At 34.8% G+C, this 65117-nt stretch overlaps 5 protein-coding genes and 1 long non-coding RNA gene across 22 annotated transcripts in view; 3 read left to right on the top strand and 3 right to left on the bottom strand.

Moving 5' to 3' along the window:
* The window catches only part of LOC112707625 (cysteine-rich receptor-like protein kinase 25), a 6443-nt gene extending 5123 nt beyond the window's left edge, over positions 1-1320 (bottom strand). Inside the window, exon 1 of the mRNA XM_025759442.2 lies at positions 1-1320. This exon is cut by the window's left edge and continues 471 nt beyond it. Within this exon, the coding sequence (XP_025615227.2) occupies positions 1-1087 (1087 nt within the window). The 5' untranslated portion in view covers positions 1088-1320.
* Positions 1321-4446: 3126 nt separating this feature from the next.
* Positions 4447-8724, top strand: LOC140174620 (uncharacterized). The gene is made up of 3 exons (XR_011864357.1): positions 4447-4740; positions 4885-5006; positions 8468-8724. It is a non-coding gene; the product is annotated as an uncharacterized lncRNA (long non-coding RNA).
* Positions 8725-14390: 5666 nt separating this feature from the next.
* On the top strand, positions 14391-18177 carry LOC112707624 (nudix hydrolase 16, mitochondrial). Its single transcript, XM_025759441.3, has 4 exons — positions 14391-14949; positions 15737-15851; positions 17078-17161; positions 17703-18177. Exons 1-4 carry the CDS (start codon positions 14879-14881, stop codon positions 17961-17963), a joined length of 531 nt encoding a protein of 176 aa, XP_025615226.1. The 5' UTR covers positions 14391-14878; the 3' UTR covers positions 17964-18177.
* Positions 18178-30817: 12640 nt separating this feature from the next.
* Positions 30818-48034, top strand: LOC112707622 (pentatricopeptide repeat-containing protein At4g20090). Of its 17 annotated transcripts, XM_072201365.1 has the most exons (6): positions 30854-31290; positions 34212-37272; positions 43392-43482; positions 44534-44609; positions 45197-46713; positions 46847-48034. In XM_072201365.1, the coding sequence occupies exons 5-6, from the start codon at positions 45441-45443 to the stop codon at positions 46894-46896; spliced, it is 1323 nt and encodes a 440-aa protein (XP_072057466.1). In that variant the 5' UTR covers positions 30854-31290; positions 34212-37272; positions 43392-43482; positions 44534-44609; positions 45197-45440; the 3' UTR covers positions 46897-48034. The 17 variants fall into 17 exon arrangements, with proteins under 17 accessions (XP_025615220.1, XP_025615221.1, XP_072057470.1 ...); XM_072201369.1 differs by lacking the exon at positions 34212-37272 and having other exon boundaries at positions 30848-31290; positions 44534-44801; positions 46872-48034; XM_029288581.2 differs by lacking the exon at positions 34212-37272 and having other exon boundaries at positions 30851-31290.
* Positions 48035-50914: 2880 nt separating this feature from the next.
* LOC112707621 (pentatricopeptide repeat-containing protein At3g57430, chloroplastic) lies at positions 50915-54281 on the bottom strand. The gene has a single exon (XM_025759434.2). It carries the CDS (start codon positions 54251-54253, stop codon positions 51593-51595), a length of 2661 nt encoding a protein of 886 aa, XP_025615219.1. The 5' UTR covers positions 54254-54281; the 3' UTR covers positions 50915-51592.
* A 7712-nt stretch (positions 54282-61993) lies between these two features.
* Positions 61994-63708, bottom strand: LOC112707620 (U-box domain-containing protein 1-like). The gene has a single exon (XM_025759433.3). The coding sequence runs from the start codon at positions 63350-63352 to the stop codon at positions 62381-62383; it is 972 nt and encodes a 323-aa protein (XP_025615218.1). The 5' UTR covers positions 63353-63708; the 3' UTR covers positions 61994-62380.
* Between the last annotated feature and the right edge of the window lie 1409 nt (positions 63709-65117).

Genomic DNA, 65117 nt, shown 5'->3' with positions numbered 1-65117 from the left:
CTTCCTTGGATGAACTACACTCTGAATGTATTCGTTTAGCAGCGGTTTGGACACAGAGTTGACAGAGACTAAGGGACACATCGCCACGGCACATGAAGAGACCGGTAACCGTGTCAGAGGGGCTTTCTCCGCCACCAATGGTGGTCTTGTAGAAGCCAATTTTGTTGGTGGCATTAGAAGACAAGGAAGAGAGGAGGTTCCTGAGGTTAGATTCAAATTGACTGTTCTTGATGATGGTTTCGTTGGTTGAAGTTGAACAGTTGTGGGAAAGATAGCCAAAATCATTTGACAGATTTGTTATAGGAATGAGTCCTACTGGTGCCAGGCTTTTACTTTCACGATAGAAAGGGTACATAGCATACTTCAAGTTGCAGCTGCGGCTGGAACTTGTTGCTTCGTTTCCACCGCACTCTTGTTTAACTTGTTTTATCATGTTGCCTAAACAGGTTCTACAATCTTGAGATGACAGGTTTGGTGTACACTGAGCCAAAGAGTATAGGGACCGAAATCCAGATATTCTTACTTGTTTTGTAGCATACTTCTCTGTAGAACCTTGAGATGCTTTATCTGCAATTTTGTTCAGAGTGTCAAACACTAAATTCATGAAGGTTGCAGACATATTGCTTGACAAGCAAGAACTACTAGAAGGCGTTAAGTCGACTGCCGAGAAGTAAGTGAAGTTATTGGAATATTGAACCATGCACTCGTCATACGAAATTCCTCCCTCTCTGGATGAGGAGCAATCGAATATTCCTTGGTTTGGGTCTGGGAACAAGTAGCTATGGGTTGCTTCTGAGATGCACTTTCCACAAAGTTGAGAAGGGAGGTCACCCCTGCACAAGTAGAGTCCATATATTGTATCAAAGTGGTTTGTGCCAAGGACTTTGGTGCTGTAAAATTCCTTGTTGCCCGTGGTGGCATTGGAAGATAGGTACTTGAAAAGGGTCTTTAGGTTCAACTGGAAAGGACTGTTAGGGGTGGTTTTGTTAAGTGATGAGCAATAGGACCCTGACGAGTGAAAGTCATCTGCATCAACATGGACAAAGATGATAAGGATAAAGAGGAAGCCAAGATTGGAAAAAGCCATGTGAGTTTGCTAAGTGCCTAATTGGTATGAAAAATCTTTGACAGAACTACCATGCCATATTGGATGGATATGCAACCTTGGAGTCAGGAGTATGTATGATCTTCCTAATTTCATAGGCCTTTCTTATTGTTTTGTCTTCCATCGGTGTATCTATTGTAAAATATGTTGATTAATTTTTATTGACTTTTAAACACTTCAATAAATAGAATATGTGACTCAAAATTGTACACTTCAATAAAGAATAATGAACTCCTTTGTCAATAAGTCTAATCCACTAAGATTAAAATCAAAAAGCACAAGTTAATCATGCAGGGGAAGTCAACCTTTTCAGTCTTTGGTATTATGTTGGAAGGTAAATATATATTGAAATATTAATGTAAGATTAGGCTGATTAGCAATTCCTCATTTGACAGATTCCAGTCATGACTCTTGTGCATCTTAGATAACAACTTCTTTTGACTTTAGAGTCCTCCAATAATGTCATCTTCCTAACAAAATAATTTAATGCTAGAAACTGCAGAGAAACTTATAACCTTTTAAAAATATAAAGTGAAAGTAAATAATGTCACAACTACTTTGATTGTGTAAAAACTAAAAAGAATATCAAAATCACCCTTAAAACATACTTCCAAAAATAATACAAATGAATACTAAAAAAAATATTACGTGTACCATTTTTCACCTAGAATATACTCATTCCTGTTTCGGATTTAAAAGTATATAACGAGAAGAGGTAAAGTGGAAAACTACAATAAGTGTGCAGTTTATCCAAAATGTGATGTACACGTGTTGATCCATAATAATAATAAAAGATGTACTGAAATAACATTAATGAAACAATGCTCTCTTAATCAGTTAAACCACATGAACGTTCTCCGAAACTACTTATTTGGCTACATGTTTGACTTTTGAAGCAAACATGTTGTGTTTGATTGAAAAGTAAGCTCTAACTGAATGACCCAAATGTAGAAAGGTTGAATCTATAGAGGGAAATTGATAGGAAATTGTGGTTACATATATAATCAACGAGAGAAGACTCAGAGAGAAGACTCAGCATTCATTATGAATTCTCTCTTACCACTTTCATTCCTACATTCACATTTTATTCTCTTCTGCTTTAACTAACTTTTCCCATCAAGGTTCTACTAGAGTACTCTATCCTCTTTGCCCCCATTTGGTAGTTGTTAGCACCACATGGAGGCTTTCTGATTCTTTTGTGACTTTGGCTTAGATCCTTACCGGTCGTTGTTTCAATATTGTTGCTCGGCCTTGTGAGGGGGTTGCATCACTACTACTACTACCTTGGCTTAATTTTCTAGTATTTAAGAAAAAGGCATATAAGTCTCTCTCTTCATTTATATTCTTGCATTATCCTTTATTATCATATATATCAATCCTTAATTCTCTATGTGGAAGCCTTTTAGTCCACTTTGGGTAGAGGCAAGCCATGGTTGATGAACTTTACCACTATTGACTATCAATAAGTAGTGGTACTTAGTCAGAAATTGTCTTGCATAAAGAAAAAGTCTTTCATAGTTTCTAAAATGTGATATTTAAAAGTAGGTTACACAAATCACAAATGTGATATTTGTAGATTATATTTACTCAGAATATACGTTAGTTTGGATGTTGGAATTTTTTTTTTTTAATATTGGATTTGTATTAGTGTAATTCATCGTCTAAAAAATTGTATGTAACAAATATTTTAGTCACTAAATCCGTCGCTAATTAGCAACTAAGCATTTTAATCTATCATAATTTTTAATTATCATTTTTATTAAATTTTTACATTTATGCTATCAAATGAAAAATAATATCAACAAAAAACCTACGCTTAAACACATAAAAATAAACAATACTTAAACAATAACCAAAATATCATAACACACTTAAACAATAACCAAAATAACTCATCAATTCAATATCATAGACAACAATAATAAGTAATATTCTCATATTACTAATTACATCATTTAAAGTCTATTAACTAACTAACATCACAACTACTAATCACTATTCAGACGTACGTTTACCATCTTCATCCTTTTCTATATTTGTTTCTCTACCTTCTAATTAAAAAATCAAAATTTTAAAATTAAACTTTTTCATCATTCTACATTGTTTCAAAAAGAAATAATTAATTCCGTTATAAACTTCTTTGCAAGTCTCCAATTCAAGAAATTTCAAGATAGTAGCTGATTACCCGACAGGCCAATCGAACACCAGCATCTTCATCATGAAGATGCAAAACCAAACGAGGGAGAGCAGCATGTACCTTGAAAAGACCATCAATGGCAATGAATAAGCAGTCTGACATATTGGAAAGATAATTATATGACATCATTTCAGGGGGAAATTACACAACCAAAATCTTCAAATGACGAGGCATATAAAGTCAAAATATGTGAAACTTTATTCCTTCTTATTTTATCCCAAAAAGATTTGACACATGGTGACGTTATATTTGTAAGACTATCTCCAATAGAAAACTCATCTCAGTTTCTGTTATGACCCACCTGTCATAAAAAGTAACTCCACATTAGCTTTTGCGTCATAAACAGTAAATAGGAACTCAAAGCATCTCTCGCTTCTCCATTAGGAGGAACTAACTTTAGTCTCTGTTGTAGTCCCACTTAATTAATTAATTAAAATATTTAAAATTAATGTAATTAATTTTTTTAACAATGTAATTTAAATATTTAAATTTAAAAATAATTCACTATTAAAAGATATTAATATTAACTAAATTCATATATAACAATAATACACAATATATAATTCGGGATTACACTAATTTGTAAAATTATTTAATACAAAGAAAAACATAATTAAATTCTATAGTTGACGACAACATTATAAAATTGTCATATGTATTTAATCAAGTCCTCTTTCAATTATCTATGTTACTGCCTATTTTAAAATTGGGCATTTTTTTGGAAAAATATAAAATAAATTTTATTTTTTGATGTAAGTAAATTTAATTAATTATAATTTAATATGATACTATAGATAATATTTAATATTAATTATAATATAAATAATTAATATAAATTATTAATTAAATAAAAATTTAATTATTTAATCTAATTAATTATAATTATTAATAAATTAATTATAATTTAATTATTTAATTAGTTATTATTTAATATAATTAATTATTACAATTATTATTGAATTAATTATTATTTAATTATTTAATATATCTATTTAGCTAATTAATATTATATATAATTATTTATTTTCTAACTAACGTGCCAAATGGCAAATGTTGATTGTTTCATAGGAGTCCATATTCAGAGGGACTCCTCTTCCTTGAAATTCGTGCGGAAATTTCTTTTCTTCCCACTCCAACGCATAAGCCTTCTTTCCTTCTGACAGAACAGTAACTGGGCTTCAATTTTTTCTCCCATTGGAGATGCTCAAGAGACGCTTATACTTATTAAAGAATGTCCAAAACTATAAGGAGTCAAATACTGTCATAAAGGTCTTGAAGGCCAAAAATCCAAAAGGAGTCAAATACTGTCATAGATTTGAGCAAACCTTCTAATAGAAGTAGAAAGTAAACTACGGTTTATTTGTCAAGATGAAGGAGAAAAGTGTTGGCATTGCTAGGGCTTCAATGTGTGTAAGAAAAGGATTGTTGTTTGACAATGGTATGGCCACTTGGTAAACTTTTTACCTATAATTTAAGTGAACAAACTGCAGTTATCTCTATGCTATAAGTTCCTTTTTTATTTTCTCTCTTTTCTTTTCCCTTTTTTTTTTGGGTTAATATCACTATGCTAAGTTAATCACAGATCATGGAGAGTGCAATATCCTAATTGTCACCAAATACTTCGTGGAAATAAAGAAACATAACAGAATGGAAAATCACATCAAAGCCAGAAAAATCAGACAGAACAAGATCTTATTATGAAAGGTAAATGCCATTTGCTGTTCCACACCTACAATACCCATTCCTAAAACTATAGATATACTAATTCTCTATTGAACATGTGGAACTAGATTTAACTGAGTCAGGGAAAGAAAAGAATAAAACACAATACAACAAGATTTAGAAATAGGAAAATGCTACATGTACAACACTAATAAGCCTTTAATCAGCCTTTATTAATATTTAATTATTTTTTTTATTAAAACATATCCCTATTTTTAGGGTACATACCTATAAATATTTTTAATTTAAATAACAAAAACATAAAGCAATCTAACTTCTCTCCAACTTCATAGTTAACTATTAGGACTTTGCTTCTTTTTACCCAACCTCCCATAACAAACCTGATTTGTTGTTCCTTTTTTATCGTAACTTTCACACTGTGAAGCACCCTCGCAATCAAACATGATTTGTTATTAGTTGCATTAGTTAATTTCAAAAACAGGAAGCTCCCAGCCGAAGCTTCTCTCATTTTCATCGGTGAAGGTAGCTGAAATACCTTTTAATCTTCATTGGTAAAAGGTATCACCACTTTTTATATCTATGCTTAATTAATGTTATGAAATATCATATTCATCATTTTTAATTAATTTTAAAAATAAACAGAAAAATTCCATTCTTATTTAATTGGAACAAGTTTGATTTTATTTGATTTTATTAATAGAATTGTTACGAATAAAGTATTTTGTACTTAATTAGTTTGAGTAAAGAAACAAATAAAAAATCTAGAGATTACGAGAGAAAATATAGCTGGTATAGTCATAATAATTGTGTTTTTATTTTTCAATTACAACACATCTAATAGTATGATATTATATACAAAATATTTTTAAAACACATCTAAAATCGTAAAAATCTAGTTTTTAAATATACACATTTTCAAAATCGTAAATTTCTAGTTTTTAAATAAAAACGCACATAAACTATTTTGTATTTAATTAGTGTGAGTAAAGAAGCAAATAAAAAATTTAGAGTTTACGAGAGAAGATGTAGCTGGTATAATCATAATAATTGTGTTTTTATTTTTCAATTATAACACATCTAATAGTATGATATTATATACAAAATATTTTTAAAACACATTCATAATTGTTATAATATATTTTTAAAACACATCCATAATCGTTATAATATATTTTCAAAGTTGAATTTTAAATTTTGATTCATTTGAATTTTAGTTGTGTACTTAAATTATAATATATTTTTATATTAAATGTATTAATTTTGAAACGAAAATTAAGATTTAAATTTTAAATTTTAATTTGATTTAATTTGAATTTTAAATATGGATTTAATTTTTAAAGACATTAAATTTATTTACGTTTTTTAGATGTGTTTGTTTTATTTTTTTGAATTATTATAAAAAAAGACTGAATATTGCACCAATTCTAAAGGATACCTAATTGAGTTGTTAGAAATATACCTGCTCAACAGAGGCATCCTTTAGTGTCCCAATTCCATAGCTGCTAAGAGCTCCAAATGCCGCAAAAGAATTTGCTCGCATCTTGATGTTCATGCTTGCCTATTTTTAATAATTTCTTAACCAAGTTAGTTAAAGCTGTCTAGAAGTGGCTATTATTTCCTAAACATGAATTAATTAACAGTGTTATAAGTTTTTCCCTTTTAAAGGATAACAAAAAATACTGGAGAAGATATTGAAAAGTATCTCTTGTGGTAATGAATGAACTTCTGTTATGTTCTCAACAACTTTATATGTAACTCTAAGTATCTCAACAATACTTAGAAACCGATTTAGTGATCAACTTCTTAGCGACGGATTTAGCGACCAACTTCTTAGCAACCAACCACCATTAAGCTTTTTTTTATATTGGTCGCAAAATCGGTCGCTAAATTAAAAATAGCAACCGATTTAACCACCAACATATCCTAATTTTTTATTTTAGTTGCTAATTCGGTCGCTAAGTTAAAAAAAATAGCAACCAGTTTTAGCGACCGACTAGATTGGCTTTGTCATTAATAGCTAAATCGGTCACTAATTTTTATTTTAGCAACTAATTTAGTGACCAATAATGGGTGATCACTAAATCGGTCGCTAATTGAAATTTAGTGACCAAATTTTTTTTAAATCCTAGAAAAATTTGATTGGTCGCGAAATCGGTCGTTATTTTAAAACTTTTTTGTAGTGCACGTTTAAAATATTCAAAGTGTCTTTAATATTTATAATTATATTAGTTTTAGAATAGTTATAAATTTGTAAAGTTATAAAATCCTTACAATACTCTTATTCCTTTTTTTTCCAAACCAAATTCTAACACTAATTTCCTAAATTACCAACACACATACTTCCAATCAGAGGAGAGAATAAAAAAAAAAAAGAGAAAAGGATCGAGAAATAGAAAAAAAAAAGAAGAAGAGAAGAGGAAAGAAGGAGAGGAGGTGCTGGCGGAGGGAGGACCGCCACTGCCATTGCAGAAAAGAAAGCCAGAGGGGGGAGAGAGAGTGGCACGAGAAGAGGAGAGAGAGAGACGAATAATAAGAGCATCCGACGACTAAAAGAGAAGAGGAAAAGGAAAGAGTCGACGTCGATGATGATGTTTCCTTCCATCATCATCGTTATCTCCTTTATTTGGTATTTCGTTCAACCCCCACAATCGGTCGTCAATCCCTCCACAACCACCGTATTTCAATTATCAACTTGGCACTTCAAGTTTGGTTTCTTCGGTTCTATGGGACTAATTTGTGAGTAGGCTTTACGTTTATAATTATTTGACTTTACATCTATAACTATCTTGATATATATTACTTTGAATTTATGACTATACTTATAAAGTTACTGGCACAGGATTTTAATTTGACTTTAATAATCGATTTATTAAAACTAAATATTTATTCCTTTGAAATTTAGATTTTCAATTTACACATGAGACTATATGTTTTTCCGAGACTACTTATTTTTGAAACAAATTATTGATACTTACTATTCTGAAATTGTGAAATATGTTGGCATCCTTTATGATTTAAAAAGTATGAACGAAAAAGTATTGTTTGATTTGATTTGAGATTTTATATATTTAAAAGATTAATTAGTTTGTTATATTTTCAATAATATGTTTTGAATTGGTTTAAGAGACTCGTATTAGAAATCGTAGTTAACGGCGGTTATGACGTTAACTTAGATGCATCTGACTCAGATCTCAGCTAGTAGGGCATTGCTAACCTAACGTGTAGGTCACACATTAGATCTGTTATTCTGTTAGGACACACAAGAGGAAAGGGCTACTCATAGAGGTGGAGCCGCCTAAGTGTGGACTTTTGATTTGATTTCTGTATGAGAACTCCCTTATTGATTTACTTATTCATATAAATTATTATTTTCTAATTAAAATTATTTTTCTGATAATGTTTATATGGTCTCATAAGATTATAGATGTATTGTCTAGTCACTGAGTTGCAAAACTAATTCTGTTTTTCTAAATATTTTTCAGGAACAGATATGTGAACATTTCTATTCAAGAGTAAATATTTTCTATTTTTGTAGATTTAGTCATAGTTGGCAAAGGAGAAAAATCTGCACCATGCCCCTTGTATGGCTCTAAAGGAACATACTCAAGTATATTTTCTTTTTGCTCAAAAATTGTAAAAGGAGAATACTTTGGAATATTTTGACAATTCGGCCAAGGAGAACAACTAGGAACTTACTGCATGTTAGGGTTATAACAAGAATAAATTGGCTTTAAAAGAATAGGTATATTTTTTGAAATATATACACTACCTCCATCTTGTGCATGATTTATGTTCCATAACTAGGACTCATAATACCTGGGCTTAAAAGGTCTAGGCCTCATCCATTTGTTTTTTTGCTTGAGAAAGCAGTAGGCTGATTCTGCATATTTTTTACATTATGGACTCATTGTTTGAAATTTTGGGTGGGAAGAATCCTTGTCTTTTGGAAAAATCTATCAAGTTTTCCATCAATTATGACTACAGTTTTCATCTTCTGGTTGATGGGTTGTATCCCAACATTGTTGACACACTTGTTCAAAGAAGTCTGACCGCCCAATTTTTGTTTTTCCTAAGCTATCTTTTGTTTTAGCTCATTAGTTTTATTCTCTTTTTCAGCAATCTTCTTTTTCAACTCGGTCTTTTTTTCTCTTCAACTTTGTACTTTTCAAATTCTTTTGTAGCTTTTTTGTCAAAAACAGCACTGCACTTTGGACACACAGCGATGGTGCTGTCAAATTCTTTAATTCTTAGTAAAAAATCTAATAGATCCTTACCAGGATGAGGATAAATTGGCTTCTTGTCTTGCTAAAAAATTTTCAGGTCTTTGTTTTCATCTTGAGCACTGGTGCACGGAATTGTGATCATCAACAATGGCGCCAATAGACTTGGTGCTCTCAAACGTGAATCACACTTTGTCACAACTCTGCACAACTAACCAGCAAGTGCACTGGGTCGTCCAAGTAATACCTTACGTGAGTAAGGATCGATCCCACAGAGATTGTCGGCTTGAAGCAAGTTATGGTCACCTTGTAAATATCAGTCAAGCGGATTCAAATGGGTTATGGAGTTTTCATAATTAAAAGATAAATAAAACATAAAGTAAAGATAGAGATACTTATGTAATTCATTGGTGAGAATTTCATATAAGCGTATGAAGTTGCTTCATTCCTCTTGAATCTCTGCTTTCCTACTGTCTTCATCCAATCCTTCATACTCCTTTCCATGGCAAGCTGTATGTTCGGGTTTCACCGGCGTCAATGGCTACCTCCCGTCCTCAGTGAAAATGGTCCAAATGCGCTGTCACCGCACGGCAAATCATCTGTAGGTTCTCGATCATGTTGAAATAGAATCCAGTGATTCTTTTGCGTCTGTCACTACGCCCAACACTCACGAGTTTGAAGCTCGTCACAGTCATCCATCTCAGATCCTACTCGGAATACTACAGACCAGTTTTAGACTTTCCGGATCTTAGGAATGGTTGCCAATAATTCTAGCTTATACCACGAAGACTCTGATCTTTCGGAATGGAGGCTAAGAGATACACGCTCGATCTAAGGTAGAACGGAAGTGGTTGTCAGGCACGCGTTTATAAGTGAGAATGATGATGAGTGTCACGGATCATCACATTCATCATGTTGAAGTGCAGCGAATATCTTAGAATAAGAATAAGCTGAATTGAATAGAAGAACAATAGTAATTACATTAATACTCGAGGAAAAGCATAGCTCTACACCTTAATCTATGGTGTGTAGAAACTCCACCGTTGAAAATACATAAGAACAAGGTTCAGGCATGGCCGTGAGGCCAGCTTCCCCAAAACGTGATCAAGAGATCAAAAGATGATCAAAAGATGAAAATACAAGGTCCTATTTATAATGAAACTAGCTACTAGGGTTTTCAGAAATAGGTGAATGATGCAGAAATCCACTTCTGGGCCCACTTGGTGTGTGCTTTGGCTGAGCATTGAGCTTTACACGTGTAGATGCTTCTCTTGGAGTTAAACGCCAGATTTGGTGCTAGTTTGGACGTTTTAACTCCAGCTTTTATGCCAGTTCTGGCATTTTGACTTCAGAATAGGGTAGAGAATTGGCGTTTGAACGCCAGTTTGCGTCATCAAAACTCGAGCAAAGTATGAACTATTATATATTGCTGGAAAGCTCTGGATGTCTACTTTTCAATGCAATTAAGAGCGTGCCATTTGGAGTTCTGTAGCTCCAGAAAATCCACTTAGAATGCAGGGAGATCAGAATCCAACAGTATCAGTAGTCTTTTGTCAGCCTCTGAATTAGATTTTTGCTCAGATCCCTCAATTTCAACCAGAAAATACCTGAAATCACAGAAAAATACACAAACTCATAGTAAAATCTAGAAATATGAATTTTACATAAAAACTAATAAAAATATCCCAAAAAGTAGCTAGATCCTACTAAAAACTACCTAAAAACAATACCAAAAAGCGTATAAATTATCTGCTCATCAAGCACCAGCCATTGTGACATCAATTTTTACCATGTTGACTAATAAATTGAATGACTCAACATAATTTGAATCAGCAGCAAATGGTTCAGTGTCCACCTTCATAGTAGCTTTATCCTCAAACTTCAACATTCCCTCCTTAATGGCTTTTTGTATCAAATCCCTGAAAAGGACGCAATTATTAGGGGTGTATGAAAATACTTGATGAAACTTATAAAATTTTTTATTTTTTATTTCATCAGATGAAGGCATATTTTTTTCTTCTGGTAAAATAAGCTTCTTATCTTTTAATAAAACCTCAAATATTTTATCTACTTTAGAAATATCAAAAGAGTAGGCCTTATTTTCAACTTTGGAATATGAAAAAAAATTTTCTTTTTCTTTAACAGGTTTTAAAGATTTGCAGGTTTTAAAGATTTGCACACATAAGAAGGACCTTCACGTAATTCAACAATATAAGCCTCTCTCTCTTCTGAATCACTACTATTGGAAAAATAATCAACATATGCAACTTTTTTAGTAGTTTTTTTGAAATTTTCTTTTTCTTTCTTAATTTGTCCTATTTATCTTACTCTCTCAACTAACTGAAAAAGATCTAAAGTATGTTGATTAATATGTTTTTGTCTAACTCCAAAGTCTAGTCCATTGGTAGCTATTTTGACAATTTCGATTTCTGTGATCGGAGTAAAATACTTATTTCTCATGTTTCTAAACCGTGTCAAATAAGTGTCAATGGATTCTCTCTCTGCATGTCTGACAGAGAATAAATCCGTAAGATTAACTTTCAATTCACCTCGAAAAAATTGATCATGAAAATTTCTTTCTAACCGCGTCCAAGAATGAATAGAATTTGGTCTCAAGTTGGAGAACCATGTAAATACATTTTTTGTTAAAGAAGAAGGAAAATATCTCATCTTGAGATATTTATTAGAAGTTGCTTCGCAAATTTCAACAATATATCGAGCAATATGCTTTACTGTAGACTCATTTTTTTCTCCAGAAAATTTGTTAGGGATTTTAAAATTTTTCAACCTCTTGGAAGCTCTACTTGTTAGACACATTTAGGAAAAGCAGACACGAAATATGGCCTATTTAAACAACCAACATTAAATCCCAAACGGTTTAAAACTTGTTCAACGTTCCTAGCTAGATTATAATGCCCTTAAGTTGTTTTGCCTAAGTTTTTCTAACATATATCATAATCATTTTGATCATATCTCGGCATATGAACGTCATAATTAGGAATTGCTCTACCGTTTTGGTTGACATTATCAAATCCTAAACTATAGTTGTCATTTTTTTCCAAATTTACTACAGTAGCAATCCTATTAACTTGCCTATTTAATTGTTTAATTCTAGAATTTGTGTTTTCTAAAAGAGGATTTAAAACTGTCACCATTTAATGAGTTAACATGTTTATCAGATCATGGTGGCTTTCATTCATCTATTGCCTAATATTTATTAAAGATCCAACAGTTTGACTAGGTTGATTAATAGGCATTGCTATTGACATGTCAGAAAATACAGGTCTAAAATTTTCTACCCTAGTGATAGTGGATGTAGTGAATTAAATGCACTGTTATTTCTTGTATTAATAGCATGTGAAAAATTTTATTGTGATATTTGTAAACCTGACATCCCAGAAATAGGTACATTTGACATACCATATGGATTTTGGTAAAGAAGATTTTGAAAAGTTGAGTAGAAAAGCACCAGCAATCCTTATGTCACCATGAGGGGACATACTCCGGTGGCAAGCCATAAGGCAGCCACCCCACAGTATTTATGTGAGTTGCATTTAATCCTGGATGGGCATGGCCAAGGCCAACGCTATTATGCCTCACTGACAGTAAGGTAAACTCTGCGTTTGAAATCACAAGAGAATTCTCGAACTCATTTCCTCTAGTCTCATCGTTAGAAGTAGAAGAAGATGCTGCAGATGTATTTGACATGTCAAGTGACGCTGATTTCTTAGTCTCTGGACACACGATCTTACCACTACGCAACCACATACAAATTCAAAACTCCTTATTTTTTCTTTTGACAAACCAATCTATTAACAAAGTTCCACCGAGCGTGTCAATTTGTTTTTACTCAAATTTTGTTAATATTTTAAAGAAAATGTGAGTATTTCAATGTCACAATTGTAACATCAATAAAAATTAAAATGAATGAAAATAACAAATAAATAAAGAAATGCAAGGTGCCAGAGGCAAAAGTAAATTGCAGAAATTAAAGCAAATAAAAAATTAAAGAGAAAATGAAAAAAAAAAGCATAAGCATACAAGAGAGGAACATGTAAAAGTAAAGAAATTTTATTAATAAAAACTCGAAGAAAGTAAATTACAAGTGTTTAAGTTCAGAGAAATTACTTAAGACTTTCAATTTTACTCTGTAATATTAAGGGGTTGAAAGCTTTTTGGGTTTTTAAGTGTGTTTTAAAAGAACTAAACTTCCTACGATGTGTTCATAAAACTCTATTTATAGACTAACCTAATGTCAACTGACAGTTACCTTTTGTACATTACTTTCGAAAAATTTGAATTGGATATGTAACTAGGGATGGCAAAGCGGGCCGGCCCGACCCAACTTGTTCCGTCTTAGCCCACCCCATAAATGGGGCGGGTCGGCCCGCCCCACCAACTAAGATGGGTTCAAAATGCTAGCCCGTCCCATGTTATGGCGGATTGGCGGGCTAGTCCGCTTGACTTAAAAAAAAATTAATTAAAATTAACTAAAAAATAATAATTAAAAAATTAATTACAAATAAAAATAGTCAAATTATAATATAATTTTTTTCACAATCTTTTTTTTTATTTTTAACTTCAATAAAATTGTTCAAAATAATATTTGTCAATAGAACCATCTTTATTTTAAAAATGAGCCACATAATTTGAATAAATATACAAAATTGTAAAATAAAATGAATAAAGTTAATAACTAAAAGAAGAATAAAAACAATAAAAACAAAAAAAGTGTTTGAAAATTTTATAATTATTAATTTTATAATAGTAATAACTCTTTTATTTAATAAAAAAAATTAAAAATTTTTGACCCGACAGATCAGCCTGCTCCGTCCCGCCAAAACCCGCCAATTTGGTGATGCGGGTTTGACGGATTTCTTTATTTTGGTCGGTTCCAAATCCTAATCCGACCCGTCTTTTTAGCGAGTCTCGACCCAACGAGTTTAACTCATTTTATCACCTCTATCTAAAACTGTTCCTGCACTTCGTATTTGATGTCATTCAAAATTCAAAATAAATAACCAAACTATTAAATACCCTAATTTAAAATATAAATGTTATATATAAAAAATCTTCATGTAACTAATTGTTTTTTTAATTTTCTTAAAAATAATATTTTTGTCTAATCATTATAAAAAATTAATAAAAATTTATATAATTATTTAATTATAACTAAATTAATGAGTGGTTGGGTTCTAATAACTGTATCGTTAATTATCAAGTAGGTGTATTTATGATATGCCTGACATAGGGTGAAATCACGCAAGGCCGATGACCCCACATTTTGACCATAATCCACGTGACTTTGACGCTCTGATCCGTTCTATGCGCTTCTCGCTCTCTCTCGCTTTCTCTCTATTGGTTCATTCTCCAGTTCCCTCTTTCTCTCTCTAATTTGCAAACCCTGAGAAAGCGAAGTGTGCATTCTGATGTGATGCTACGCAGCGACTACGGAGCACAGAAAACCGCAATGGTGGTGGGATCGGTGCTATGCGGTGTGGCCGTGACCATTCTCCGATTCGTGTGCCTTTGATCACCGCCTTTGGTTTCCGTGTTGATTTTCTCGAGATTCCAATGGCCCCGTTTCATTTTGCGGATTGAGAATTTGTTTTCTTTTTTTTTTTTTTGCTCCGAATTGGGATTGAAGTGTGTTTGGAGATTGTGATTGTGATTATGTCTGAATTGGTGGCCCGCACGGGGCGGCATCAACAGCGGTACGAGAACGGTTATCGCCTTGTTGCTGGGTACATTATGTTTCTCTATCATTCCTCAATTACATTATTTTGTTTCTGTATTTTTTTTTCTTTTACTACTGTTATGTTTTGGATTTTATTTTATTTATTCTTTTGGTGATTGTTGCTGAGGGTGACAAAAGAAATGTCATTTTCAACCAGAACTATGAGTATGCATATAAATAGTGCCTTTTCTTTTGGTGATTGTGGTGGTTATGGTTGAAGATTTTTTTTTTTATTCAAATTATGACTAGTCATTCCAAATCATGGAATTGAGTTTCAAATAGAAATGAATTCTTTTCTTAAAGGAAATAGAATTCTTTTCTCATTTAAATGGTTTCCAAACAAGCTCTAAAAGTTGAAATTATGGCTTGGTGGTTGTTCTTCCAATTTGTTGATGGAGAAGCTATAAAAGGTGTTCTTTGGTGCATTGACATCCTGTTGCATGTACTTTAAGTTGATTCATAATCTCATCATGAGAGGTTTATGATATATGACTTCTTGTGGGTGCAAAATCTCGTTTATATCAAAATAACAGTTGCTCAATATAAAATCATTATCAGATTGTTGATGAAAACCTATACGAACTATTAGAATGAATCTGAAACTTGTAAAACTCTATTACTATGGGGATGTCTGTAGACTAAATTATTAGCCTCTAAACTGAAGCAGCTTTTATTATGTCAGCCATCTCAGATATGAATTGCTTGACATTTGATACTTCTTCTCACTTTCTATTCTATATATATAGTTAGTATATTCTTAATGATCTGATCCAGAGATGTAATTTGGGTGGCAGATGCGTTCCCTTTAGGTACAAAAGTTCTGGTGATTGTGGGAACTCTAACTCTGGGAACAATGTTGAAGTTCTTCTGATTAATTCACCAAGTGGACCAGGTCTTTTGTTTCCAAAGGTATAATGTTTAAGTAAAATTGTTACTTTTTTGTATCTACAGTTTTTCATATGTTTTTGTCAGGCATTTACTATTATGGCTTTCATAGTGACATTTGGATGTTATTGAGAATTTTCTAAACTTACTTTATAATGATTTGAATATAAGAAATCATAAATGATTGCAATTTTCTGGATTTTATTGCCTTATTCTTGTATCTATCCAAGTATCTTACTCGTTTTCATGATTTTAAGTTATTCTTTTAAGGACGAAAAATCCATTTTCTTATTAGTCAAAACCAGCAAATCATAGTGCCCTAGACGTCCTTAGTGTAGATGTGTCAGCTCTTGCTTCATCTATTTATTTCTATTCTTACTGCAACAACTTTTTAGGCATTGAGATGGTTGGTACAATTACTTTCTGCAGTAACAAATCCGCAATAAGTCATTAAATATTCATACTGAAACTATTAATGTTCTGCAAGATCAATGCAGCTGGTCTCCCAATTTTATTCAGGTATTTGTTGTGTTTCAATATTTTTACTGGCTGTTCTTGTGCCTCGAGTACTAATCTTGGTGGCTTTTGGGGAAAAAGAAGAAACAAGCTATTATGTTACGTCTCGATATTTGCCCGTACTTTTTTATGTATAATACAGCTCTCTAATGAGCGTGAAGGATCTACCTTGATCTTATGATGTAGGACATTATAATTTAATGAAAGTTGATAAGTTGAATTGGAGCATGTTTATATTTATATGCATGATGGTACCCTGTGCCATAGTGAAACTAAATTCCAAAATGCTATTTGTTAATTGTCCATATTGACTTCTGGAATGGTAGAACTCACAAGACCAGTTTCTATTCCAATTATTACCCATCATTTATTTATAGTTTGCTTTAAATTTAGCAAATTTTCTTTGTTTTTAACGAGATGGTAAATCAGTGGCTATTTCAATACCAACGTTGTGGATGCAAAATCGAATAGCTTCACACCTTTAAAGCTATGCCAGAAATTCGTTATCGTTCTAGGCCAGTGTAAAGCTTTTGAATTACCTTTACTGATGAGACACTTATTTTACCTCACAAAATTGACTGTGATGTCTATGGTTGATTTAAAATTATTTCTTCGTGTCAGTTCTGCTTTGTTTATGTAATCATGATTGAGACATCTATTAATTCTTTTTTTGAATTGGTCCTGACTAGATATGTCATTTTCTAATTAGTGTGATCTTGCTTTGTCCATTAAAGGGAGGTTGGGAGAATGACGAAACTGTTGAAGAGGCGGCAACAAGAGAAGCTATTGAGGAAGCAGGTGTTCGTGGAGACATAATGGTGAAAATCTTTTCCGCATATGAATCTATATGAATTTATTTGAGTTTAGTTTCTTCTATAGAATGATTTTAATTTTATTTAGTTTATATCTTGATGTTTTGATAGTTCTACAATGGGAGTCTAAGATGCTCATGTGAGAATATACTGTAATCTTCTAGTAGTATTTAGATTGTGTTGAGAATGGCTCTGAAAGTAAAATCTGGTGAATTTGGCCCTTAAACAGTTTGAAGTATTATGACACAACTGTTTCAATATGCCTGTACTTAATTATGATTTGAACATAATTTAGTGGTATTAATTTATTTTGATATATTTTGCAGATATCGGTAGCTTCTATTTGTTTTGACATGCTCTTGATTCTTTGATACCTTTATAGTTTTTCTATGTTTCTTGTAATTATGTCCCTTGAAAATCCTTAGTCTTTTGAAGTTGCTTATTTAAACTATTAAACAACTTGATACTTTTACTTTGTATTTTGATCTTGCCATTTGGGTGAATACCTGAAAAACATTGGTTGAAATATTTGGCTACTGGGTTTCAGGATTTTCTTGGGTACTATGAGTTTAGGAGTAAGACCCACCAAGACGAGTTCAGTCCAGAGGGTTTATGTAAAGCAGCAATGTTTGCATTGCTTGTCAAGGAGGAACTTGAGCTATGGCCTGAGCAAAGTACGAGAAACCGGAGTTGGCTGGCTGTATCGGAGGCACTCGGAAGCCTCCGGCATGCATGGATGAGGGATGCTCTAGATTGCTTCTGTAAATGGCATGAGGATAAGTTGGTGAATGGAACAGGATTTATCTGATCTAGACCGATTTGCTGAGGGGTAACATTACTTTAGGAAAGATATATCTCATCAGGATTACATAGTTATTGTTTCTAAGTTTGGGAATTGGTCTCTGATTTTTTTCAATTCAGAGTAATTCATTAACATTGAATTTTAGCTGAGGCACTCGTTCAAGTTGTTCTAATTCTTTATATGTTCATGTTCTCCATCATAGAATCACAGTTGTTAAAAATCCTAACTCTACTCTAAAAGTTTAAGATCCGTACCGTATAAAAATGATTTAAATTGCATATATAAACTCGCTAAGTAAAAACCGCAGGTAACTAATATTATAGAATCCGATTCTGTTAAAGTTATATTGTCACTTTAGAAAAAAAAAAAAGTACATTACTCACCCTTAAATTAAGATAGTAAGGTTCACAAATAATAAATATTACAAATTTAAAGGTGATAAAAGTATCATTTACTACTTTACTAGCATTGTCACATCAGAGAATCTTTTTCCAATATTATATAGGTATGCTTTTGTGTGTTTACCGAGTTTATAATTTTGCACATGAACTTGACCTCGGCCCCAATGCATACATGTTTGAGTTTCTGGTTGAGATGTAACTTTTAGTTAGTCATGCAGAAGTCTTTGTTATAAGATTAGCTATTTTTAAACCAATGATATTATAACATCAACAGTACACATAAAGTTGAAAGCATAGTATGATGTGGTCCTTTTTATTTTTTAATCATTTTAGAGCATACGCCCAAGAAATGAAGTTGAAAAACAGACATCGGACTAAAATATATTTCCAGTTATAATGAAGCAAATAAAAGATAAAATATGAAATTAAAGAACTGAATAAATTTGGACATAAAAAAGTTTAAAGATAAAAATAAATTCAATAAAGAAATTTGAGAAACCAATTTCAAATTAAAAAAGTAAACTCATGATTTTACAACGACTGTTACCTAGATTATTTTTTTTATTTGTATTTTTTTATATAGTAGGAGTACATAAGGAGTACATAGTATATAAGGGGTTATAATTCAAATATTTTTTAAGGGATTTTTCAATAAAGAAATTTGAGAAACCAATTACAAATTAACCAAGATTGTGCCAAATTAGTATTTTTCTTGAGTTTACTCATATTCAAGGCTACAAAATTCGAGTTTTCTATCTTTAAGTTATAAGTAGTTGGTATACAAACACTTTGCAAACAGTGCTGGACCAGAAAGTTTTTGTGAAGGGGTAAAATTGTAAAAATATACACAAATAAATTAGAATATATTGTACCAAAAACAATTATATATAATTATATGTATCAAATCTCTATCGAATTGTTGACTTGGCAAAAAAATTTTGACTGAATTTGTATAAATAGTGGTTGGTTATCTATCTTTTTAGAGGCATATGCAAAAATTTTAAGCATGTTTCAGTCTGATCATTGTCCTATCCTGATGCGTTGTAAAGATCGTTCTCATCCTAAAGGGAATCGACCTTTTTGATTTGTTGCTGCTTGGGCTACTCATCCTAGATATAAGGATATTGTAAACCAGTCATGATGGTCTGGTAATAGAGGGATTCATGGCAAGTTTTTGGAAGTGTAGAAGAATTTCTTAGAATTTAATTCGAAGGTGTTTGGTAACATTTTTGTTAGGAAATGTGAATTAGAACACTAGATTAATTATTTGTAGAAACGTTTGGAAGTGGTGGATAGCATTTATTTGCGTCAAAAAGTGCACCAGTTGATTGATGATTATAATAATACTTTAGTGCAAGAAGAGCTCCTATGGTTCCAAAAATCTAGAGAACAGTGGGTAAGGTTCGAAGATAGGAATACAAGATTCTTTTATGTTCAAACTCTTGTCCGAATAAGGCATAATAAGATTCATGGCATTTTCCTCAAGGATAGGGTGTGGAAGACTGATCCGGAGGTTTTGAGTCAGGAAGCAGAGTCTTTCTATAAAAACTTATTCTGTCATTTGGATGATGTTGATTTGAGTTGTCTTGGGTGCTTGTGGTCTGTTGTAGAATGACTTCTCCCATAGTTTTTGGCCAGGAATAGGATTGATATGGAATGCATATGTATCATTGTATGCATCCATTGTCAACCATCTATGACAGAAGTTTTCAGGCTGCTTGACTGCCCTAGCCATTGCAGCACAAGCATGGACACAGGACATCCCTGTTTCAATTCAATAAAATGCACCTAAGTTACTAAGTAACGAATTCCAGTTCCAGCATGCAATCCACAATAAATTAAGAAAACACAATTACAATATCAGAATAAGTATTGGAACAACAACTAAGGTGTAACAGTAATGACATTTACTATAAGAACAGTAATGACAATTAAATTAATACCACTCAATTGCCAAAATTCACAGATGCATATTCTCTTTTCCAAGTCCACTACCATGTTAGTTGGCCATCCATGGACCTCGAATTGTTCATAGTTCGCATCTCCGGACCACATTGGCACCCAATTCTTTAAAGCATTCCTGATTTTTCCAAGCAGCTACGTTGAACAGGGGGTAGTAAGCCAACATGGTTCCTGAATTTCATTTTGTTCCAGGCTATCGTCCTCATGATATACATTCTGACCTCCTCGAGTAGTGTGATAATTGGTTTGGCCTTTGCTTCCTTGATTCTTGCATTGAATACTTCGCAAGCATTATTACATATGTTGTCACATTTTGGTTGGGTAGGGAAGAAGGCCCGACTCTATGCATCTCTTCACCATTTGGAAAGGTAATCTGATAACGCGAGAATCCTTGTATATTTTGGAATCAAGAATCAATTCGTTGGTAGCATAGTCCAAACCAACAATGAATTCTCACGATCAAATATTTACAATTTCTAATTCAAATTTACCGAGATCAAGAGTAATTCAACCTCAGGTCGTTTTTTCTAGAAGTTGCAATGAAATGTATATTTATTGGCTATGGAAGGAAATGGAGGATTAGGAATGCAAGAGAGCAAGTGATGCAAGAATGTAAATAGTAAGAAATAAAACAAGCATGCAAGGAATTAAACTTCAAAGCAAGTAAAAGCAATGCAAATAGAAATCAAATAGTAAAAAGGGCTCTTGGCAAGAAGTGGGTAATCTAGGTTTTCTAACCTAGTTGTGGACCACAAACATAGCCATTGTGTGGAATTAATCCCAATTAGTTAATCCTACTTGAGAATTAGTCAAAAAGGCATAATTGATTTCAATTCCTAAGTCCTAAGTCAACACTAGTGGGTCACTTAGAGTCAAAGGAAACCAAACTAATTAACAATCCTCACACAATGCGGAATAAACATCCACAACTCAATTCCACCCAAACACCCAATTTTCCAACCAAGAGTGTGAAAACTAAACATGCAAGAAATTAAACATCAAAGCAATTAAATGCAAGGAAAGGAAACTTCAAATGCAAGAAAAACCTCTTGACAAGTAATTGAGAGCTAAGGCTATCTATCCTAGACATTGACCACAAACACATGATGATTGTGAAGAGTTAATCCTACTTAGTCAACCCTACATCGAGGATAAGTCAAGTAGGCATAGTTGATTTTAATCCATAAGTCCTATGTCAACACTTAGGGTTACATAGAGTCAATGGAGACCAAATCAACTAACTACTCTAATGTATCAAACAAGAATGGACATCAATAACTCAAGCGTCACCAAAGTCATCAATTTCAAGCCAAGAGTAAAGAAAAACTAAACAAAAACTAAGCCAAGCATTTTATCAAACACTTGGTGTGCATGAAAATAAAATAATATTAAATTACATTAAAAATAAATTCTAACTAACAAATTCAAGAAAATTATAATAACAACTAAAGAAAGCAATAATGACATGAAAACATAAATTTGCATTAATTGAAATTAAAAATAACAAAGAGTGTTCATAACATAAAAATGACAAGATAAAGGAAATAACAAAGGAAATGAAGAAGAATAAAGATGAAATAACAATAAATGACAAGGAAAAGTAAATGAAAACAAGAATTAAAAGTAGGAATTACAAGAAATTAAACTAAAGAAACTCCAGTTCTAGAGAGAAGGGGGAGCTTCTCTCTCTAGAAAACAACCTACATAATGCTAAACTAGCCTAATTGCTCCCCCTTTTCACATGGAAAGAGGCTCTCTTTGATATAGCACTTAATCAGCTTCAGAATGTCCAAAATTGGGCTTTGGAGGCCCAGAAATCTCCCCCAGTGATTTGCATTAATGAGGTCACGCGTTGGTACCTGTGCGTATGCACACATGCTGATTTTTCTCCTGTGCGTGGGCACAGGTGCTGATTTCCATTCTGTGCGTAGTCACAACCCTGTGCATGGGCAGATGTGCTGATTTTGACCCTTGTGCGTAGGCACAGAAGGTGTGCGTGGGCATAGGCTGAAATGCTTCTCTCATTTGATTTCTTTATGTTTTCTCTTAATTCCATGCTTTTCTTCCTCTCTTATCAAGCCATTCCAACCTATTACACCTGAAATCACTCATCAAAACTATCAAGGCATCGAATGGGATAAAAGTGGGGGTAAAAAGTGATTAAATTAAGCACAAAATAGCATATTTTCACAATTAGGCTCAAATTTAGGGAGAGAACACAAAAGTATGCTATTTGGATGAATAAATGTGGGTTTATATGATGAAATCCACTCAAATCAAACCAAAATATATCGTCAGATATGGATTCATCATACTCCCATACTTCCTTTTTAGCTCTCTGAATTTTCATCATCCCCTCAACGAATCCTTCTTGAGTGGTAGATCTTGCACACTCCCACAGTAATCCTCTGAGTTCGTTGTCTTTCCATTGCTTATTGAACTTTCTCCACAAGTTCCATACACAAAATCTGTGGGGGACATCAGGGAAGACCTCCTGCACAGCTGTGATTAGCCCTTGCACGAAACCACTAAAATTAATAACTAATAATATTAGGACCCAACATGGTCCCTCACCTTACATAAGTGACATCAAATTAATCCCTAGACATACATAAATGACAGCAAATTAGTCCATACACATGTATAAGTGACAACAAACTCATCCCCATGATTTATTAAGTCATGTCCTATTCTATCAATACAGGCAACAACAATGTGTGAAACAAACCAGTAGATATTGAAACAAAATCATGAAAGCAAAACATGGCAACAAAAAATACATCAACCTAAGGAGTTCAACCCTTACTAAAATACAATAACCAGTAAATAACAAAAACAGCGTTACCTTTTGCATGTCCGAAATGAAACACCACCCATTTTGGGTGTAGCTCCCTAGATCCTCATACAGCAGCTCAAGGAACCACCTCCAATTATCAATGTTCTCTACTGGTACAATGACATATGTAATTATGTAAATGTGATTATTGACATCTTGTCCAATGTCTGCCAAGATTTGTCCACCAAATCTGGTTTTCAGGAATGTTCCATCAAGCCCTATTAGAGGTCTGCATCCCGCCCTAAACCCCTTCTTACATCCATTGAGACAAATTTACATATTGTCAAAAGTGGGCTCTTCTACAGGGTTGGGATGAGGAATTGTTGTGATACGCACAGTAGAACTAGGGTTGCACTTCAGGAGAGTCTCACCATAGTCTCTTACCATCCCATATTGTGCAGTAGCATCACCATACACAATGTGTCTTGCATCTCCAAGTGCTCTTGTCAGGGAAAACTTGTTCAAGTCTAAGTCACATTTGCTTTTGAAGTATGTTAAAGCTTTAGAGTGCTTCAGATTTGAAAATTTCCTAAGCTTCTTCACCAACTTGCTAGCTAATCACCCTCTGTTAGCTAATCTATTTTTTGTCTCCCTTGGGTAGGTATGATCTTCACTGAAGGTTTTAACTTGCCAGCAAACATCCTCACTATCCTTAGAGGCATAGATAACCCATGGACAGTCCTCACCCTTACATAAAGCCATGCATCGTACATTATCATTTTTCTTGAATCTAACTCTCCTACCTTCCTGGATGTAATACTCCCTCACAACCTCCTTAAAATCCATTTTCGTGTTGAATTTCATCCCTACCTCTAATCGGAGTTCCCCAAACCTTGTTCCTTCTCTGAAAATAGGAAATGTGTCGCCATCCTCAACTTTAGCAAATTCATCCTCTGAGTTAGGAGGTGTCTTCATTTCTTCAGAATGCCAAGAATCTGCCCCATCTGACTCATCATGATATTCATCATGAGCATCATAACCTCCAATATTAGGACTATAGTTTGTCGTTGGTCCAAAAAATAACTCATCATCTTCACCCAAATCATCCTAAGGTACTAATCCATCATTAAGTTGTAGTAACTCCTTCCATAATTTATTGAGTTTTAACTTTTTTAAGATGCTTCCTGTTTACCTCTTTCCTTTTAGCTTTCAGTATTATATTGGTAACCTCTTCATTACTGGAACTCTCCCCAGCTCTGGACTTGTAAGCACTATCCTCTACACTTTCATAACTGTCCGAAGATTCTGATTCTGATAACACAACCGTATCAACTTGCTTTCCCTTGCCCTTAGTTGTTTGCCTCATGACATGACCTTTGGCTAGACCCCTGGTTATATATCTCTTATTCAGTGTTGTTGTTGGTTTGCCTTTCTTTGCAGTTTTTTCAAAGCGGCACCTTTCTTCTCTGTCCCATTTTTTGAGGGCACTTTGGGTTGAAAAATCTTACCCTGTTTTGGCTTAGGCACTGGTATTGGAGTACTTTTGGAAATTGGGGTTGATTTGGTAGTTGCAGCTGGTACTTGAGTATGATTCATGTCTTGGTTGGGTGGAGGCAGGGGTAGCAGCCATAGAAATTGGGTTCAGAATAGTAGATTTGGGAATTGGGGTTGATTTGGTGGTTGCAGCTTGTACTTGAGTATGGTCCATGTCTTGGTTGGGTGGGGCAGGGGTAGCAGCCATAGAAATTGGGTTCAGAATGGTAGATGTTGCCTCCTGGGTGGGTTCAGTAGTTTTAGGGTGGTTGATACATGGGCTTGGAACTGGGTGTGGAGGAATGTCCCTGGAGCTTGGTCCTGTTCTCAGCAAAACTGGTTGGGTAGGGACTTCAACCACCACCTCCTTGCCCTTTTTTAATGGTGGTTCTTCCAAGTACGTTGGAATAGATACCCCATGTTCATAATACACATGCACCTCTTCGTGGTTGCTTTCAGCAAGAAAGCACATCTCCAGGAGCTCAGCATCAGAATTGAGTTCCCTTAGCCCAGTCTCTAAGGGTCTGTTTGGAACCAGCCACCAGTAGTGTTTCACCTTATCATACCCAAGCTCTTTGTAGTAATTCCTGATGAAAAAGACATCTAGCCGATCAGGGTCAAGTTTCGGAATCTCTGAAATATGGTTTCTGGTGTATGAGACGACACCGTCTTCACTCGTCACAAAAGATCCCCCATGGTGACACACAATAGTTATGAGACCCATCTGTAAATAACAAATGATCCACAAAATTGCCATCAACCTGGAAAGAACAATAACTCCAGTCCCTAACCTTCCATGAACACACATAAACTGCATACATAAAGAACATACATACTTCTATTTTTAGCATATTACAACCATAGCTACCATCATTACACCCAAAAACAAACAATAAAAATGCAACAAGAAGATACGAAGAAAATCCTAACAAAAATTTTCAGAAAAACCACATAAGAAAACAATGAACGAATAAATATATAACGACTTAACAATGTATAAAAAGCCATGATCAACAAAAACTGAGGAGTGGACGGTAGCTATTTTGTTTCTCCTTTCTATTTTGGTTACCTCTAACAATCAAGATGCTTCTCGTCAAACCACTACGTGTGCGATAGAGATGAGATAATCAGAATATGCTTGCTTTCTTTGAGAGATAAGGCCAGCAAAAATCCCTCTCGCAGTGGCGCCATTGAAGAAAATAAGGAGAAGAGGAAGAGACTGTATTGGATTGAGAGAGAAGTAGTCACTGCATGTTAAATCCCCTATGTATACACTAACTGACGATGTTTCAATGCAATTTGGGCGCCAAATTAAAAATGGCGTCGCTTTGGAAGTTCAGCCGGGCTTCCAGCGTGGAATCCGTCAATCCAAGTCATCTTTTTGTCACTGGAAAATGCTTCAAGGATGACCGTGAGTCACCGTTGTTAAATTCAGGGACAATATTGGAACCAGTGCAAGTTTAGAGATGACTTTGAGACTCAAATGCAAGTTTAGAGACCACTCTAAGATTTAACTCATTATTTTTTATAAATTTTTTTAATTGAGCTATAAAATCTAATACTTGAAATAGGAATTATGTTGATTTTCCCATACATCTTAATTGAGATATAAAATTTTGTTTTAACCCATTTCTATATAATATAATTATATCAAAATTCTAAATCTAGCTTCCATTATAATACATTCATAACACTCTATTGATTATCTTTTAACAATAATGTCTTATAATCTTATTAAAACATTCTTAATGAAAAGATCCTAAAAGAAAAAAAAATCTTAATAAAGGACAAAGGTATACTATCTCGTAATATATTGGATAAACTATCTCATCAAAAAGTTTACCAAGAAAAATCCAAGTTTGGCTAAAAAACAGTAGTTAAGGGAAAAACAAGATCGTATTACTCTCTTAGCTTTAATAAATACATCATTTGATATTTTTGAGTTATTGCATTTCAATTTTCAGTTATACAACACATACAAATCTTTTTGGCTTATAAATGATACAAGTTGGGCAAAATCCAATAAAAAGCACGCTCATCTCCTCTTTTTTTTTTCACGTGTTTCTCGTTTTTTTATTATTGTTGTTGTTGCTGCATTTTTCTCCTCCTATTCTTTCTATTGATTTTACAATATTATGTATTATTTTCTTCTTTGTTTGATTTATTTTACCAAGAAGAATTATAAGAAAACAAAATAAGATGATGAGGAAGAAGAAGCAGTAGAACATAAGGAGGAACAGGAAGAGTTTTGAATTATACAGAACTTATCAGAATAAAAATACACCCAAATATCTTCGTGTTACACTCAAATTTGCTGCAAATACAGAAAAATGTTTCCTCTAATGCTGCATTTTTTTTTCTTCTTCTTTTTTTCCTTATTTCTTTCTTTCTTTTAGTTAAATAAATGTAAGTTCATCATCTTTCAAGTAATTTTACAGCATTATGTGTTTTTTCTTCTTCTTTGTTTGATTTTTTTATTTTTATTCTTGTTAAGAGAGTAAAACAAGAAGAAACTTGAGAAGGTAAAACAAAAAAAAAATGAATAAAAGAAAAAAAGAAGAAGAAGATGGTGATGATGATAAAAAAAGAAAGAAGAAGTAGGAGAAGATGAGGAGGAGGAAGAGGAAAAGTTTTGAATTATGCAGAACTTATCAGAATAAAAAACACCCAAAATTCTTAACAATACACCCAAATATCTTCATGATACACCTAAATTTGCTGCAAATACAGAAAAATATTTCCTCTAATGCTACATTTTTTTCTTCTAAATTGAACCACACCTCAACCACTTGATTGGATTCAAAACAATAAATAAAAGGAGGAGAAGAAATTCTAATGAAAAAAGAAGAAGAAAGAGGAGGAGGACGAGGAAGAGGTGGTGTTGATGACGACGATAACGAAAAAGGAAAATAACGAAGAAGAAGAAGGTGCAATAACAAGAAAAAACGTGTGAATATAAATAACTTATAAAGACTTGTATGAGAAAAATGCCTATATGTGGAGAATAATTCTTCAATTTTATACATTAACTTCTTAAATATTGAAGTAAGTAGTACTTTTCTAAACAAATATACTAAAGGAAGAGGAGGAGGAGGAAGAGGTGGTGTTGATGACGACAATAACGAGAAAGAAAATGTGTAGTAACAAGAAAAAGCGCGTGAATATAAATAACTTGTAAAGACTTCTACGAAAAAAATGCCTATATATGAAGAATAATTCTTCAATTTTATACACTAATTTCTTAAATATTGAAGTAAGTAGTACTTTTGTAAATAAATATATTAAATTATAATTAAAATAAAAAAATAAATTATAAATCAAATAGTTGAAAAAATTAAATCTTTTTTACTTATGTTAACAATTGGTAAATATTAACTTATAAAATATTTGTGCGAAGCAACTTTTGTGATAGAAAAGATAATAAATTGGAAAGTATTTTTTTTATAGAGAGTAAAACAACCAATATTTCAATCAATAATATAATGTAAATAGTACAACCTAATACATGTATCAATAACTTATTATTTATAATTTAATTTTATGTTTGTGTGTCTAATTATATAAAGTTACGTTAGTAAAAATAATGATTTATTATACTATCAGTACGATAAAATTAAATTCAAATATTAAAATTTTCAAGCATTTTCTGTTTAAATTTTAGATATTTGACTATGACTTCAGTTTTTAAAAAAAAAAAAACATAAAATAGGGCTAAATTGCCAAGAAGTAAGAACAGAAATCTAAACATCCTAATTAGTAAAGTACTAAGAAAACCCCAAAATAACTCTATCAGTAGCATATGATTTTGAAAATTGGATCAAATTGATCAATGGACCAATCCAATTGCAAACCGAAATTAATACGATTCGGTATAATGATAGAAACCGCCCAAATCAAAATCGCATTTAAACTGTTGAACCAGTCAGTCGGATCCGACCGATTTTGAAGAAACATCGTTGTTTGATGTTTTTAGTTTTAGGGATAAAAAATTTAAATTTCTTTTCCTCCATGCTCAGTCACCCACTCTCCCTCATGCCCCATTCTTCATACTCTCTTCTCTCTCAACTATCTACACTAAGTTACAGTCTCGCCCACCACTGCAAGGAGAGCCTTACGCTGTCGTTCGTTGCGCTCAGAGGCCACCGTTTCTTCTTCCGTGGTGCCTTGTGCCCCCTAGCCCCTTCGCCAATCTCCTTCCTTCAGAAAGTAGAATTGCCCTCAACCCTTGCCTCCAGCACCGCCGCAAGGAGTGGGCCAGAGCCGCTGCGCGTCACACTCAAGAGCTTCTCTCTGCGTCCTTTTGGCGTTCTCTAAGTCTCTAAACCTTGTTCTCTCTCACCAATCGTAGGTGCACAACTTTTTCGTCGAAGACAATGACTTAATTTTTTTAATTTTCATTCTCTATTCTTATTTTTTTGCTCAGAACAATTTTTTGGGGGGATTCAGCTAGTGCTAGTGTGCTATTCAGATTGAAATTTGCCTCATTGAATGATCAGTTATGCGCATGTGCTGTATTGTTTTTCGCTTTGGATTGAATCATTGATTTGAATGATTAGTTGATTTTAGTTTCCTAGTGAATGTTTGTTAAAATTGTGCTGAAAATTTTGTTAATGGCTTTATTTTTTTTTATTTTCGTTCGGATAACTCTTTTGTTCTAAAGAATCAAGATGATCAAAAACAAGATTGAAAGAAGTGTAATCAATTGTATTAGTTGACTTTGTGTGATTTTTATCTTATTTAGTGCTTTCGGGTTAAATTCCTAAATTAAGGAGAATATAGAGTAAAGTACCAATCCGGTCCCTGTCCATTTCCCAAAATGACAAGACGATCCTTAACCAAAACCCCTTTCATTACGGTCCCTAACCCTGTACTCCATCTGCCAACCCGGTCCTTCTGTCAGTTTCACGGCGAAAAATCGTCGAAAATTGCTGACGTGTCAGGTGCAAAAATGGACAGAGACCTAGTTGTCTCTAAATTTAAATTGGTTAGGGATTTATTTGTCCTTATTATTCCTTAAGTAATATTTTTTAATTATTTTTTTATTCATTATATTAATATTCTTTTTTTAATAAATAAATATAAACTAATTAATAAATTATTCAAATTCTTTTTTAATAAATAAATACAAACTAATTAATAAAATATCATGTATTATGAAACCAAATAAATAATTTTTAAATATATAAATAATAAACATTAAAATTCAGTTAATACATTAATAATAATAACCCTATGATATACTATTAGTATTATAATGTAACTAATTTTCACAATAAAGTGAAAATTAATGAACACAATATTTGAATATAATAAACTTTTTTTTACTAATAATAAATTTAATTTTTTATCAATTAAATTTGTTATTAGTCAAAAAAAGTTTATTATATATCAAATATTGTATTCATTAGTTTTCACTTAATAGAATTATTAATTTAGTTTAAAGAGATAAAAAAATTAAATTTGTTATTAGTCAAAAAAAAGTTTACTATATATCAAATATTGTGTTCATTAGTTTTCACTTTATTGTGAAAATTAGCTAGATCATAATATTAATAGTATATCATAGGGTTATTATTATTAATGTATTAACTGAATTTTTAATGTTTATTATTTATATATTTAAAAATTATTTATTTGATTTCATAATACATGATATTTTTAAATTTGAATAATTTATTAATTAGTTTGTATTTATTTATTAAAAAAAGAATTTGAATAATTTATTAATTAGTTTATATTTATTTATTAAAAAAAGAATATTAATACAATGAATAAAAAATATTGTTTAAAGAATAATAAGGACAAATAAACTCCTAACCAATTTAAATTTAGAGACAACTAGGTCCCTGTTCATTTTTGCACCTGACACGTCAGCAATTTCCGACGAGTTTTGACCGGGTTGGCAGATGAAATATAGGGTTAGGAATCGTCTTGTCATTTTGGGAAATGGATAGGGACCGAATTGGTACTTTACTCGAGAATATATAAGCATGGTTTTAAAAATCAGACCGGATCGATCGGTTGAACTAGTCCAACCAGAACCGGCATTAAAAACGATCTGGTCCGATGTCTGAAACTGTAGTTAAAAACCATTCAAAAATTATTGAACCGGTTGAAAACTGGTCAGTTAGATTGGATCGGAAACCGGCCTGTTCTTTAAAACGACGCGGTTTTGCTTAATTTTTTTTAACAAAATCCCACCGCACGCGAGTCACGCCCCCCTTCCGCCCCAAACCAAACCCCCTCCTCGTGAGTCTCACTCAGCAGTAAGCACAGCAAAGCCATTCTCTCTTTCTTTCTTTCATTCATAAGGAAAAGCCAAAAAAACCCTGGCCATCACCACCGCCGCAAGCAGTGGCATATTGCCGTCGTCCGTCCGTCCATCCATCCAGCTTCGTCTGCTCACCCGCGCTTCCGCCGCCCAAGTGATTGAATCCCTTTCTCTTCGCGGATTGAAGCTCTGCCCTCTTGCTTTTCTTCTGCCGCCGTCGTCTTCTGAACGATATGTCTGTTCGGTCTCCGCCCTTGGAAGCTGGCTTGTGACTCGTGACTCGTGACTCGTGACTCGTGACTCGTCAGTGGTGAAATGGAGAAGGAATAACAGTGGTCGTCGTCTGGTCGCCGTCCTGCTAGCCGTCGCGCTCAACTGTTCAGATCGAAGGTCGGTGCTCATTGCTAGTGCTTGTTCTTCTTTTTTTTTTATGCTCTGTTCAGGAGTGAGAACGAAGGGTTTAGTATTCTGCTACTGTTAGTGCTATTGTTGAATGATTAACTCTGCTGCTGCTGTGCTGTACTCTGTTTTTGTTGTTTTTTTGTGCTGTGTTGAAAAAAATAATGCCGAAACTATGATCATTCTTGTTAATCTTTGAAAAAATTTGTTAATTTTTGTTAAAATTATGTTGAAATTTTGTTAAAATTGTGATCAATCTGCTGTCTGCTGAAAATATTGCTAATCTTTGTTAAAATTAGGTTAAGGTGTGAGCTTTTATTTGTTCAATATAATCAGTCTAGTCTTTGTTAAAATGATGCTAAAACATGAGCTTTTATCTGAATGATTGAGTGAGTCTTCTCTGTTGCATTGAACTGGATTTATTTATTGAATTTTTTAGTTAAATTTTGCTAAGTTGTATCTTGTTTTGAACTAATTAAAATGAATGATAGAATTTTTATTGTTGTTGAATTTTTGTGGTTGAATCTTGTTTCCATTGAAAAAAAGAAATCTGAAACTAAAAGGAGAAGAAAGCTTCCACAAACTATAGAATATTAAGTATTAATTCCCACAAAAAAAAACATAAGCTAATGTCATGAGTTATGCAAAATATATAGACTGTTAATAACCAGTAGCATAAACAAATTACATGAATTCCAAGTATTGAAGTTTATTAATGATCATGTTTCACAGCAATAGCATAAGCAAATGTCTATGCTTCCACAAATTATAAATGGTTAATATCTAGTTTTGTACAAATTTTTCTCTGTTTTAGATGTTGAGTATTGCTAATTCCCCAAATGTCAGTGCTCAACCCTGCATATTTGGTCTATGTTCACTTATCTTTCCAATCATTTGGTTGCCAAAGAATCGAGGAGTTTTATTTGTTTTTTTAATGAGCTTTCGGTCAATAAAATTATTGAATGTGACCTCTATGATGTATTGCACATAAGATGCTTTTCCATTAAAATTTAGCCATATATAAAGGTTAGATATATTTGGTAACAATTGTAATTGGAAACTTTCAACAGGTACCTTTTCATGTTTTTAGAGTTTTGCATATTCTAATAAGCTTACTTGCATAAAGCACCTTATAATTTATTTATTATTTTATTCTAAAATGGTTTTTCTGGTTGAACCACAGTTAGACCAGTTGGATCAGTAAACCAATAAACCAGTGATTAGAGCAGTTTGATGACTGGTCCGGTTCTCAGAACCTTGTATATAAGGCTTTAGCTAAGTGTGATTTAAAGGAGTAACTTTCTAATAACAATTTAGGGTTTGTTTCCAAGAGTCATCATATTATTCCTCTGCACCATACCCATCTCTTCTATTTTTCTGCTGCATAACTTTCTTCTTAGTGTTGCTGTCGTTATCCTTTCAGGGATTACTAGTGCTATTGTGCTACTCAGATTGAAATTTGCCTCATGAAATGATTAACTATGCTCGTGCTGTATTGTTAGGCTTTGGATTGAATCATTGATTTGAATGATTACTTGATTTTAGTTCACTTGGTTAATATTGGTTAAAATTGTGCTGAAATTTTTGTTAATTTTTATTAAAATTATGCTGAAAATTTGTTAAAAGTTTATTAGGGAAGAAATAAATTATGCTAAAAATTTATTAAAATTATAATCAACCTTGACCAGCGATAGTTCAATGAAGAAATACATGAATTGAATTAGCTCAATTCAATTAATCAGTCTTTTAATTTAATGAGTTTCTATTTAAATTGATGAGCTCAAAGATTTTTAATACATTTTATGATTTAAAACAATCAACTTGGTTATAATAATGCATGTGGATAATAATTTGATTTATGCTTATACATGTAATGTTTTAAATTTGGAAGATATTTTAAAGTTTATATTAGATTATAACTATGCTGTACAGTCTGTTTATTTATAATTTTTTATTATTTTATTATAAAACAATTTTTTTGGTTGAATTTCGGTTGAACCGGTTAGACCAGTAAACCAGTGACTAGAACAGTTCGGTTTTTAGAACCTTGAGCACATCCCATCCTCTATCATTTACCAACCAAATGTCCAACAATACCCACTGCTCCAAAGTACCCATTCTGTCACTGTCACTCCTGCTTCTTTCTCCATCTCTTCACTTCGGCTGTTGCTCTGTGTTCTCTCTCCATCTTCGCTGTTACTGTGCTCTCTACTCACCCAGTCGCGGTAACTGCCTCTCTCGAGAACTTTATTTCTGATTAATTGATTATTGATGACTTGATCTATTAAAAATATCGATTTCAATTCTTTAAATTTCTTTGTTCATCGATCTATTTCATTTGATTATTTCTGGTTTTGCCTATTTTTGAGATAAAAATACAGTGTGTGATTAACGAATTGAATTCAGCAGTAGCTCTTTTATCTTTGTGCTCTGTTCTTAGCAAATAGAACCTTAATTTGCTTATGTGTGATTAAACCTTGTTACTTCATGAAAGAATGAACTAATTAACATTCTGGAGCCTTAACTTGTTTCTGTTTTGCCTGTCATTTGAGTTTAATTAAAGACAAATGGAAGGACGCCTTAGTTTGCTTCTGTTTTGCTTGCGATTTAGGTTCATTAACCCATCTTCATTAAACACAATGTAGTAAGTGCCTTGATTATGATTGCTTGCAGTTCTTGGTTTATCGTTTGATCTTTTTTGGATCTTGGACATACCACATTTCAAATGCCTAGCAACTTGGAATATGTTCTGTGTAAAAGGAATATGGATGGATCAGTTTGGTACTTGATTTGCTATTGTTATGTGAGAATGTTTTGGTGAATTCAATTGTTTATTTGTTATGTTTGCTTCTGAACCTTGATTTGCAATTGTTGCATCTTATTAATACCAAATTTCTTACTTGATTTTCTAGCAATGAAACAACAACAACAACAACAACAAAGCCTTGTCCCACTAAGTGGGGTCGGCTACATGAATCAAACGACGCCATTGTGCTCTGTCATGTATCATGTCTACAGAGAGACCGTTTACATGTAGATCTCGTTTGACCACCTCATGGATGGTCTTCTTAGGTCTTCCTCTGCCTTTCGCCTTTTGTCCATCTTCCATCTCATCCACCCTCCTGACTGGATGTTCTATCGGTCTTCTTCTCACATGTCCAAACCACCTGAGACGCGATTCAACCATTTTTTCCACAATAGGTGTTACTCCAACTCTCTCCCTTATATCTTCATTCCTTATTTTATCCAATCGCGTATGACCACTCATCCATCTCAACATCTTCATCTCTGCCACACTCAGCTTATGTTCGTGCTCCCCTTTAGCCGCCCAACACTCCGTACCATACAGCATAGCCGGTCTTATAGCGGTGCGATAGAATTTACCTTTAAGTTTTAAAGGCACTTTTTTGTCGCATATAAAACCAGATGCACTCCGCCATTTTGACCAACCTGCTTGGATCCTATGATTTACATCCTGTTCAATCTCTCCATTATCCTGTATGATGCACTCAAGATACTTAAAACTTTTAACTTTTCGTAGGGTGTTCTTTCCAATTTTCACCTCTATATTGGAGTTTTCCCTTCTCAGACTGAACTTACATTCCATATATTCCGTCTTGCTACGGCTTATGCGCAGACCATACACTTCTAGAGCTTCTCTCCATAACTCCAACTTCTTATTTAGGTCTTCCCTTGACTCTCCCATAAGGACGATATCATCGGCAAAAAGCATGCACCATGGCACAGGCTCTTAGATGTGCTCTGTGAGTACTTCTAAGACTAACGTGAAAAGGTATGGACTTAAGGATGATCCCTGGTGTAATCCTATACCAATAGGGAATTCCTCTGTCACACCACCTTGAGTCTTCACACTAGTTGTGGCCCCATCATACATGTCTTTAATTGTCCGAATATATGCGATCCTTACTCTCCTCTTTTTTAAAACCTTCCATAAGACCTCCCTTGGTACCCTATCATACGCTTTTTCCAAATCAATAAACACCATGTGTAGATCCCTTTTATTACTACGATATCTCTCCATCATCCTTCTTAATAGGTATATCGCTTCAGTGGTAGATCTGCCTGGCATAAATCCAAATTGGTTCTCTGTTACTTGTGTCTCTTTTCTCAACCTCCGTTCTATCACTCTTTCCCATAACTTCATAGTAAGACTCATAAGCTTAATCCCTCTATAATTTTCGCAACTTTGTATATCCCCCTTATTCTTGTAGATAGGTACCAAGGTGCTCTTTCTCCACTCATCATGCATCTTCTTTGACCTTAAAATCTTATTAAAAAGCTTGGTTAACCAGTTGATACATTTTCCTCCAAGACCCTTCCAAACCTCAATCGGGATATTATCAGGTCCTACTGCCCTGCCATTTTTCATCTGCTTTAGAGCCTCTTTTACCTCGAAGTCTCGAATCCTTCGATAGTAGTCAAAGTTTTGATCTTCTTCCCTTGTGCATAATCGACCAAGGCTCGGAAGAGTCTTCTGTCCCTCATTAAATAACTCGTAGAAGTAGCTCTTCCACCTTTCATTAATCTTCTCCTTTTGAGCCAACACCTCTCCATCCTTATCCTTTATGCACTTAACCTGATCTAAATCTCTCGTTCTTCTTTCCCGACTCTTTGCAATTCTATATATACCTTTTTCTCCTTCTTTCGTGCCCAAAGACTGGTAGAAACCCTCATATGCTCTTGTTTTTGCTTCACTTACAGCCACTTTTGTCTCTTTCTTAGCCGCCTTATATTTTTTCCAGTTATCTGCATTGCGACATAAAGACCACTCTTTAAAGCATTCTCTTTTTATCTTTATCTTTTCTTGTATACTCGCATTCCACCACCAGGACTCCTTGTCTCTTGGTCCTATTCCTTTAGATTCACCAAAACTTTCTTTTGCTGTTCTTCTAATAACTTCTGCCATCTCCCTCCACATCTCTTCCGCGCTTCCATTCCCATCCCACTTTGCCTCTTCTCCTACCCGTCTTAGGAAGCTTCTTTGTTCCTCACCTTTCATCCGCCACCACCTCGTCCTTGGGTTCTTCATATGATGTCTTTTCCTCAACTTTTGCTCAACGCGAAAATCCATGACGAGCACCCTATATTGTGTTGTCTAACTCTCTCCCGGGATAATTTTACAGTTAATGCAAAATTTCCGGTCGACTCTCCTCAACAAGAAGAAGCCGATTTGAGAGCTTGTCATGCCACTCTTATAGGTTATAAGATGTTCGTCTCTCTTTTTAAAACATGTATATGCGATGAGAAGATCAAAAGTTGAGGAAAAATCCAAAATAGTTTTACCCTCGGCATTGATCACCCCGAAACCATGGCCTCCGTGAATACTCCAATATCCAGTCACTTCTCTCCCAACATGGCCATTTAAATCTCCTCCTAAGAAAATCTTATCTCCCAAAGATATGCCTTGAACCAAACTCTCTAGATCCTCCCAAAACCTTATCTTGTGTTGTTCGTCCGAACCCACTTGCGGTGCATAGGCGCTAATCACATGGAAAGCACCTCCCTCCACCACAAGTTTGATAGAGATGATCCGATCTTCCACCCTCTTGACATCAACTACGTCCTTCTTCCATTGCTTATCCACAATTATTCCAACTCCATTCCTATTCTTCACCTTTCCTGTATACCAAAGTTTGAAACCAGAAGAATCCAACTCCCTAGCATTTGCACCAACCCATTTCGTTTCTTGTAGGCACATAATGTTAATCTTCCTCCTTGTCATGGTGTCCACGACCTCCATGGACTTTCCTGTTAGAGTGCCTATGTTCCATGTCCCAAATCTCAACCTCTTGTCGCTTCGACCTTTACCTTTTTCTTTGTGAACTAGCTTATTTACCCTCGTCCGTTCACGAAAACGCGAGAACCCTTGCTCATTTAACACTACATCCGGGCACCGATGCAGCGGCTCTTGCTTTGACACCGTACTCGAGCCATACGGCGCGTTACTTCCAGGTAACGACCTAGTTTTAGCGCAATAATGTCTTTGATTCATGTCATGGGGGGTTCGGCTATATTTTTACGTTGGTTGCCGAAGACCTAACACAACCCTCCTCCTTTATCCGGGCTTGGGACCGGCTATGTACCGCAAGTGTAACATAGGCGGAGTTGATTTTCTAGCAATGAAACATAAGAAAAACTGTTTGGATTTCTCAGTTACTCTTCGAACAAAGGTTCCACGATATGCACTCTTAGGGAAAAAAAAACTCCTTTTTCAGCTTGAAGTACTCTCTTGTTATAGGAAAAAAAAATTGCATACTTGAAAGAATGTTATATCCTTGTTACTCTTAGATGTGGTAAAGGCAAAAGCCTCTTGGAATATGCACTTGCTTAAGTAGCAACAATTGTCTCTGCTTAACTTTCTTGGTTGAAAGTTTGTTCCAGTTCACAATTTGTGAAATGTTGAAAGTTGATGTGTGGCATAGCATTATAGCAACCTACATGTTCACAACTTTACGTATATTTTTCACCTCTTGTGTAAGACTTTTTATTATGATATATTATCTATTAAATGAATAATGGAGTTTCTGAAGTTTTTGCAACAAACCAGAGAGATAATAGGGATTTAACTCCTTTTAAATATACTTGTAAAAGGAGAGGAGAAAAAGTAGCAAACTAAATTTTAAATTCTGAAACTCCACATCTTTAGGACAGTACTTATAGGATTAGATATTATAAATAGGTAGGCTGGAAAAGCTAGTAGGCAGGAAATAAGTGGAGTGAAAATCTAGAGGGAGAGAATTGACCTCTCGAAAGTCAATTATTCTTGTTTTTCTTTCATTTAAATCTATAATATTATTCTGTCAGTGAGGTAATTATCACATCGATAATTCCTTCCTCTGTTCAGTTATTCTGTTCTTCCCTTCTACACTTATCTTCTACACTCAATTCCGCCCTAACAGTAAGGATACTAGAGAAACCGTAACAATTGGTATCAGAGCCTGGTTGTCGGCGCCATGGAAAGGGCTACCTATAGGCTGGATTAAGGTGAATACCGAATACTGATAGACCGTAGCAAAGTGGCTACCGTTGGGTCAGTGTCGATAGAGTGAAGCCGCCATGGACGTCGGCTCTCCAGGGCCGGTGTATTGTTAGGGACTTGGGTATTATGGGGTGCTCAAAGTCCCACATCGAGTAGTGTGGGATGCTTGATGTTGTACATAAGGAGAGTGGTTCTTCCCCCTTAATAGCTAGCTTTTAAGGTGTGGCTTCCCACTTTCTTTAGATACTTAACAATGGTATCAGAGCTGTGGATACAATATTTGTGGTGGTGGACCGCATGACTAAATATGCTCATTTCTTCCCACTTTCACATCCCTTTACGGCAAAGGATGTTGCTGTTTTGTTCATTAAGGAAGTGGTACGCCTCCATGGTTTTCCATCATCAATTGTCTCCGATCGAGACAGAATATTCATGAGTGCTTTCTGGATTGAAGTTTTTAAACAGGCTGGTACTACCTTGAAGATGTCCTCGGCCTATCACCCACAGACCGACGGCCAAACTGAGGCAGTGAATAAATGCTTGGAAACCTACCTGCGATGCTCAACTGGTGCTAAACCTAAACAATGGCCAGCTTGGCTTTCTTGGGCAGAGTTTTGGTATAATACCTCATACCATGGCTCTATTCGGATGACACCTTTTCGAGCTTTATATGGCAGGGAACCTAACTCCGCCTATGTTACACTTGCGGTACATAGCCGGTCCCAAGCCCGGATAAAGGAGGAGGGTTGTGTTAGGTCTTCGGCAACCAACGTAAAAATATAGCCGAACCCCCCATGACATGAATCAAAGACATTATTGCGCTAAAGCTAGGTCGTTACCCGGAAGTAACGCGCCGTATGGCTCGAGTACGGTGTCAAAGCAAGAGCCGCTGCATCGGTGCCCGGTTGTAGTATTAAATGAGCAAAGGTTCTCGCGTTTTCGTGAACGGACGAGGGTAAATAAGCTAGTTCACAAAGGAAAAGGTAAAGGTCGAAGCGACAAAAGGTTGAGATTTGGGACATGGAACATAGGCACTCTAACAGGAAAGTCCATGGAGGTGGTGGATACCATGACAAGGAGGAAGATTAACATTATGTGCCTACAAGAAACGAAATGGGTTGGTGCAAAGGCTAGGGAGTTGGATTCTTCTGGTTTCAAACTTTGGTATACAGGAAAGGTGAAGAATAGGAATGGAGTTGGAATAATTGTGGATAAGCAATGGAAGAAGGACGTAGTTGATGTCAAGAGGGTGGGAGATCGGATCATCTCTATCAAACTTGTGGTGGAGGGAGGTGCTTTTCATGTGATTAGCGCCTATGCACCGCAAGTGGGTTCGGACGAACAACACAAGATAAGGTTTTGGGAGGATCTAAAGAGTTTAGTTCAAGGCATATCTTTGGGAGATAAGATTTTCTTAGGAGGAGATTTAAATGGCCATGTTGGGAGAGAAGTGACTGGATATGGGAGTATTCACGGAGGCCATGGTTTCGGGGTGATCAATGCCGAGGGTAAAACTATTTTGGACTTTTCCTCAACTTTTGATCTTCTCATCGCAAATACATGTTTTAAAAAGAGAGACGAACATCTTATAACCTATAAGAGTGGCATGACAAGCTCTCAAATCGACTTCTTCTTGTTGAGGAGAGTCGACCGGAAATTTTGCATTAACTGTAAAATTATCGCGGGAGAGAGTTTGACAACACAACATAGGGTGCTCGTCATGGATTTTCGCGTTGAGCAAAAGTTGAGGAAAAGACATCATACGAAGAACCCAAGGACGAGGTGGTGGCGGATGAAAGGTGAGGAACAAAAAAGCTTCCTAAGACGGGTAGGAGAAGAGGCAAGGTGGGATGGGAATGGAAGCGCGGAAGAGATGTGGAGGGAGATGGCAGAAGTTATTAGAAGAACAGCAAAAGAAAGTTTTGGTGAATCTAAAGGAATAGGACCAAGAGACAAGGAGTCCTGGTGGTGGAATGCGAGTATACAAGAAAAGATAAAGATAAAAAGAGGATGTTTTAAAGAGTGGTCTTTATGCCGCAATGCAGATAACTGGGAAAAATATAAGGCGGCTAAGAAAGAGACAAAAGTGGCTGTAAGTGAAGCAAGAACAAGAGCATATGAGGGTCTCTACCAGTCTTTGGACACGAAAGAAGGAGAAAAAGGTATATATAGAATTGCAAAGAGCCGGGAAAGAAGAACGAGAGATTTGGATCAGGTTAAGTGCATAAATGATAAGGATGGAGAGGTGTTGGCTCAAGAGGAGAAGATTAATGAAAGGTGGAAGAGCTACTTCTACGAGTTATTTAATGAGGGACAGAAGACTCTTCCGAGCCTTGGTCGATTATGCACAAGGGAAGAAGATCAAAACTTTGACTACTATCGAAGGATTCGAGACTTCGAGGTAAAAGAGGCTCTAAAGCAGATGAAAAATGGCAGGGCAGTAGGACCTGATAATATCCCGATTGAGGTTTGGAAGGGTCTTGGAGGAAAAGGCATCAACTGGTTAACCAAGCTTTTAAATGAGATTTAAAGGTCAAAGAAGATGTCTGATGAGTGGAGAAAGAGCACCTTGGTACCTATCTACAAGAATAAGGGGGATATACAAAGTTGGGAAAATTATAGAGGGATTAAGCTTATGAGTCATACTATGAAGTTATGGGAAAGGGTGATAGAACGGAGGTTGAGAAAAGAGACACAAGTAACAGAGAACCAATTTGGATTTATGCCAGGCAGATCTACCACTGAAGCGATATACTTATTAAGAAGGATGATGGAGAGGTATCGTAATAATAAAAGGGATCTACACATGGTGTTTATTGATTTGGAAAAAGCGTATGATAGGGTACCAAGGGAGGTCTTATGGAAGGTTTTAGAAAAGAGGAGAGTAAGGATCGCATATATTCGGGCAATTAAAGACATGTATGATGGGGTCACAACTAGTGTGAAGACTCAAGGTGGTGTGACAGAGGAATTCCCTATTAGTATAGGATTACACCAGGGATCATCCTTAAGTCCATACCTTTTCACATTAGTCTTGGAAGTACTCACAGAGCACATCCAAGAGCCTGTGCCATGGTGTATGCTTTTTGCCGATGATATCGTCCTTATGGGAGAGTCAAGGGAAGACCTAAATAAGAAGTTGGAGTTATGGAGAGAAGCTCTAGAAGTGTATGGTCTGTGCATAAGCCGTAGCAAGACGGAATATATGGAATGTAAGTTCAGTCTGAGAAGGAAAAACTCCAATATAGAGGTGAAAATTGGAGAGAACACCTTACGAAAAGTTAAAAGTTTTAAGTATCTTGGGTGCATCATACAGGATAATGGAGAGATTGAACATGATGTAAATCATAGGATCCAAGCAGATTGGTCAAAATGGCGGAGTGCATCTGGTTTTATATGCGACAAAAAAGTGCCTTTAAAACTTAAAGGTAAATTCTATCGCACTGCTATAAGACCGGCTATGCTGTATGGTACGGAGTGTTGGGCGGCTAAAGGAGAGCACGAACATAAGCTGAGTGTGGCAGAGATGAAGATGTTGAGATGGATGAGTGGTCACACGCGATTGGATAAAATAAGGAATGAAGATATAAGGGAGAGAGTTGGAGTAGCACCCATTGTGGAAAAGATGGTTGAATCGCGTCTCAGGTGGTTTGGACATGTGAGAAGAAGACCGATAGAACATCCAGTCAGGAGGGTGGATGAGATGGAAGATGGACAAAGGGCGAAAGGCAGAGGAAGACCTAAGAAGACCATCCATGAGGTGGTCAAACGAGATCTACATGTAAACGGTCTCTCTGTAGACATGATACATGACAGAGCACAATGGCGTCGTTTGATTCATGTAGCCGACCCCACTTAGTGGGATAAGGCTTTGTTGTTGTTGTTGTATATGGCAGGGAACCTCCAGCTTTATTACGAGGAGGGATGGAATCTTCAGTAGAAGAAGTAAGGGTCTTATTGGAGGAACGAAATCAGATGCTAGATGAAATCCAATTTCAGCTTAATAGGGCTCAGAACAGAATGAGACAAAGTGCAGACAAGAAAAGACGTGATGTGTCTTTTGAAGTAGGAGACTTTGTGTATCTCAAACTTCAGCCATATAGGATGAAATCTTTGGCAGCCAGATCAAATCAGAAGTTAGGTGCAAGGTTTTATGGTCCTTTTGAGGTGCTAGAAAAGATTGGAGCAGTGGCCTACAGGCTGAAATTACCTGACACCGCAAGAATACACCCTGTTTTTCATATTTCCCAGTTGAAGAAAAGTGTTGGACCTTCCTTACATCCTCAACCATTACCCGAAGCACTCACTGAAGAAGGGAATTGCTGGTAGAACCTGAACAAGCCATTGACAGCCGCTACAACAATCAGGGAGATCTTGAGGTCCTTATCAAATGGAAAGAACTGCCAGATTTCGAGAATACTTGGGAGTCAGCAGCAACATTACAGACAACATTTCCCTCTTTCCACCTTGAGGACAAGGTGGCTCTTCATGGGGGGGGGGGTATTGCAACAAACCAGAGAGATAATAGGGATTTAACTCCTTTTAAATATACTTATAAAAGGAGAGGAGAAAAAGTAGCAAACTAAATTTTAAATTCTAAAACTCCACATCTTTAGGACAGTAGTTATAGGATTAGATATTATAAATAGGTAGGCTGGAAAAGCTAGTAGGCAGGAAATAAGTGGAGTGAAAATCTAGAGGGAGAGAATTGACCTCTCGAAAGTCAATTATTCTTGTTTTTCTTTCATTTAAATCTATAATATTATTCTGTCAGTGAGGTAATTATCACATCGATAATTCCTTCCTCTGTTCAGTTATTCTGTTCTTCCCTTCTACACTTATCTTCTACACTCAATTCTGCCCTAACAGTAAGGATACTAGAGAAACCGTAACAGTTTTATAGCAACTTAAAGTTAACATTTTGTGAATTAATAAATGAATATAAGAATACTCACAATGTCTAGAATATTTATTTTACAAACCTCAGCTTCCTATGGATGAGCTTGAGGTTTTCATGTGTTTCTCATTGCTGAAATATACATTGGAGCTTATATCTTGATGAACCTGATGATTTTACAGCTGTTTTGTGCAGAAAAACTAAAGATTGATACCTGCATGGGAAAATACTGGCCAAATGAAATAGTAAGGCATGTTCAAAGTTGATTCTGCGGACAGATTTTAAGGTAAATTATATAATTTCTGATAATGTGTTTGTGTGCACTGAATTTCTGTTGTTGGAATGATTGCTTCATATGGAGCTCCCTTCTCTGTCTTAGACACATGTCAGTTCCCTAAGCTAATCCTTATCATTGCTTTAAGCCTTTAGATAGTAATTGTGTTGGCTTTCAATATTGTTATTACATTTTTCATGAGTCATCCTTGCTAAAGTTTCTAACATAATCTTTGAAGGTAGTTGGTTCCTTTCCATTCATGGTTTCTGAAAAATAAACATATAAATAAAGGAAAAAGGGAAAATGCTACATTGTTGTTTTGGACTATTGTTATGGACTTGTTCTATTTTAGTTGTGCTTGCCCGACCCTAGTAAAAGAAAATATATCAAAGAGCCCGTGTGCTCTTGTTTTCAATTTAAGTCACACATACATCATTAATAACCGGAGGAGAGAGAATTTGAGAATGAAAACGAACAAGGGCTTACACACAGAGAGGGAAAGGGAGAGGGAGAGAAAGGATGGTGGTGGCTACATGAAAACTTGCCAGATTTCTCCTATTCTCTTCTTCCACTGTTTTGTCAGATTTCTTCTTCCTACTTTTTCTTTCTCTTATGATGATGTGATATTGTGCAAGTCACACAGAATCTGTTTTCAATTGTTTGATATTGTCTTTATTTTCTGTAATGTTTGTCAATTAAAGCTTGTACCAGAGACAACTATTTTACGTATAACCAATATATGTTGTGACTGTGAATGACAATGAAGTGTTTGCTGTGCGATGATGGTGATGTTAGGGTAAATGAAAAATATTTGACGTAGAAAAAATAGGTAATAGGAAAGAAAGGATGAATTGGATTATTTTTCTCAAAAATTTTGCCCTTCTGTTGAGTGATCACTATTTTTAATGGGTAAAGTTTACATCAATGAAGCATATGTAGGGAGAAGATTTTCAACAATCGATTGTCCAAAGTCCAAACGCACTTTGATTCTTTGAATTTATATTTATTCCCTTTGAACTAACAGGTGCGTTAATTAACTTCTGCACTTTCCATCTTTTATCAGCAAGCGGTAGGACCTTGGGGACTTCCAGCCTTCACCACATTTGACTTTGGGGACTTCCAGCTTTTCACCACATTTGGTAACTTTTCAACGCCAATATTTAAAGCACATGCTAATAAATGAGGCTGATTCCTGTAGCTACAGGAGAGCAAACAAAAGCATTAGGAAGAAGGATATAGTGACACACAACAAAAAGAGAAACTCCCATACGGATTGTATAAGGATAGAAATAGAAATGGATTGTTGATCTTCTCCCCAGAATAGTCAATCAGTGTAATATCATAAATCTAGGTTTATTTTGTGTCATATACATTTTCGTCTTACTTCAATACAGATATAAACAATTAAAATATAATGTTTTATTAATAACGGATAAAATTGTCAATATAAGGAATTCAATTCATTTTCAAAGTTGAAATACCATAGTTACTCAAAAAATACGAATGAAAGAATAAAAATCCAAAATTATCCATGAAAAATCATGTTGCAATGACGTTTGTTTGGTAGATTTGTCAAACAAATAAATTCTTTTGGGTGTAGCAGTTGAATTTTTTTATTTTTTCGTGGGTAATTTTGTTTGCTACATTCTTTTATGAGTAATTTTCTAAGTGACATAATCATTCGTGAGTTATTTGTGTGCTGATGTTTAATCACAATTTATTGCAGGCAAATATTTTATAAAGACAACAGGAGCAGCAACATAAAACCGCCAGGTTGGGCCAGGTTAGTTGGATTCCTGTTATAGGATATGGATGTTGGTGGTTCAATTCGGTCAGAGAAACTTTCCCCCGGCTCATCATTATCCTTACAAGTCAATAACAACAACGTCCTCTAAGTATTACAACAACTCCGCCATTTTCTTCAATCCAAACACCCTGATTTCTCTCTTGATCCATGCCATGCTTTGCCAATGTCAAAGTACTCAAAACTTCTCTACGAACATACCTTGAAGCTGGGTTTCCCTTCAATGCAGACACTTCCTTCTTGCTCTTACTCTTCCACATGGAAACCCCACCTTCCCGGTGCCACACATGAACCCCAACCACCCCCTTCACCTTCTCCTCCAGTTTCAGTTGGTATCTTCACATCAGGTACTAATAGGGGTTCTCGTAAATGGGGTTCTTACAGTCCGGGTGATTTGACTTTCTATTCCCTTATTGAGAATTATGCCTCTTCCTTTGATTTTGTGTCCTTGGAGAAGGTCTTAGACCAAATGAAGCGTGAAAAGAGAGTTTTTATTGAAAAGAATTTCATTGTTATGTTCAAAGCTTATGGGAAAGCCCATTTGCCTGAGAAAGCTGTGGACTTGTTTCGTAGAATGGAGGTTGAGTTTCAGTGTAAGAAAACTGTGAAGTCTTTGAATTCAGTTCTCAATGTGATTATTCAGGAGGGTTTATTCAATCGTGCATTGGAGTTTTATTCTGATGTTGACGCATCCACGAGTTTGAATATTCAACCTAATGTACTCACTTTTAACTTGATTATTAAGGCATTGTGTAAGCTTGGTTTGGTTGATAAAGCAATTGAAGCGTTCAGGGAAATGCCACCTAGGGGTTGTGCTCCTGATACTTATACATATTCTACATTGATGGATGGGTTGTGCAAGGAGGGTAGGATTGATGAGGCCGTTTTGTTGTTAGATGAGATGCAGATTGAAGGTACCTTAACTACCCCTGCAGTGTTTAATGTGTTAATCAATGCATTGTGTAAGAAAGGTGACTTGGAGCGCACCTCCAAGCTAGTCGATAATATGTTTCTTAAAGGTTGCGTCCCGAATGAGATGACATATAATGCCCTTGTTCATGGCCTCTGTCTCAAAGGTAAGTTGAATAAGGCAGTTGATCTATTGAATCAAATGGTGTCTAATAAATGTGTGCCTAATGATGTCACGTATGGAACACTCATTAATGGTTTTGTTAAGAATGGTAGAACTATTGATGGGGTTTGTGTGTTGTTATCTTTGGAAGAGAGAGGCCATCGTGGGAATGAGCATATTTACTCTTCCCTCATTAGCGGCTTGTTCAAGGAGGGAAAATCAGAAGAGGCAATGCGATTGTGGAAGGAAATGGTTGAGAAAGGATGTCAACCGAATACTATTGTCTATAGTGCTCTTATAGATGGTCTTTGTCGAGTAGGGAAGCCAGATGAAGCAAGGAAACTCCTAGTTGAAATGAAGAATAAAGGTTACCTGCCTAATTCTTTTACTTATAGCTCCTTAATGAAGGGTTTTTTTAACATAGGCGATAGCCATAACGCTATTCTTGTTTGGAAAGAGATGACTGCTAGTAATTCTAATCATAATGAGGTTTCTTACAGTATACTTATTAATGGCTTATGCAAGGATGGGAAGCTTATGGAGGCCTTAATGGCGTGGAAGCAAATGCTGAGTAGAGGAATCAAACTAGATGTTATAGCTTACAGTTCAATGATTCATGGATTTTGTAACGCTCAGTTAGTAGAACAGGGCCTAAAGCTTTTTCACCAGATGCTTTGTCAGCCTGAAACACAACCTGATGTGGTTACCTACAACATACTTTTCCATGCTTTGTGCATGCAGAATAGCATCTCTCGCGCCATTGATGTTCTAAATATCATGCTAGATCAAGGTTGTGACCCTGATTATATTACTTGCGATATTTTCTTGCGAGCTTTAAGAGAAAGAGTGAACCCGCCTCAAGATGGGGCAGAGTTTTTGGATGAACTTGTAGTCCGCCTAATTAAGAGACAGAAAGTAGTAGGTGCTTCCAAAACAATAGAGGTGATGCTACAGAAGTTTTTACTTCCAAAAGGTTCTACTTGGGCCACAGTTGTAAAACATCTTTGCAAACCTAAAAAAGTTCGAGAAACCATTCGCGAATGTTGGAGCAAGCTGTGTCACTGATTTCTTGCATGTTATTGAGCTACAGTTTACTTGAAACTTTTGGGATTTGGATAGCATCTGCAGTGTGATTTTGTTTGTTATCATTGTAGGGTTGTCCAAGGTAACCTAATATTTGCAACTTTTCTACCTTATGGGGCTAAAGGGAGCTATATCAAGTTGCTGCAGTTGTTTTTTGTTGTATATAGGTGGTTTGAAAACATTGCAAACATAGCTGGTATATCAAAAGATCCATCAAGTGACATATTCGCAGGCATGGTTTTGTAATTGTGAATGAGATCACATGATGTTTATACCATTGTATAAGGGGAATTCCCTTTATAACCATTTTTGGTCTCTTGAAGTTGTAAAATAGAATTCGATCCTCTCAATTTTTTTCTCATTTGAAATTGAGAGTGTAAAGTGTGATCTCTCACCATAGGATTAAGAGAAAACATGAGAGAAAATATTGAAGGGTTAGATATTATATTTTACATCTTTTCAATTGAAAAAAAAAAATTGAGAGGATTTATTTTCTTGTAATATAATGAGCAGCATTTACAAGTTTGAACCCAACATATCTATGCTAACATGTATGCTACTATATTATATAAAGGAGATCTGTCTCTTCTGTCTGATGTTAACAATACTGAATTTGCTTATTTTATCCTCTTTATCCGTTTATTGTTCTTTTCAATTTGCCTTATCCATTAATCACCCTTGATGCAAGGAAATGTAGAGTATAACCAAAAGAAAGATTATAGTGTATAAAAAATACAAAAAAGATAGTATAGTGTACAAGCATTTTACATTAATGTAGGTCTAAGTAGGTTGGAAGTGAGTCAAGCTGGCTCATGAGCCAGTTCGAGCTCGACTTGTTAATAGCTCGATAAGTTGAGTTTGTGAGCTGATGAGTCGAGCTTGAGCTTGAAAGTGAGCTCATAAATTAAATGAGCCGATTTTAAACTTAGATAAGCTTAACTCATTAGCTCGTGAACTGGCTTGATTATATATATATATATATATATATATATATATATATATATATATATATATATATATATATATATATATTATACACATTCGATATACGTATAAAATAATAATATATAATTTTATATATATTAATGTTCTTATTTAAAATTTTATAATTATTTTTTATATGATTTTGATGTAAGACAAATAAAAAAGATTTTATAATTAATAGATAAAAAATATATAAAATTAATATTTTTTAATATATATAAATATAATTTATTAATATAGAATTATAGATTATATTCATATTATTTAAGCCAGCTTGTGAGCTTGAGTCGGCTCATGAGCTTTCAGTGAGCCAAGCTTGAGCTTAAGAAATAAGCTCGATTGTTAGTGAGCTAAGCTATGAGCCAAGCTCAATTTTCGTGAGCCGAGCTTGAGCTTGTTCAAACTCGGTTCAGCTCGGCTCACTTTCAGTCCTAGGTCCAATGAAGAATTGTACTTAGAAGGTATAATGTATATAGTTTAATCTAATAATTGTATTAGAAAACTAATTTCACGGCTTAAATTCATAATTTTGAATTAATATAAAAACAACCTAAACTGTTGTTCCATGGTTTCATGTCAAAAAGAAAAATAATCTATTCTTAATATATAAAAGTAGATACATAAGCATGCACCACATTACGTTTGAGACATTTCTTTTCTCCTACTAATGTCATGTCAGCAATATTGCTTACGTGGCATAACTTTAGAATCAACCATTTAATTCTTGCCAAATCAACTATTATTTTCAAATCAACAAAAAAATAAAATATACAAATAAAAAACTAAAAAAGAGAATCCAATAAATTTGTAACCTACAAATACATTGAATTCATAAGCATGCACCACATTACTTTTGAGACATTTCTTTCCTCCTACTAATGCCATGTCAGCAATATTGCTTATTTGGCACAACTTTAGAATCAACCACTCAATTCTTGTCAAATCAACTATTATTTCCAAATCAGCAAAAAAATAAAATATACAAATAAAAAACTAAAAAATAGAATCCAATAAATTTATAACCTACAAATACATTGAATTCATATTCCTATATTTATTATATCTTACCGTTATAAACAATACAATAAATTTATAACCGCAATAATTAATTTATTATTTTTTATAAATAACTCACTAAAAGTAATAAATATCCATATTACAAATGTCATAATAATATTATTATTATTCATAATAAATTTTACGTTATGAGTATTTAAATTCCATACCATTTAAACTATATATACAAGTCTCTTATCAGTACATCAAACTCAACAATTCATAAAGAACATGTCTTCACAAGAACCTACGACAAAAGAAGAAAGCAGCAACTCTAACAACCAACAAAAAAAAGGAGGACGAGCGCCACATAAGATGACTAAGTCTATCAACTAAAACAAATACAAAAATTAAACTACCAAATAAAAATGTCACTTTGTATAACTCCAACATCCAAATATTTTGTACTACAAATTATTTAAAATAAAACACCTTTTAAATTTAACTTCAATTTACACCTATTTAATTTATTTCTACAAAACATAACAATTTTTAATATTTATTATATACTATCACTAATTTACTGTCCGCGGGTCTCATTCCAGTAATAATAAGAATCGGTGACACATACATAGCATAACTCCTTAACCCAATAACCTACCCTTATCATAATCGAACCATATACTGATATACAAACCAGATTATTCAGTCATTAGTTTAGTTATCTGTTGTACATTGACTTTCTGTGGGTTAATTGTTTTAAGATCTCGTTTTCGAAACCTCTATTGTAACAATGTCTATGACCATAATGTTAAGCTCTGAACTTCTTTGAAACCTGCAAATGGACAAATATTTGTGGCAAAATGGTGAAAAGTGTTGTCTCAACCTTTTTGAACTGTGAGAAATGTTGGTTCTTTGTGATGACAGATTATGACGTACTGGATATGTGAGCTTCGTATTCTATGATGTGTTTAGTTAGTAACTTATGGTTAGGGGTTAGTGACCCACGGGAATCTTAGTATTTGTGAGTTCATATGTGAGATCATACAGCATAGTGCGTAATAAACTGTGGTGAATATAATTAAAATTGAATATAGTTAATAGCAAAGATATTGATTCTGCTCAAGGTCTCCCATCTTTGTTTTTTTTCTACCAATAAGGAGGGCATAACATAGCAAAAAATATGGAGAAGATTAATAGCATTTGACCCATTGGAATAATATGCAAACTCACACCACATACAGTAAACCCTCCACTCTTTTCCCCTTGATAAGCACAGATTTAGATCCTGTAGCTTTTGCACCAAATTGGAAGGAACCTATTTCTTGAGAAGTTCATGTTCCAGTTGAATTGTTTTTCCCCTTTTTGTCCAAGTCACCAGCAACAGGTTTGAGGTAATTATATTCACTTGAGGCAGTTGACAAATGTTCTCTTCCATTATAAACAGAATTGATGTTTCAAGTGCACTGATATCAACCACAAAGAAAGAGTCTGTAACCGTAAAATCACAAGAAAATGTAAGGATTATGCAATTCCATTTATAATAATAACGCCCAATCGACCAAGGGTCTTGATCCGGCATGTAAGAGGTACATAACTAGAATTTATTTTCCAAAACCTACATCATCCAGTACCACTTTTCTAACACCCAAGTGTGGGTTACTTTTCTTATTTAATCCCATGGACCATTCATTAGTCATTACAGTGTAACACAAGGGACTTCCATACATATTCTAACTTATAATCAACATTTTCAAATATTTTCAGTCTCCTAGTTCTCCACACTACCCATTTCACAATCAATCCATGCCTCAAAAAACGATTTTGTATCCTTAGGACTCGCCCAATAGATCCTGCCGAGCTAGTATTCTGTTCCAAAGAGATCTTACAGGTGATTTCGACATGTTGGGAGAAGAGAAAAAGAAACCCGTCAAATGAGTAGATCATATGAGAGATAACTTAGTGGTTAGGAAGATTCAACCGATTGGAAAAAAATTAAGCATGAATGAGGCTGGGTTTAGACAGGATTCATGGCAACATGCAGTGGCTCATTTAACTCATGCGGCCAACCCCATCTATTGACATAAGGCTTTGTTGTTCAACTCTGGGGTTTCAATGTTCTAGGAAAGGGGAGCTGAGAGGAAAGAGAAAGTAAGAAAACCAGATATTTCACTTTACACATCTCACCAATAATCACCACAAGAGCAAGTTCCATTTTTGAAATGATGGAACCTTCTTACATCTCTTAGAATGATCTCCCTGTCCACAAGCTTTGATATGAATTTAGTAGCAGCATGGCAGTCATTGCAAACTCTAAGGTTTTTAGCAACTCTAACGGTAGTTCCATGGGGGGTGTTTAGAAGGCCAAAAGCTATTGCAAGTCTCTCACTGTGCCCACAGAGCATGGTTTCTTTCTCTTCGTCATCGACATTGTGAAGCACACATGAAGTGTCAGGTACATATCCCTCCTTCTTCATTCTTTCCGACAGTGTTTCAAGATATTCATGGAGTTCCTTACTCTGTGGGTGTGAAGAATCACCAGCCAAAAAGTTATGAACCTCATCACCATGCTCAATCCAACTACAACCAGGTTCTTTTCTCACTCCCATCTCCTTCATTTTCTTCCTAACATCCATTGCTTGATCCCAAAGTCCAGCTGAAGAGTATATGTTAGACAACAGAACATAATGACTAGCTACATATGGCTCTAAGTCAAGTAGATGCTTGGCAGCAATTTCACCAATTTCTACATTCTGGTGGATTCGACATGCACCGAGCAAGCTACTCCAGGCATCGACTTTACTCATGTTGGATGGCATTCTGTTGATCAGTTTATATGCCTCTTCCACCTGACCAGAACGACCAAGCAAGTCTACAAGACAAGCATAATGGTCAGCCGTAGGTTCAATTCCATGGTTAACTTTCATTGTATGGTATAAACTAAGGCCTTCATCCACCATCCCTGAGTGACTACATGCTGCGAAAATGGAGATATAGGTCACCTCATTTGGGCTTACTCCTCCATTGTTGTCTTCCTCTGCCTCCATTCTTCTGAAAAGCTCCAAAGCTTCTTTCCCTTTACCATGCATTCCATAGGCCATGATAAGAGCATTCCAAGTAATAACATTCCTCATAGGCATTTGATCAAAGACTATTCTAGAGAGCTTCAAGCAACCACATTTTGCATACATGTCAACTAGCGCACTTCCCACTGCAACATCTGTTGCCAACAATTGTTTGATAGCATAAGCATGAATCTCCTTGCCTTTACCTAGAGCAGCCAAAGCTGCGCAACCGGGAAGCACTGTCATCAGTGTCACCGAGTTTGGCCTGAGCGGGAGGCTTCCATTATCCTCATAATCACCCAATATGTAACTCCTATTTTCTCCTTGACCACTTTGCATTTCATGCAGAAGATTAAGCGCATCATCATGGAAACCACAGACAACGCAGCCAGTGATTATTGTGTTCCAAGACACTATATCTCTTTTATCTATACTGCTAAATATCCTCTTCGAAATTTCTAATTTTCCCATCCTGGAATACATGTCCATAAGTGCATTCTGCACATACTTATCCTTCTCATGTCCCCTTTTCACTATGTAGCCATGGATCCCTTCTTTATCCAAAAATCCTTTACAAGGCACACAAGCAGGCAAAACACTAGACAATGTGGTAGTATTTGGACAAAGTTCTGATACACTAAGCATCTCAATGAAGAGTTCTAACGCCTCTTCGTAGAACTCATTCCTCACATAACCAGAAATCATAGCATTCCACACAGCCAAAGTCCTCCTCAACACCCCATCAAAAACTCTCCTACCCATTTCAGCTTGCTTGCAGTTGCAATACATGTCAACCAAGGCACAAGCAACGAATGAATTCCCAATCAAATCCGCGCTCCTCACTGCATAACAATGCAACTCCTTCCCAACCCACAACATCTCCAATTGAGAGCAAGCAGGGAGAATACTAGCCAAAGTAACCGCATCAGGCCTAACACCATTACATACCATAAGCCTTAAATATGACAAAGCTTTTAAAAATCTATCATTCTGAGACAGTGCACTTATAATTGTGTTAAAAGAAACCACGTCCTTATCATCAAACACATCAAACAAAGCTTTAGCATCATCAACCCTTCCCAATTTGGCATACATTGTCACCAAAGCATTATTAGTGAACGTTCCCAAACCATGATTCCTCAAACCATAAGCATGCACTTGCTTTCCAAACCACAAACCATCATCAATGTTGGAGCACGCATGAGCAATGCTTACGAGCGTGAATGACGTGGGATCCACGGAATCTGACATCATTGAGCGGAAGAGTTGTAGGGACAGTTCCCAGAGCTCAAACCGGCACGCCGCGGCAATCATCGAGTTCCACGAGATATCGTCCCTGTCAGAGATTTTGTCGAACACCCGGCGGGAATCGTGGATGTCGCCGCATTTTCCGTACATATTGACGAGGGAGTTGGCCACGGGCACGGCGCCGGCGTAACCGAATTTAACTACATGGGCGTGAACCTGTTTTCCAAGATCCAGGTCGCCGACGGCGGCGACGGACTTGAGGACGGAAGGGAAGGCGAAGTTGTCGGGAGAAGCGCCGGCAGCGATCATGGCTGTGTAGGTGGAGATGGCTTCGTGGAACGATGAGGATTGAGCCTGGGAGCGGAGGAGATCCGTCCATGATGGAGAAGAATGGGGTTCAGAGACAGTGGCGGCTGTAGTGGTGGTTGTTGGGGTGGCGGATGGCGGAGGAGAGTGGATGGTTGGGATGGCAGGGGAGTTAGGGAGAGATGGATAAGAGAGGGAGTGGGTCAGAGTAAGACAAGTAGACATCTGGACTGGATTTGGTGGTAAAATTATTCAATTCAAACACAGCCCAATTTATTTTTTATTTATATTATTTTTGGAGTCTGAATTATCACTTTAGTATTAATCTCTGTTAAAGGCCGTCAATTTTATAATTTGAATTGGTTGAGTAATTAATTAAATTTTTAAATAGGGTTTATATTTATAACGGTAGATTGAAGGATACTGTGAACTAAAAAAAAAAAGTAGTCAATTTATTTAAAAGTAAAGTGATAATTAAATTTTTGAAGATATTGATTTTAGATTAATGAGTCATTTAGAAAAAATATATCAATTAGATCATCTAAAATAGCAAATAGTAGATATATATGTCATTTTATTAATGAATAATGCGAAATGAAATAGAATTGTCCATATATTTTATTTTTTATAGTAATGCATGTTTCGTTACTGTCACATGAGCAAAAAAATAATACAATTTTGAACAGTGAAATATTTATTATCTTTTAAATTTTCATATATTCTTTATTAACAGCTCTCTATTTATCACAAATTCTATTAAAACAAGTGAAATTTCACTCCAAAAGTTATCTATATGACTATTTTTTATAGATAGACACGTTAGAGTAATTAACAGTACATATAAGCATCACTGTTAAGTTTTAGTTAATGAATTAATAGAAGAACATTATATGTCCACTGTTTGCTATCTTGGAGGACTAAATTAGTATTTTTTTCTGTAGGGACTAATTAATCCGAAGTTGAAATCTTCAAGAACCTAATTGTCACTTTACTCTTTATTTAATTTTAATTAGGAAGAAGGAATACACCTGAAAGTTTACACGCTGGACACGACTACACTTAAATCATTTAATGAGTCACGCGTGCACAATATTTATACATTTCGGCAGACACATTCACCCTTCCAGCCATCGGCGTGTGCCCTCATCATTAGTTTGAGTGGACAAGCGGGTGTCTTTATTCCTTGCTGGCAACGTTAGTTTGAGTGAGGTATCTCTTTGGTGCTAACTCAGAATAAACAATTTATTTTAATGATTAAATTATTAAACAAAATTAATTAGAAACCCTCCATCTGTTTTATCATTTTAGAAAGAAGATGATTTGTGTTGAAACCCTAATGGATAATTAAAAATATGGGTTCATTACAGGAAAAATCGAGCTCGTTATCCTTAAATTGTGGCAATACTATTGGTGGCAGATCTTCGTTATTGAGAAACAAAAAGAATAAAAAGAAATTTGACTACAACAATGGTAAGTATTTGCATAGGATTGAAGCTGTAGTACTAAAGTTTGGAACAGACTGGAATCCAGACAAATTGTTTCTGTAATGTCCTTTGTGGGAGCTAGGTTTTAAAATTGCATTGCTTTTTCTTACTGGCGTTAGGGTTTCATCCATTTCTTTCCTTCTTCACCCCTTCCGATTGTTGTGTTAAATTTTTAGAGTGCTGAACATCGATATGAATATTTTGTTTGACTGGACGAAGTTGAAGGAAAAATAAAAAAATATGGGGACAGAAGTTGTATCTGAAAAAAGGCCATGGAAATAATCATACCAAAAGATTATTGAACTTATAGAAGGTGCAACAAAAGTAAAAGAATATGTGCAAAAATAGCATTAGACAGTTAATCAGATTAGTGGTAAAATAAAGTGTATGAAAAATATAATTATAGGCATTTGTTTGGGGTTAAAATTTTGTGCATTATGAATTTTTATGATGTATGCTCAGAAATGAGGATCAGGTGTAATCATTTTAAAACTTGCATTGAATAAATGAAAAAAGAAGCTCTGTTTTCTTGTAAATTTCATATTGTAATTTGTGTAACATTAACTATTGACAACACAAAGAAGTGTAAACCTTTATAATGCAAATTAGAGATAAAACAAGCAATTGTCAACTTTAATCATACACTTTTTCCTTTTTTGGTGTCTGTACTATATATAAAATGTGAATCTATGATAAAGGGGTTGAATCTATGACATTCTTTTACTTTAATGAAATAACACTTTTAAATCAGACTTGCAATATGAATTTGTTTGAATTCAATAGCGAAAAATTTATGAGACAATTTCATTTTGTCTCATGAATATCAGAAAATAGAACAGAGCAGGGAAGAGAGAAGTTGACACCATCATATATCTTAGTTCGGTTGCCTTGTGTAATGCAACCTACGTCCAGTTTCCACCACAACAGTGGTAAAATTTTCACTATAGTTAAAGTATTATATACACCAATTCTACAGGATTGACACAATTCTTTCACACTCAAGTTCTATCCTAACTTGACTTGGTTATGCTAATACCTAACTCTTCACACTTAGTACTTACCCAACTAAGAAAGGGGTACCTCACAGGTACAAGATACAAGACACAGACTCACCTAAAGAAATCTGAAATAACTCTAGGCTTTTCACTCATGTGTATCTCTCTGCCTTTTTCCTCTCTTAGGCTCTTTCAACGACTCTTTCATTCAACCTTTTACCTCAAGAAATTACAGAAAGATAAATATTAAAAAGTAAATTACAATCTGTAAAACATGAAGAAAATTGATGCTTCAACAACCTCTGATGCTATGTGTTGAACCGGGTTGAACAAACACTAATCAAGTTCTTCATCTCGGCGGAATGCTTCTTTCTCTAGATAGCACTGTCCAAAACGTTGAACCCTCTCAGGAAGCTCTCAATGAAACCTTAATTCTGGTTCTTTTCTCCTTAGCTTCTGAATGATCAAAACTCTTCTTTTGTATCTCCTTGCATGTTGTAGAGTTACTCTTCCTAGGTCGACTTCTTAAGCTGTGTGCTTCACCAACTCACCACATCACCTTTTTCAGTTAATCCTCAAATTAGAATCTTTGGTTCTGACCTCCTCTTGTTGACCGAAAGCCACAGAATCAGCAAAAATAACTATTTTCAATGGTAAGCCCAGATCTTGGCTATTGAAACACAAATTGGTCCCCAAGACATAATTTTAACCGTAGATGCACAGTAGTGAAGAACATAAATTATCTTTCCCATGTATCCCATTTCGCACTGGTAGAGAGTTGGGAAGAGGAGAAGAAAGCAATATGCATGCAATAGGAAATGTGTTACCCTTGACCTTTGTCTTAGCTTGATTTGGTTTGATTTTGCTAATATGACCTCAACCTTTCTTGCCTAACGTTCTCTTTCTTTCTTCTTCTGTGAATAACTTAGGAACTAAGCATTCTCTCACTTCTGTGAGTTCTGACTGAGACAGGAAAAAGTGAACGTTGCTTTAGAATCAAGATGGAGGGATTGGCTTGCTGAAATCAAATCGGGCTTGAGTTGGTTCTAATCAAGTTCAGCCCGTTTGCATTCTTTTTATCATCTTTGGGCTTCTATTAATTTGTGGCCCATTAAGATATATTTAGCTTGCTTTGTATTGGGCTGCTGCAACAATGTATTTTAGCCTGCAACATTAATCATAAATAATCAACACTAATTATTTATTTTGTCTAATAAAATAATATTTGTCATCATTAATTAATTTAGTTAATTTCTTAACTCAACAAAAATCTTTGGCAGTTCATGCTATCCTAACCTGAGGCCCTATAATGAAAACAAATTTAACTATAGGTCTTATCAATGTGTGTTTTTAGGCTATGCTTAGAACTATAGAGGATATAAGTGCTTATCCCTAAATGGTGAAGTGTGTATTTCAAGAAATGTGCTAGTTGATGAGAATATGTTTCCATACCCTTTGTTATTCTTTGGGGATTTTGAGTCTCTATTGCATCCTATTACTGCTTCAACTAATGACTTTGTTCCTAGACCAGTACCTTTAAGGCCTCCTGATCCTGTTTTGCAACATAACTCCACTCATTCCTTGTAATCTGAAGATCCTGTCACCAATGTCTCCCCTGCTGTTCCCAATCAGATCCTACCAATACTGCTATGTTCACTACACCAACTATACAACCTGACTCTACCCCCAAAAATACTCATCACATGGTCACCAGGTCCAAGGCAGGTATTCGTCAACTTAAAGCAACGTTTTCTTGCCTGAACTCTCAAGTCATTGATGCTGCATTGCCTCAGAAATACTAAATCTGCCTTGAGTATTTCTCATTGATTTCAAGCAATTCAAGATGAATATCAAGCATTGATTCGAAACAAACATGGACACTTATGTCTCCACCCAGGGATGTTAAAGTAGGCTGTCATTGGGTGTTTACTATCAAAAGGATGCCAAATGGACAGATTCAGAAGTATAAAGCACGTTTGGTGGCCCAAAGATTTTATCAAAATAAAGGTTTTGATTTTAAACAGGTATTTAGTCCAGTGATTAGGCCAGCCACTGTTCGGTTAGTTCTTAACATTGCGTTATCTAGAGATTAGGTTATACGACAATTTGATTTCAATAATGCTTTTTTCAATAGAGACTTGCATCAAGAAATCTATATGACACAACCCTTGTATTTTAAAATAGATGTTGAATACAAGATTTGTAGACTTAATAAACATCTTTATGGTATGAAATAGGCTCCAAGGGAGTGGTTTTTAAAATTGAGTACCACTCTACAAGTTTTTGGTTTTTCTAATTCAATGTCTGATATGTCATTATTTATCCGCACCACTTTTAATTCTGTTATATATATTTTTTATTATGTTGATGATATTATTATCACTGGAAATAATGCTATTGAAATTTATTATATGATTAAGAGACTGCACAACATATTTTCTTTGAAGGATTTAGGGAATTTAAACTATTTTTTAGGCATAGAAGTGGTGAGGACTGCAGATAAATTGTACTTGTCTCAAACTAAGTATGTTACTGTTCTTCTTTCAAAAGTGAAAATGCAGTGTGCTAGTCCTATACCAACTCTCATGTTGTCCTCTTTGCAGCTCACAAGCAAGGGTTTTGAGGATCCCAAGCTGTATAGATCTGTGGTTGGATCACTTCACGATGCCACTATTACTAGACCTGATTTGTTCTTTGCTGTTTGTAAAGTGAGCCAATATATGCGTGCTCTTAAACTAGCTCATTGAAAAGCAGTAAAAAGGATTTTCAGTATTTGTAGGGTACAAAGGATCAAGGCCTGGTTTTTCATAAATGCCAAGATTTCAGGCTCTATGATTTTTCTGATGTTGACTGGGCATCAGATCTTGAGAATTGGAGATCTGTCTTTGACTTCTGTGTGGTTTTGGGTACTAATATTCTATCATGGTCTTACAGAAAACAAAGTACAATTAGTAGATCTTCTACTGAAACAGAGTTCAAGAGTCTAACTGATTGTGGAGCTGAGATTGTTTGATTCAAAAATTTGCTGGTTGAGTTGCCAATTGGATTAGCAACATCTCCTATAGTGTTCTGTGATAATCTCAATACGGTTCTTCTAATTGCAAATCCTATTCTTCATGAAAAGATCAAACACTTTCAAATTGATATACAATTTGTCTGAGACTTAATTAGGTAAACACAGCTGTATATTGTTCATATTCCAGAAAATGACTAGGTTGTGGATGTCTTGACAAAGCCTCTGTCACCAAGTTCAAATACAAATTGAAAGTTGTTCAGAGACCTACTCTCAATTTAAGGAATGCTATTAATGATAACACTCAATTAGTTGGTTAGTTAGTTAGAATTTTGGTAAGTTTTAATGTTTAGATTACAATATGTTATTTTCTAGTATATATATATATAGTGCTTATATAGTTCTGGACAATATGTGTAAGGTTAGATTATCTTTACTCTTCAGTAATATAGAATTATCATATGATTCTTTAAGTCTTTTTTCTGTTATTCACTATTCTATTTTTCTGTTACTTACTTTCAAGAAACTAATGTTTCAATAATTTCCTTAATTATAAATTGGCTATTTGAGATATTTAAATTAATGTCTTAAATATTCTGTTCATTTATTTATAATTTCTTTTGTATTAAATCAAGTAAGATTTTAATACATATGAATACTAAGTTAGAAGTAAGTCACGTCGGCTCGTGAATTAGTTTAAGTTCAACTCATTTATAACTTAATAAATTTAAACTTATGAATCGAACTTAAATTTAGATAATCTATACTCATATATTATTTATTATAATTACTTATATTAATAACATAATATAAATTTCACACTTTTAATTTAAAATAATGATATATGGTTTTACACACACAATTTTTACATATAATTATGATAGAGAATACAAAATTATAGTTGATAAATAGAAAATAATTAATAATTTTTTTATATATAAATTATAAATTATTTTTATATTATGAGTCCACTCATAAATTTTTTTAGTGAGTCGAATTTAAGATTCACAAATAGACTCTACTATTAGTTAATGGAGTTTAAATTTAGTCTATCTCAACTGAGCTTAGTTCACTCTAATCATATATGACCTTATTTTGCATAAATAATAGTATCATATTTTTTTTCCCTATCAGTAAATTACTCATTGTTAAACCTAACAAGTAAATTTTTGTAATGATCCCTAAGATTCACACGTCGAGATCTAAATTCTCCTACCATATTCTCTTAGATATCTAAATTTTCTTACTATATTCTCTCAGATAAAACTCTAGGCACTATAGTAATTTCCGTGTCATTTTCAATGCTCAACCAGCTATTTAAATGTTAATGTAGCCATTTTTTATTACGTACAATTCTAATGACTAAATAAAGTGAATTCATTTCAATTTTGGATCCAATTTAGAACAGGTTCCGATTCGCGACGTCAAGGAATTGGAGCTCGATATCGTTAAGAATTTGCAAAAGCGGTGTGTGAGAATGAGAAGCGTTTGTCTTTGGTTCCTGAAGCTTTCCCTTCGAATCTCCAGGAACCGCTCAATCAGTTCATGGATAACAAGTATGCATTTCAAATTTTGTTGAATGAATATAACTTTTGGGGTTCATATCAGATAACTGTTGAATTGAGAATGTAGTGTAGAACTGTAGATGAATGTTAGTTAACGATTATGAACTTGTAAATTGAAGGAAAAACACAGGAATGTTGGTTAGCGATTATGAACTGTAGAAGAAGATGTAGAAGAAGCGCTCTGCACAATGGATTAGGGTTATAAATTGGGGGAGAGACAAAATTGGATTGAATACACATCACTTAGCCATTGGAACTATCCAACGTGATAAAAGATGGCGACATTAGTACTCTGACAGCTGAATCAGCACCGAAAATGACCACTATGGTGTTCGGGATTCTATCTGAAAGACTACTATAAAAAAAAATTTGGATTTCGATCACCATTCCTGGTAATTGCATAAATCTCAAGAACCATGATGTGAATTTACCCCAACCCCAATACATGGGAGGTGAGTGTACTTCATGCAAATGAGGAATATCTTATCTGTGCATAGAACAAGATCAGAAGTTCACAACAAGTGGTACAAAAAGTAGACAGCCTCCTTGGACTAAAATGTCAAGAGTAACCAGAAAAGGAGTATGTATACAACAAGTCTTTGAAGTGAGGCGTGATTAATCAGTAATCATTATATTTGAGTAGTCCTTTAACAATAATATGATAATTATAGTCTATCTTCATTAGTTTCAAGCACAAATTAACAATGTACTCGCGCTTTAAATCAGCTCTATTTTTTCAGAAAAATTGTATAAAGATAGACACACTTAATATGCATAAGTTCACCTCTGAAGATCCTTGTATAATATAATCAATTAATATCGAACTACAGTTTTATGTAATGAGTAGCCTGTAGTGCAAAGACACAACAGAAGAATAATGCGAGACAAATAAAAGAACAATCTAAAAGTTGATACTCATAAGACAAACTTTCTCGTTAGAAACATATAATGTACAATATAGCATGATATTGCTCATATAAAAATCAATGGAATCACAGCAATACAACACTCGAACAAATAAACACCTATTTTTTGTACACTAATTCCCCAAACCTGAGTCTTAATCCACCATAAGAACAAAATGAATCATGCAATTGCAACGCATTCCTATGATCCCATCCATGGTTTTAAATTGCAGATAACTAGAACAAGTTCTAACATCAGCCCCATTTTCGAACAATTATCAAGCAATTGCTCTCACATTAAAAAGTGGGAATCACATTGCAATTGCAGCCGCAATTTAAAACCATTGGCTTCCTGTACCCAAAACTCAAGAAGAATGTCGATCGAAGAAACTAGAATGAATCAAACTGCGAACCTCCACCCGAACTCAAAACGCTGTTGCTACTGTTATCATCATTAACATCATCATCACCAAACAAAACCTTCAACAACTTCGCTTTGTTCTTCCCCTTGGCGCTTCCATTATCCTCGACATCATCGATACCATCGGCCGCAATATTCGCAAGCGCCTCCCTGACCTCTGCCACAACGCTCTCGCCACCGCACCGCGCCAAATTCAGCAACGCCGAGACGGCATTCTCCTTGCTACGCATACTGGCGCCGGTAGACAAGTCGAGGAGATCGGCGAGAACCCCAACCCCGGCGACCTTCCGGAAGGCCTCGCCGCTCTCCTCGCACCCGGCTACTTGCGCGATCACCGCGGTGGTGTCCTCGACGATCCCCACGCGCCCGTCCTTCACCACAAGGGCGAAAAGCGCGGGGATCACTCCAAGATGCACCATCGTGGCGCGGTTCGGAGGGTACAGCGCAATGCCGAACAGCGCCTTCAGCGCGTCTTTGATGGTTCTCGGAGGGGACGACACGTGGCACCGGAGGATGTCCACAAGCGCGTAGACGATGTCGCGCTTGGCGCCGACGGAGGGGCGGTAGTCGTCGGTGGCGGCGAGGAGGCTGTGGATTGTGGCTGCGGCGGATTGGACGGCGGAGGCGGAGGAGGAGGAGCTGTGGTGGGAGATCACGTGCGCTATGGCGTCGAGGACACCGCGCGTGGAAACCAACGGTTCCTTTGCGGAGATGGAAAGGTTTAAGAGCGTGGCGGCAGCGTTTTCTTGGGAAGGATGAGAGGAAGAGTAGAGAGTTTCAGCGAGGAAAGGGATGGCGCCAGCTTCGGCAATTATGGGGCGGGTTTCCGGGTCGAGCTTCGACATCTGACGAAGCTCGATGAGCGCGTCGATTCGGGTTCGTTCGGATACGGAGCTTAGCTTCGATACAAGGGACGCGACGGTTCGGCGCTTTTCATCCATTTTGTTTTCTTGTGAGTAGTGTTAGTTAGGTTTGGTGGTAGGTTTGGTTAGAGGAATTGTGATCAGCTTTGCTTTAAGGTGGAAATGAAGTTGGAGTTGAGGATTGACATTAGTTTGTGCAGATTTTTCCTTTTTCCATCCCTGCGGAGATTGAATCGTCCTTTTTGTGTGTAGAAGGAAAGAGGAAAGAAAGAGAGGAAAAACGGTGGGCTATTCGGTTGGGTGTGGGAGTTGGTAGGAAAAAGGATTGAGTGAGTGCGAAGAGGAAGATAGCGTGGCCGTCTTTTCGGAAGAGAAAAAACAGCGGGAGCAGGCAGCAACCTATTATCTTTACTACCCCGTAAATTGACATTAATTATCCCTTCACAATTTTCGACCGCCAAAATTTATTATTTTGACTAATAATTAGCGTTTGTTTTAGTTTTATTAAGTTTGTAAAATTTTTTTTTAACGTATTTGATAAATTTTTAATAATAAAAACAAAAATATTAAAAATAAAAATAATTATTTTAAAATTATAATTTATATTTTTAAAATAATTTTTTTAAATTATATTTTTTATATAATAAATAAGTAAATAAATTTTTATATTATTATATTTAAATATAATTGATAAAAAAAGTATAAAATATTCAAAAAAATTATTTTTATTTTTTATAAAAAAAATTTTAAAAAATAACTCAATTTTTTTAATTTATCCGAATAAATTTTTAATTGATAATATTTAATAGTATAAATTAAATTTATATTATTAAATTAATAACTAAAAATAATAATAAATTATATTAATATACAAATTTTTCTGTAATTTTCGAATAGTATTGTCATCATCTATAACATTTATTTATCTATCTGCTTAATATACTAAAAGACTAAAATTAGATTTTCTTTCTAATTAATAAAAATAAAGTGTCAATTTCTCGTGAACTCTTTTTTTCTCCCAAATAAAAGTATTATTCTCCCTTCTAAATTTATTTTAAAAAATATCTTTATTTTTTAAAAAAATATCTTTATTATAATTATATTATAATTATATTACAATTAGTATTTAATGAAACAATGTATGATTATACTAATTTAAAAAATATTTTATTATAATTATATAAAATTAATATTTAATACATTATCAATTAATAAAAATGAAGTGTCAATTCCTCATAAATTTATTTTTTCTCTAAAATAAAAGCATTATTCTCTCTTTTAAATTCATTAGAAAAATATCTTTATTATAATTATATTACAATATTATAATCATATTACAATTAGCATTTAATGAATAATACATGATTATACTAATTTAAAAAATATTTTTATTATAATTATATAAAATCAATATTTAATCACTACAGCGAAACCTAATTCCAGCGGCTATTTTAGAGGAGCGGTCAATTAGAACCGCCGTCGCTGCTACCCTAATTTCACATACAAGCGGTTGAGAGCAACCCGCCTCTGAAGAACAAACCCAGCGGCGGCCATCATTTTCACTCCACGGCGGTTTATGAAATTTGCGTCATTCTATGCTTAAACCGTCTAATTCCTCTTTCGTTCGCACTTCTCGCTAGCTCCACTACCCACTATCCGCCATTACTTCAGTTCTTCATTCTTCCAAAACCTAGCTCGGCGCCCAGAACCCCAATTCCAATGAACAAACCTCTTCGTGCAGAACGAAAATTTGCAAGGAATCATGGCTTAGCAAAACCATACGCATTTGTTTCTGTTCCTAGTAAGCTAATTGTGTTTTTCTTTGTTCTTTTTTATTCAATTT

Source organism: Arachis hypogaea, chromosome 8 (assembly GCF_003086295.3).
Source record: "Arachis hypogaea cultivar Tifrunner chromosome 8, arahy.Tifrunner.gnm2.J5K5, whole genome shotgun sequence".
NCBI classification, from domain to species: Eukaryota; Viridiplantae; Streptophyta; class Magnoliopsida; order Fabales; family Fabaceae; genus Arachis; species Arachis hypogaea.
Note: the sequence above shows the minus strand (reverse complement) of the source record. Positions and strands in the feature narration are given on the sequence as shown.

What these genes read in the sequence shown, in the direction of transcription:
- LOC112707624 (XM_025759441.3), top strand. Translation starts at nt 14,879, where the DNA reads ATGTCTGAATTGGTGGCCCGCACGGGGCGGCATCAACAGCGGTACGAG. An exon ending in GGTTATCGCCTTGTTGCTGG is followed by an intron (nt 14,950 to 15,736) that starts GTACATTATGTT and finishes TTTGGGTGGCAG; the next exon opens with ATGCGTTCCCTTTAGGTACA. An exon ending in CAGGTCTTTTGTTTCCAAAG is followed by an intron (nt 15,852 to 17,077) that starts GTATAATGTTTA and finishes TGTCCATTAAAG; the next exon opens with GGAGGTTGGGAGAATGACGA.
- LOC112707622 (XM_025759435.3), top strand. Translation starts at nt 45,441, where the DNA reads ATGTCAAAGTACTCAAAACTTCTCTACGAACATACCTTGAAGCTGGGT.
- LOC112707621 (XM_025759434.2), bottom strand. Translation starts at nt 54,253, where the DNA reads ATGTCTACTTGTCTTACTCTGACCCACTCCCTCTCTTATCCATCTCTC.
- LOC112707620 (XM_025759433.3), bottom strand. Translation starts at nt 63,352, where the DNA reads ATGGATGAAAAGCGCCGAACCGTCGCGTCCCTTGTATCGAAGCTAAGC.